Raw genomic sequence first — 71,519 nt, 5'->3', positions numbered from 1 at the left:
CGCGGAGGCGCCCGCCTTGCCGCGCCGCCGCGGGTCCTCCTCGTCGCCGGCGAAGCGCTCGAGCAGCAGCTGCAGGTAGAGCGGCAGGATGGCCACCAGGTCCACCAGGTTGAGGGCGCTGCGCGCGAAGCTGCGCAGGTCGGGCGTGGAGGCGAGGCGCAGCAGGAACTCGAGCGTGAAGAAGGCGATGCACAGCGCCTCCACGTGCTCCAGGGCCGCCCAGCGGCCGCCGCCGCCCTCGGCCCCACGCCGCCGCCGGGGGTGGTGCTGATGATGCATCTCCTCCACCGTGTTGAGCGCCAGCGCCACGATGGACACCAGCACGAAGAGGCTGGAGGCCACGCCGACGGCCTTGGCGGCGGCGGACTAGAAGGGCTTCTCCATGAGGTCCCACAGGCGCTGGCGCTGCGGCCCGCAGCAGCGCGCGTCGCGGAACAGCCGCGCGGCCTCCTCCGCCCGCGCCTGCGCCCGCAGCTCGCGCTGCACCTTCAGCTGCTCGCGCAGCTCGTCGCGCCGCTCCTCGAAGCAGATGCGGCAGCAGCGCGGCGTGTGCCGGAGCCGCACGCCCCAGTAGCCCAGCTCCTCCAGGAAGCCGCGCGGGCACAGCGCGTCGCACACCAGCAGCACGCCGCGCAGGTGGAAGGTGTACACGAGCTGGAAGACGGCCGGGTCGCGGTCGAAGAAGTGCTCGCCCGTGGCGGCCTCGTAGTCGTCGCACAGGCCCAGCTGGCGGCCGCGCGGGCCCGGGCAGGCGGCCAGGCGGCCCAGGCGCGTCTTGGGGTAGCAGGCCAGCTGCGCGCAGGCCAGGCGGTAGCTCTGGCCGCCCACGTTCACGTGCAGCAGTGTGCAGCCCTCGCTGCTGTCGCCGCCTTCTGGCTGGGCCGTGGTGGTGGTGGTGGTGGTGGCGGTGGCCTCCTCGGGCTGCTGGTCTTCCTCGGCCAGGTCGGCCAAGTGGGCCAGGTCCAGGTTGGCCAAGTGGGCCAGTTCGTCTCTCCACTGCTGCTCCTCCTCCTCTTCCTCCTCCTCCCCATCCTCGTCCTCCTCGATATAGTAGTTGTAGTTGCCCTCCGTCCACGTCGGGATGCTGGCCTGGGAGCCGGACCGGGCCGCCAGGGAGCAGACGCTGCCGCGGTGGTGTTGGCTGTTCCCTGCATCCGGAGCCTCGGTGCCCTCCGTGCTAGTCCAGGGCCTGTAGCTCCAGGAGCGCCTCCGCTCACTGTTTTTCAGCATGGCTGCAGGAAACAGGCCCCTTGGCTTTTCCTTCCTGTCTGTGGGAGGGTCCCCAGCGTGCTCACTGCAAACGAGGCGGATGGATGGTTTGTATGCCCTTGACACCTAGGAGCACAGACTAGGGTCCCAGATGCTGCCCTCAGGCTGCTGGGTCTGAACGCATATGCAGATGGCTGCTGCCAGCTCTAATCTTGCTGAGAAAGGAAGAAGCAAGTCTTAGAAGGGATTTAGATCCTCTTAGTCTGTTTCCTCCCCGTGTCCCTCCACTCCGTGATGCAGAGGGTGATTATGCCCTTAAGTCTGTAATCAGAAAGTGGCAGAGACTCTTGCTCATAAAAATGTGGGCCACCCATCAGGCCTTCCCTTAGGAAGTGCTGGGGGTGCCTATGCCGAGATGACATCCTCTGAGTGAGCTATAGAATGTAGCTCAGTTTCTGTTCTTTGTCTTTGTCTCTTTCTTACCCTCCCTCCTCTTAAAGGTAGAATCCCAGGACTGGTGGGTAGATGTTCTTGGGCCTTGCAGGCCTGCTGTATTAGGCCGTATGTGACAGGGGCCTACACTTCCTTCCAAGAAAAAAGTCTCCATCACTCTTCAAGACATCACTTTTTTTTTTTTTTAAAGTCTTTTTTCATATGTAAGGCACTGTGCTAGCTGTGGAAACACAATTGCAGCCCTCAAGTTTGAGAGACCCAATTTTATTTTTCAGCTTTTTTTTTTTAATCCAGAAATTTTATAAGCCATCTAAATCTGCAAACACAATAAAAAAAGTAAGTAAAAAGATCGGGGTGTCAAAGGAGAGCAAGGGATTTGCTCTGAGCAGGGAATTTGTTTGTAAATTCATTTTATTTTGGTTAGCTAATACATGCGGTACAAAAGGTACAAAGGTGCATTGTGGTAAAAAATGTATCTCAACACGGACTTACAGCTATCAAGTGGGTCTCTGAGGAGGCAACCACTGTGAGTGCTTTCTGGTTAGCCTTCAAGACATCTTCTGAACACACACAAGCAAAAACCTATCTCCATCTGTCATCTGAATAGCTCTCTATTGTGAACACAAATCACAGTGTGCAATACACTTTGCTCTTTCCAATTAACCACATGTCTTAGAGGTGTTTTATGTCTGAACATAAATATCTGCCTCATTTTGAAAATATCTACTTGGTAGTCTGGTAGGGATAGACATTCTACCTTTGCTCTCGTAAACAACAGCTCAATGAATAACCTTACACATACATTGCTTCATACATATTAAGATATATGAAGGATAAATTGTTGGAGGTGGAATTACTAAAAACCTCACAGGTGTAATATTGACTGGTAATGCCAAGTTTCCATCATAAAAGTTTACCAATTTACAACTCACCATCAATATCTGAGAGTGTATTATTGCATTTCATGAGCCTCTCCTATTTCATGGGTGAAAAATGTGTGGGCTTATTTTATGTTTCTCTTATGAATGCATTTGAACATCTTTTCATGTGATTAAAAGTTGTATTTTTCTATTTCCCATTGAGTTGTTGGTATTTTCTTATTGATTTGTCAGAGAGCTTCATATATCATGAAAACAGACCTTTTGCCTGTGATAGGAACTACAAATATATTTCTTTCTGAGTTTATTTTATGAGTTCTGGGTGTATGTCAGGCTAGAAGTGTTTTCACATCTCTAATTCTTTAAAACATTTCTTCTTATGGTTTCATTTTTCACAGTTAAGGATTTGATCCATCAGGAATTAATTTTGATGTAAAGAGTGAAATAGAGACCCAACTTTATTTTTCAGCTTTTTTTTTTTTTTTTAATCCAGAGGGCTCAACATATTAATTGAATAACCTATTTTCCTCTTGCTGGTTTGTAGTGCTATCTTTACCATGTAGTTCAGCTGTAACTATTCTTCAAAGGTGTCGGGGCAGGTGACAGTTACCACAGGGTCTGTACCTGCTAGTATAACATTTGCTGATGCTGTTGAGCTTCCAATAGGGCTCAGACCTACAGGCTTCAAATAAAGCCTCTCACCAGGACTGGCCTTCCAGTTCCTCAGTGTATTTCCCGTGTTCTCCTGAGGGCATACAATATGGATGTTTCTCTAGCCACACACTTAACAGTTTTTCCAGTTTCATCTCCTCTTTACATTATGCCAACTGCTGTCACAGATGTTTTCATATGTTACCTAAATTCACTATTTCCTTCAGAATCAATTATCCTGTATAAGAAAGAGATAATATGCTAATTAGATTGAACAGCAGAATGACTATCCAGATGACCTTCTGGACGAACCCGGGCTGTGAGGGCCGAGCCCCTTACACAAATTTCATGCTTTGGGCCTCTAGTACTGTTATAAAGAGGAAAGGATCATTATTTTCATATTTTTAATGTTCTCTCTTTCCATTGCCATCATACAATACTTTGTACCTAAACTTTCAACACACTGTGCCTTGTGCACTTGAAAACAAACCATGGAGTGAGTGATGTTTGTCGAGCATCTCAAAGCCACGCTCCAGCTCCAGGACTGTGCTGCTGAGTGGGGAATATTGCTTTGATGAGCACACCGAGGAGACTCTCACAGCCCCAGGCGTCTGTTGGTGTGGACTTGCTGCTTAGGTTTTGCTCTGGTGTGTCTGTACGTAAGTGCAGTGGTAGGTGAGTGTCCATATGTGGAAGCACTTTGTGACAAAGAACTGCCCGGCCATGGACGGGTTTGTGCAAACAGCGGTGAGCACCTCCTCTCTGAGGGCCGGTGAGACTCCATGGGGCTGTTCTAGAGGGGAACCTTCATGGGTAGGAAGATGGGCTGGATGACCTATAAGCCCTTTCTGGCTTGAAATCACCAAGTTTCTAAATTTTTGCTTACTGTCCTATTTGTCTTGAATTCTCTTAAGTCCTTGTTCTTGAAAGTCAGCTGAGACAGCATCTTTCTCTCTCAGTGATCCTTCTCTGACATCTTTCTTTCCCCAAGATGGGGAAGCTGCCCTTTCCCAGTTTCTCCTTGAAAAACACATACTACTAACTTAATACAAGTCCCTTATTTTAACAGAGTGATGTAAAATGTTTTTCATTATAATAGTTATATAAGTACATTACAGGAACATTTTAAATATAACAGAATGCTGATGATTGATATAATGATGATAGCAGCCTGCCCACATACTGTACTATGATAATGCTTACAGCAGCCTGTCATGCAGGTGCTATAATTATTTGTATTTCACAGAGGAGGGATTGAGACCCAAAAGTTAAGTGACTTGCCCAAGGTTACACAGAAAGTAACTGAAGGAACTGGCTTTTGCTCCAGACTAACCATCGTGCTATAAACAGCATGTACATAAAACCCACCTCTAATCCAATCTCACCACCCAAAGACAATCCTATTTGTATTTGAACCTGCCTCCTTCCATTTAATCACACACACACACACACACACACACACACACTTAACATGCTTGTGGTTATGTAGGATATGAGACTATGTATCTTGCCTTTCTCATTTAACATTTTAATATAAGCATTTTAATATTTAAAAAAAACACTTTGCAAACATTACATTAAATGGATACAAATTATTATATATTGTGGATGTACCATCAGTAACTTTATCAAGTCTCTTTTATTGAAATAGTTTGTAATATTTCACTATTATAAGTAATGATGTAGTGAAAACCTTCTGTTATTTTGTATTCTGGGTTATTCCTTGAGATAGTTTTGCCAGACTTTTAAGGCCATTCTCATTTGATGCTCATCCTTCCCATGAACTGGCTGTTCATGCTATTTAGGATACTTTCTCCATGCACCCTGTCTCCTCTTCCTCTGGCTAACTCCTCCTCATCACGCAATAGACGGAGGGCCTCCTCCATCCTCTCCCCTAGGATAGCCTTCCCTGAGCACCCCAGGCTGACCTCCGCTCCCCTCACAAGTGCTTCTGTAACACCTCCACGTTGCCCCTCACAGCACTTCACACCACGTGACTATGTGAACAAGACGTGACTGTGTGAACAAGACGTGACTGTGTAAGTTTCAGAAGGGCTGGACAGTGTCTGCTTTGTTCAGCGTTTCCCCCATGGATCTAGTCCAGTGCCTGGCATATAGCAGGCTCTCAAAAACATATTAGCCGAGAGAGACATTAAAATATTTCATGCATATTGCCAACTCGCTTTCCTATTTGCCTCCATTTACACTTTTACCAATGCAAATATGGGAGTGCCTCTTTCACAGTAGCTTAGCTAGAATATCATTACTGTTATTGTTACTTGCTAATCGGTAGGTGAAATGGCATTACATTTTTTGTTTTAACCAACTTGGTATTATGTATTTGTATGCTCCCCGCTGGCCTCCAAAGTCTTCCAGAGCAAAGGCAATTCTGTCTCTGTGACCCCAGCACCCAGGAGAGTGTCAGTATGTAGCCGACTATACATACACATGTTGAAAGGATACAGGCTCTCTCTGTATCAGTTCTTACCCTGCATTAAATCTGTAATTATCTCAACAGGAAATGTTAACCAACACTTGTGGCTCTGTGCTGGCATTACCTTCACCCTCACTTGAAAGGGAGTGGAAACGAGTGGGCTGTGAGGAGCAGTGGCTGGGCTTCCCACCTGCTTTCCCTGGGGACAGAGATTGATGGGCAGCAGGTACAACAGAGAGGACATGGAGATTCCACCAGTCTTTATTTTCATAGTTACTTGACCACTTTTCATTTCTGTGTTCTCGTCTGTAAAACGGGTCGTGGAGGACTGCCTGTGTAATAAAAAGGCCGCCAGTGACTGGCCTGCCCATGCCCAAACCCTGGCATATAGCACTCATCAAAGGTGGTCATCCGCCCCTCATCCAGCTGCCTCCTGCCCAGTCCTGATTGATTACCTATAATCCACAAATATCCTTACTTTTAGCGCCTGTAACTTTGCTCTGCACAGAAATAACGGTCACTTTCGCAGTCTGCTGTCAAAATTAATTCCTTTTTGCTAAGACAGTGCTAATAGAACTTTCTGTGTTGATAGAAATATTCTTAGGCATTAGAACATGACTAGTGCCTCTGACGAACAGAATCATTTTACATTTTATTTAACTGACGGATATTTACATTCAGTCACATGTGGCTACCATGTTGGGCAGGGCAGTGTAAAGACAGCACCTGTGTCTGGATGAGGCTCAGGTAAGCAGGCAGTGCCACAGGAGCCATGAAATTGCAGACATTAACCCTGCGGCCATTGGAGTTGCCAGCCTAACTGGCCGACCACTTTTAAGACTAAAGGGAATGAGACAGAAGAAATCGATCTTAATAGGACAATGAAGGAGGCAGCAGGATGGGATTGAGACGTGTGAGCAGGTGGGCTTCGGCTGGGGGCATTTCAGAACTGGTTCATGTTCAGAATGGCTTGGGAAGAGAATAGTAATAAAAGGGAGAAGCGAAGGCAAATGGTAGAAAGAGCAAGTTTGCTGAATATAAACACTGTTGTAAATTTACCAAGACCTTATCCTGAAAAGGCAGAGAGAGAGGGGAGGGGGGTGTTAGCATTTACTTGGGAAACTTGCTTACATTCTTATAGGCCTTTGATGTCCTGGTCAATAAAGAACTAAGACTATAACCAAAGCCAAAACAAAGAAATTACAAAAAAAAAAAAAAAAAAAAATTGGCAATCTCTCCAGCTTCCAATAAAGGAATAATGTTTTGTTTTGTTTAAGTCTTTGCTAAGCCTGGTGGTCCCCTCCCCCACCCCCACAGTAATTGAATTATTTAGGTATTCATTCACCTGCTTCTCTTTAGATTTGCCTGTCCCGTCAGAGGTGAAATGTGCGGTGAATGGGAGCAGAGATGGATTGCGGTGTCTTAGTCAGTTGAAATTCTGGCCAGCCTAATTGAAGTTGTCTCTGAGTTTGGAAGAAGCAAAAGAGTGATGGGGAGAAAGAAACAAGAAATATGTTACTAAATCATCTTTTTATTGATGTCTTGTAACCAGACAAATCTGGAAAGTGTACCCTCTTTCCTGAAGCACATCTGTCCTCTCTCATCCCCTCTTTAAAGATGAAGACCCTGCGCCTCAGCAATGCAGGTTTCTTGCCTGATGTGGCTCCTCGGGCAGCTGGCAGGGCTGGACCCAGAACCCGAGGCCCTCCAGCAGCCGCTCCGGGCACCGTCCTCTCCCCGTGCTGCATAGGCATCCGTACTGCTCTGTGCCTTACTGAGAAAACCGTCACCTTTTGGTCTTCATTTATTGTTTCTCCTGAACATACAGATAGACTTGCCACGGGGTTCTTTCTGTTCTTTTGGCCCCAGAGGACACGACAGATCTTGACACCTGTTATGGCATTCTGGAAGAGGACGCAATCCAGTTTGATAACAAGTACTATAAATATATGCATAACGCACGGTGCTACGCTAAGGCTGGGGCAAACCCGTGGTTGTCTGGTTTCACTGCTCACTTTAGAGAGAAGGGAACTGAGGTGCCAGATAAATCAGGCCACTTGCCCAGTGTCCCATGGGCAGGGGAGTTAATACACACCTGACTCTAGCCCTGTTCTAACACCAGTCTAAGGCCCTTCCCCCCTACTCTGACATGGTTTCAGCATCACTGCATATCGGTTTCACATTGAGGTGTGTCCCTGTGGAGCAGTGAGTTGTCCATCTGGAAGGAGTGTTTTGGGTAATTTAAATATCCGATCCTGGCATTCAATGAAGAACTGGGCTCAGTTGTCCAAACCAATGGTCTTCGGTGATCTAACTCCACGGAAAATCTCACGGTCCTCTGTGTGAGAGCGAGCAGGCGCTCACAGCGGTATCTCACAGACCTGCCAAAGCCCATCTGCTCTCTGCTGCCCAGACCAGAACATTGCTTCATTTCCCTGGTGGAATTGACTCGGCTGATCTTTAAAAGCTTAACCTCATACAATTTGAGGCAACGTTGTCCTCACTTCCTTTGGTTTTCCAGTGTTCTCTCTCGTCTCAGTCTCTCTGTGTCTGTTTCTGTTTCCTGCACTCTGAGCAAAGAGACTCTCTGACCAGGTCTCCAGAAGAGCAGACATGAGGCCACTGAGCACTGCATTTGGCACAGAGAGAACACACTTGCAGGAAATGCTTGCACCCACAAGTTCTTTTTTCCTTCATCTCAAAATTTGCATTCCAGAACTCTACCGTGAGAGGGAAATATGCCAGAGAGAATGGAACATCTGCTCCGACATTGGTATTACTGAGATGTCTGGGGCTCCCTGGAGTAGGGATGATGGGAGCCAGATGATGCTCCTGAGGAGATTTGCCGATTTAAAAAGTGACATCTGTGAAAACCTAGTAAGAATATAAGGAATGTGCTTGAACAGATGGTATGAGAAGAATATTGGAACAAAACCATCTTTTCCCCCTGAAAAATCTTTAAGGATTAATAATTGTGGCACAGGGAAGGGATTCCAAGTGATTTAGAATGACTTGATTATATTATTCAAATTGCCTATGTAGTTTTGCTCCAAAGACTATATTTTTTTTGTATAGGTCAATAGTTATCAGTCATGGTAAAATAATCTAGTATAGGTGAATACTTTCTGTGAAGCTTTCTAAAACATCTTAGTTCTTCATTGCAAAGTTTACTCATAAAATCACTGAACCACACCAGCTGGGCAGCAGTTGACTTTTTTACATTATTCTTAGAGTTAGCTACTTTGTTAAGTTCACTTGTTAATGTAATAATAATAAATTTTCTGTAGATTCTATTGAGTTTTGTGTAAATAATCAGCAAAATACACTCAATGACAGATTTTTTTCTTTCCATCCTTACATATTTTTCTTCTCTTAATAGATGGCTTGGTCTTCAGTATGATATTGATGAGAAACAATAATAGTGGATATTCTCATCCTGTTCCTGATTTTAAGGGGATTTTTGGATATTTTTCCACTTAGGAATGTTGTTGCTTCCTAAGTTTCTAGTTTATATCCTTATTGGGGTAAGGCTGCTTACCTCTGCTTGCTTCCCTCAATACACAATGCATACATCCATACACATCTGTGCTGGTAGATCTGTAGTTTGGAATTGCAGGGGATTGATGAATTAGAAGAAACAAACATTCCAAGTGCTATTGGATGTTACCAAGCCACCCTCCCCCAAAATTGCATCAAACATAAAACCCCACAATAGTATATGTAAATGTATACTTTTCCATATCTCACCTAACCCTTTTGATCCTCAATGCATCACCATTTCCTTAATAATAAAGATCAGTCATATAGCCGTTACTGTGTCCCAGGCGCTGTTCAAACACTTCATTTATATTAGCTCATTTCATCCTCACAACCACCCTTTGAGGTAGGTGTCATTGTTTCCCCCAGTTTACAGGTGAAAAACTATGGCCCAGGGAGATTAAATAACTTCTGTAAGGTTACCCACTGTAAGTGATATAGCAGGGTTTTAACACAAGCTGTCTGGCTCCCACGGTCATGCTCTTAAACCTTATGCTGAATGGCTCTTTAATGCTAACAGCTAATGAGTGCCACATGGCAGGAGCTGTTGCAACTTGAGAGTCACAATCACCTGTAAGGTTAAGTATTCTCATCACCCCCAGTACTTCGCATAGTGTAGCTCATTATACATTTTTGTTCCTGAGTGAAAGCACTGGTTTGATGGTGTCTTGGTGCGGTGGTTGATCTTCCTATGCCTTTTGATTTCTCTAGGAGTGGTGCCTACAGGCAATCAGCATTTGCCCTGGGACGGTGGCTAGATTGAGACACACTCATGACTCAAGAAAAGGCGTGTGGTTGTAGTTTGAATTTAGTAAGGAGAGGATTCACATCCATTCTGAACAAGAGGCTGTCTGAAAGAGCAAAGACTCGGGAAAGAGAAAGGCTTGGATAAATATTCCCTTCCATTTACTAGCTAGGGTTTCTTCAAATCTCCGAGTCTTAGATTTTTTCCATATGTAAAATGAGGACACTAATAGTAACTTTGTGGTATTGTGAGAATTAAGTAAAATGGCATGTGTAATGGGTCTGGCCAAGTGCAGAAATGCATGATACCTTATTGGGTGACAGGTATAATTCAAAATACATTACATATGTAGTAACTTAAATTCTCAACCAACTCTATAAGTTATGTGTGATTGTTATTATCCCATTTTAGTGGACAGAGAACCTGAGGCACAGTGGAGTTGAGAAACTTGCCCTTGTTCACACAGCTCGTAAGTAACAGAGCTGGGATTCAAACTCAGGCTCTGAAGCCAGTCTTAATCACATGTTCTTCATCTGTGATAGTTCAGAAGACAAATTCCTAACAAATGTCTTACTGAGAGAAGACCATGCATAAAATTCAGATTAGGTTTATGTGTGGCAGTCCATTTCTAATGTTTTCTTTTGATGTCTTCCTTCTATATCTAATAGTGTGTATTTAAGTTAATTTGAATCTTTACCATTGTGGTTTTTTTATTTTTATTTTTATTTATTTGTTTATTTATTTATTTATTTTCATAAAAGATCATCCATCCATCTATCCATCCACAATTTCAGTTATTTCTTCAACAGTATTTGTTAGGCCTTTTAAAGGCAGGACAAAGGCATGAGAAGACTTGAAATCAAAAGACCTGGCTCCAAATGGTGGTTTTCCATCACCTCGCTGGGTGACCTTGGGTCAGTCACTGAACACTCTGATCCTCAGCCTCTTTAGATTAAACAGAAGAAATAATGCCAAAGTCTCTGTGGTGCTCTGATGATTAGATTAGATCCGTAATGAGAGAGAAAGTGATTTGCAAACTGTAAATGCTATGCAAATGTTATCTGAGGAGAACTATTCTGCAAAGAGGAGCCAGCCAGAAGCCTGTGCTTCGTTAAGCACAAGCCCCGCTTTGGGAATAAGAAGTGAATTCACTGTCCTTTTATTGCTGATGTCAGCCAGGGTTTGAGCTTCAGTTGTGGCACGTGAACAAAGGGAGAAGCTTTGAGGGAAGCTGGCATGGGGATCCCACTTCTCTTCTGCAAGTGTCTCCGTGGGAATGGGTCAGATTTGTCTGTCAGCAGAGTGTTGCCTCCTTTGTGGCCCAGAATACAAATTGAAATATCAGGCTATAAAATTATTAGCATTTTCTTACCCAGAAAAGACGTTAAAAACAAACAAGTGGCTCAAGGACGTGGCGTGATAGAAGAGGTGAATTGTACCAGGCAGCTCTGCTGGCATGCTGGGGCTGGGGAAGAGCCTGCCTTCAGACCTCCCAGAAGCATTTCAAAGGCAAAGATCTCCAAATTCAATCATGAGGACTTCTTTTCTTCCAGGAAATTGTCTTGTGTGCCAAGGTCTTTTAAATTAGCAGCTTGTTGGAGAGACTGGCCACCCTAGAATCCACTAATGATAAGTAAGTGGAAGTTGAATCCATACCAATTCCTATTCCCCCTCTGCAGGGATCCTTATTCTTCAGATTCGACACCAAACCTGAGAAGCTGCATTTTTAAGAGCTCCCAGGAAGATGCTAATTCACAGCTGGATGTGGGAACCAGGGCTTGAGAAGGATGAATGAGGATGAATGAGGCCTGTAGGGTTGCATATGGGACTGGTGAGTTTGGGGAACTGAGCTGGTTTTTGGAATGTCTCTGTACTAGGTTCTCTTCACCCCCATTATTCATTATCTCCCCCTCCCCTTTTTTTTTCATGAAAACTTGTTTTCGGTATATATTTCTGGACAATTGAGCATGCCAGTTTTGAATCACTTTAATTGCTGCTTTCCTAGTCAACCATTTCCTCAGAATATAGGGGAATGATTTTAGGAGGGTATTTGCATTATCCTTTCAACTCATGTCCTCTAGCCAGTTAAGTGATTGATGTTGGATAACACTGTTTCCCTGATAGACTCTCAATGCTCAGCTCTCTCCTCCTCCCCTCCCCTTTATGTTATGAATGCAACTACTGCTGGGTCAGGGTGTGCCCTGGGTGGGGAGTCCCGCCCAGGTCCAAGTCAGAAAGATTAAAAAAAAAAGTTTTTCCTATTCCTTGGAGACAGTTGTTGATGAAGGTTTGGAAGTCACTGCATTTTCTAAGGAGCTGATGAGAGACAGGGGCACACAGGCACAGCTGTGACATAGGGATGCAAATAGGTTCGTTGGCCGTGTGCTGTGTGGTTGTCTCTGTACTTTTATCTTCACAAATGACTTTGTGATCCATCAAACCTGTCCATTTGAATTCTGGGTTCCAGCACTATGTGACAGGTTGCTTAACTTCTCTGTCTTTTGCTTCCTCATCTGAGAAAAGGACTTAACAATGCCCAAATTACACCTTTGGTTTGAAGCTAAGATAAGACCTGCAAGTGTCTGTTATATAATAAAAGTTAGTTTTTGCTCCATCTAGAGCCTGCTTCTGCCTTCTCCATTTGTACTGGAACCATCTATTTTTTTTATTTTTTATTTTTTTTTGAGAGAGAGAGAGAGAGAGAGAGAGAGAGAGAGAGAGAGAGAGAGACAGACATTGATTTGTTGTTACACTCATTTTCACATTCACTCATTGATTCTTATATGTGCCCTGACTGGGGATCAAACCCACAACCCTGACATAATGGGATGTTGCTCTAACCAACTGAACCACCCTCCAGGGCCAAGATGAGTCAGTCTTGATAGGGAAGTTTATTAAGCAGAGCCGATGTGTCCCTTTGTGTGGAAGGTGCTGGGATACACATCTGGGCATAGGACCTCATAGAGTGCCATGTGGTAACACAGGAAGTAGCAGCGTGGTGAATTGCAGAAGGCAACAAAGCAGGCTGTTGAAATCTGGTTGTGGAAGGGGCTGTGAACCAGGAGGGTGTTTGGGTACTACCCCTCCCCACTCTTCCGCCCCAGGATAAACTGCATACCACTGCATACCAGTCAGGGGTGAGAGGGTCTCTAGTTGGTAATATGATAGCTATCATCCTGGGTAAGTTCCCACTTGCAATGTGAGACTCCAGAAGGCAAGGTCCCTTGGTTAATATATTTCGAGTCACAGACCAGTCCTTCCTATTTTATGCCTGTCTTTGAAGATACAACAAAGGACTAACATTTTGCAGTAGGGAGGATAACAATCTGAAGAAGGGCTGAGAATCACTGGGCTCCAGATTAGACTTTCTTGCTTTGGAAGAGAATCATCCGGATAAGAACAGGTGCTTGACCAAGAAGGAGCACGGGACTGAGAGTTTTGTGCTGAATTTAGACTCTGGCTCAGTGCTTCTTGAAAAGATTAAAACTTCAGCAAAGAAGGCTGAGGTCTCAGACTCTTCAAAAACACTTTTCAACTTCTTTTCTCATCTTTCCCCCCCAATGCCCCTGGGAAGTAGGTGTTTAAAATCCCCAGTTGATTGTGGAGAATGGAAGGCACAAAAGACAGGACCTTTTGCTACAGAACGCAGGCCCCAGCTTTCCCGCCAAGCTATGAAATGGGTCTGTAAAGAATGAAGGTGAGGTTTGATAGCATTTGATAGCCTTTATGATGGCATAAAGGCCAGGGGATGCAGGAATACTGAAATCCTACTCTCCTGATAAGGTAGATGCATTGACATTGCAATGAAGAGCAATGATAAAGAGAAGAAAAATGTCATTTTATTTATTTATTGTTGCTTGGGGTTTTCCTCCAAATACCCAGACTAGGAATTTGGTAAGCTGGTTGGAGCCTGGGTCCTGGGCATAAAGCCTGAGAGACCACTTTCTTCCCTTTTTGAGCGAATCTAAATCTTATGGATCATATTACACTCGTTCATAGGAAGTGAGGGGAGAGATAGAGACAGAGATGAGAGAGAGAGAGAGAGAGAGAGAGAGAGAGAGAGAGAGAGAGAGAGAGAGAGAGAGAGACTACACGCATTGGCATGGAGGACTGAATCGTGTTGGCCCAGAAAACATAGTATTGCAGAGGGACTGCCATTCTCAAGATCACACTTTTCCTGGATGCTAGTGATGAATTTATTGAGGGCATAAGTCATCATTGCAAGAACTGCCAGTCTCATGTCTCTCTTCTTTATAAAATAATGAAGGTTCCTTCCTAAGGCTTCTTTAAAGGTTAGGCCTGATCTTTCTAAAGGTCAACCTATTATTACTTCTGATACTTGGGTGGAAGAGAGGTGCGAATGAGGCAGAGATCTGGCCAGAGGTTCCCCACAGTGAAATGGGTTCTGGTCCTTCAGCATGCTATAGACAAAAGAGAGAGATACACACTCAGAACTTGGCCTTTGTATATACTCACTAGCAAATATAGCCCAACTAGAGACCTGGTGCATGAAATTCGTGTATGCACAGGGTCCCTAGGCCTGACCGACAATCAGGATTGATCAGAGCCTTCTGGCTGCCAGCCTGGGCCTTCCTTCTAGCTGCTGGCCACCGGCCAGGGTCTCCCTTCCCTGGCTCCTGGCTGCCAGCCGGGGTCTTCTTTCATTCTGCACCGCCCCTCTGGTGGTCAGTGCATGTCATACCGAGTAATCGGTCTCCCGGTCGAACTCCTGTGGGGACAATTTGCATATTAGACATATATATATATGTATATATTCTGGAATCAGTCTAACTCAAAGCAACTTTTTCTTGTTTGGGAGAAATTGGGGGCAGGGGAGTAAGAGAAGAGAAGATAGAGAGCCTTGGAACCAAACTCTTATAAAGTTTCACTAGGTGCTGGAACATGAAGTGAAAGGTAGGGTAGAACAGGTAATGATAAAGCGGGGATGAGACCTAGATTTGGAGTCCTATTAGATCATGTTACTGTAGGTCAGTGCTACTTAGTGTTATGGCCCATGGAGATGCCAGTTCTTTGACCCTATCCCAGACTCCTAAATCAGAATCCCATGGATATGGGCAAGGAATCTGTGTTTCAATACTTTCCAGGTGACTTATGTCAGCTAAAGTATAAGAACCATTGGCACGGAAAAGGAACCGAAGGGTTTCCGGGCGGGATGGGCATGGTTGGTTTTGGGGGTGGTGACAAAGCCTGTATTCCCTTCATATAATGACTTCCACCCCCTCAGCTCACCATCAGGGATGGGTTCTTTACAGCTATGCTTTGGTTACTACCTGATACGATGTGTCTGACTATAACTGATTAGGCCACGCAAAGACTATGGAGACAAGCTGAGCCAATCCAATGATCTTGCCCACTTTCCCTGATTTGTAGGAAGTCCAGACTATCTCTTTCTTTTAGTTCTGCCACCTCCTTTCCTTTAGCTATCCAGACATTTCTAGATGCTTACAGTGCCCAAAGGGGCAATTTTCATGTTCTTCTCTTAAAGCATTGGGAATAGCTGCTCTCCCCCTTGTCAGACATGCTCCCCCTCATCTGTGGCCAGTCTTATCCTCAGGGATGTGGCTGGGTGGGATCCCTGGTGTGGGTGCCCTGCCCATGCATACGGGCCCTTCACTGTGTGAGAGACTGTGATCTGTGCCACTCTCATCCAAGAGGCCACTTCCTTCCCAGGGCTGACCTGGGCCATCACTGTTTCAGCCCTAAGGGTTTCCCAGCAGCCTCCAGAGGGCCTAGCTCAGATCAGGAGTTCAAGGCTTGGAATCACATTTCCTTATCATCTCTGCTTTCCCTCACCCCAGTGCTAGAAGTTATTTCCTTTCCTTCTCCCCAAATGTTGCCCATTGAACCTCACGGAACAGGAGGCAGTTCTTGAAGGAGAAAAAAACAAAACAAAAACACTCAGATTATATGCATTACATACACCCCTGCTTGAAGCGTAAGCCTGATTGAGTGAGTGTCTGTTCCTGGAGACAATAGAACCTTCTCCAGGACAATTAGGTTTGCCCGTGGGAAATCACTGCTGCAGTGTAGGTACCCGGCTAGAGGGCATAGACCTGATGAGCAATAATTTTCCCGTCCAGGTGGGAGAGGAGCATGGCCTGAGCTAGAGCAGTGCCAGCAGAGAGGGAGATAGGTGACTAGACTGGTAACACATGCAGATGTTAAGATCAGCAGAACATGGGAGAGGGAGAGTGGGCTCCAGGATCCCACTAGGTTCCTGCCTTGAGTGTCTCTGAGTGAATGATGCAGCCTTTCTCGAGGGCAGCAACCACAGGACTATGGACACTGTGGCCATCAAATGGTCATGGACAGAGGTCAATGGTAACATCAGGGTGCGACTAAAGTAGTTTCACTTGCCTCAGAACCAACAGAGAATATTTTCTTTATTATTATTACTATTACCCTAGGTTTTCTATGCACCTCATTGTCTCTGTACTCATGTCTCGTCCCTCAATGGGCTTCTCATTTTCCTTGCTCCTCTGACTGACCTACCCTGTACTTCTCTCTCTCTCCTTTGCTCTATTATTTCCCTTTCTTTTTCCCATTCGACCTGGTCCTCTTCACTTAGCCTATAAATATGAAATGAAAGTACTGTACTCTTCTAGGAGTTATATATTTGTGGCATGAATCTTATGCTCCATGTTCTGAATTTAAAAACAGTGTCATTTAAATTACCTAATTACAGCGTTCATTCCTATATAGACTCCATGCAACCTTAAAAATGAAAGGTGGATCCAATTAATGCTTATTTTCATTTTTCAGGTTCCCCAGCTGGGGATTAAGTAATATGTGCCCTGTGAATCTGCTTCTTGTACCTATTACTGCCATTTCCTTCATTACAGATGGGCCCCCAAACACCCATTTCCCATTGGCTCCAGTTGTTCAAGATAGTAAAACTGCACATTAAAAAAGTCAGCTTTTAAAAAATAGCCTAGATCTGGAAGGAAATCAAGTGAACCACTGAGTTGCCTCATCAACAACAAATATTCTTTATATCCCTCCTGATTGCGAGGCCCTGATACATAGGTCAAGAACTGTCACAGGACAGCGGCATCCTTTTATTGTTGCCTTGTGATTTATATCTTCAGTCCAATTCAGCTGTACAAACACTCATTAGACACTTACTAGGTGTTAGAAATTTGCAGAGTGCGTCCACTTTTAAGCAGTGGATAGCCTTCCCATTTAGCCCACACATTCCCCCGCTTCCAAGTTGTGCCCAAGGAGTAAACAAACAGGAAAGGGGATAGTGGTGCTGGGCATGCACAGGGATGAACACAGGCTGAGTATCACATCACCACAAGCGGGGTTGGGTGCATTCCAGCATCACAGCTTAATCATCAGGAATATCCTAAGGTAGCCATAGGTGTTGTTATTCCCACTTCACTGATGGGGAAACTGAGGCTTGGAAAAGTTTAATGAATTGCAACACAAGTAGTAATCACTTTTTTAGGCGCTCTCTCTTTTAAAAAATCCTCACCCAAGGATATTTTTTGCAATAATATTTATTTATTTTAAAATTTTTAAAAATATTTTTTATTGATTTCACAGGGGAAAGGAGAGGGAGAGAGATAGAAACATCAATGATGACAGAGAATCACTGATCAGCTGCCTCCTTCACACCCCACACTGGGGTTCCAGCCCAAAACTTGGGCATGTGCCCTGACCAGGAATGGAACCACGACCTCCTGGTTCGATTCCATGACCTTTTAGGTCGATCATTGAGCCACACCAGCTGGGCTCCATTGGTTTTTAGAGAGTGAAAAGAGAAGGAGAGGGAGGGAGGGAGGGAAGAAGAGGGAGAGAGAGACAGAGAGAGAGAGAGAGAGAGAAAGAGGGAAATATTGATGTGAAAGAAACACATTGATTGGTTGCCTCCTGCCCATACTCTGACCAAGGCCTTAGCCAGGGAGGAGTCTGCAACCAATGTACGGGCCCTTGACAGGAATCGAACCCAGGACCATTCTGGCTGTATGCTGACACTCTATTCACTGAACCAAATTGGCTAGGGCTCTTTTCAATGATGGAAAAATATGTACAGCATGAAATTGACTGAAGCTCCATACCCATTAAACAATAACTCCCCATTTCCCCACCCCCAGCCCTGATGACCTCTAGTCTACTTTCTCATAACTGTTGTTTCAAGTGATACTTAGCTGGCATCAGAGGAAGGGGGCAGAATGCAGTGGTTATGAACCTTAGGTTCAAAGCTTGTCTTCTTTGGGCTTATTAATTAATTATTTTTGTAATTTTTGTACCCTCATTGCAAAAATAATATTTTTTCTTTTCAAGTAAAAGAGACAAGATTTCAGCTGGATTTTTGAGGAATAGGAAAACTAGGTGACTGAATACATTGCAGACCAGTAGTTTTATTGCTAGCTTTACCCAGTGGCTTGATAAGTTTCTATTGATTGAGTACAAAAAAAACATTTTACATAAATGCTCATTGCATTTTGAAGTTATTTATTACATGTTCTTACAAACTTTCAAGCTATCTTTTTAAAAATATGATACTTTGTAAAACACTGTGTAATATGAAGTGATAATTCTCATGGTCCATCCGCAATGTGTTAATATGTAGAAAATGAATAATTGTCTGAAAAATATGAAAGAATATAGGACCATTCTGATGGAAATTACAAGAACATGCATTGAAATAAGAATATTTTCACCTTAGGAAAGGATCCCAAAGTGTAGGTCATGGGTCTGGTTGCTGAAAAGGGGAAGTTCTGCGATGCCTTACTTTCACAGAACTCTACAGATTACAGATACCTTCTCAATGAAAGGCACTAAAGTGGCATGTTAGCAAAATATATGAACATCTTCCTCTGATAAGTCACTAGAGAAGACAGAATTTACTGACCTTCTCAGCCAGACAGTATGGTGTCTATGGAAGAGAGTGTAGGTAGGACCGGAAATGGTTAGTCTAAGTCACACTAGTTGTTCTACCAGTGCTTAGTGACGAGACTCACCATCACCATCCTGAGTCACTGTATGTCCTTTATCCCTCGTTGTGTTTAGGAACAAATCATACATTGTCCACAGTTTTCACCACAGTCATTGTCAGCCAAACTCTTTGATATCAGTGGTTAGCGGCATCTGGAAAAGGTGGACCCTGCTTGGTTTTCAGAGGGCCAGCGTGGGTGTGCAGCAGCTGATCAGCATGGCAACTTGTCACAGCTTCCTTTCATCAGGGACAAGTAGCCCGTTTACTTGTAAACGAGACAATTTGCATTTTGCATGTTGACCCTCGTTTTTTAGCTGCCATATGCTTTGAGATAAGATATTTCAAAAGCTACTCTAGGTACCTGTTACGGACTGAATTGTGCCTCTTCCTCCAATTCATATGTCATAACCCTCAGCACCTCAGAATGTGACTATATTTGGAGATAGGGTCTTTTTCTTTTTCTTTTAATTCTCATTTGAGTGCGGTGGCCAGAATGATTGTATTTGTTAGGGTCCCACGAAGGAAGGACAGATGTAGCCTACATGGAGCCTAAACACCTGCTCCCATATTCCAACTCTACAATCTTCCCCACCTGTTCTGCATCCCAAGGCTTACCTTCCAGCGTGAACTTGACAAGACAGTTGGACCTGTCTGCTTACTGCCTCATTCGCCCCACCTCCCACACATGCTCTGCGGGGTTTAGCTTTCAGAAATACATCCTTCACATCCAGCTTGGAATGTGCCCAGGACCTCCCCTATCCAGCCTTCAAGGCCCAATTGCTGACTGTCCCTCCGAGGGCTCATCTTCAAATGCCTACCCTGCTTTGTCATTTGGGCCATACTGTTCAGGCTTGATTCTTCTTCCTCTGTTCTTTTTCTTTCTTTCTTTTTTTTTTTTTTTTTACAGCCTATCCTATTTTTTAATAAAAGTATTCAGGGAGCCGACACACGTACATAAAACTCAGCAAGATACCAACCCCCCCCCCCCAAAAAAAAAACAAACCCACAAACAAACAAACAAACAAAAACAAAAAAAAAAACACACACACATGCATTTGGCAGGGAGCAAAAGGAAAACAGCGGCAGAGTTATAAAAGGGAGCCCAGGAATGAGACAAACACCAGAAAGCAGACTAGTCTTGCTCCAGATTTGGCTCACTTTTCAAGAAACCCACTTGAAAAATGGAAACTTAACAGTTACACAGTTCTCACTGTATGTCACATGGAAACAAATCAGTTGCTCAGAAGTACAACTGTTCCTGGTGTTATCAAAAGAAAGCCATTTCTCCTGAGAGTTGTTAAACTGCTCTATGCGATGAAAGGCATCTTTGATGTCTTGTCAGTGGCCAAGTGATGAGGTTTCAGAAAAGCCCTCACACCTTGGCACCCAAGTTGAATTCATTAACAGTAGTTCTACGGATGTTGAACAGTGGGATTCAGGTAGAGTTCCTGACTGGTCTCCCTGAGTTTAGGGATCGGTTCCAGAGGTCTTAGAGAAGGAGAGGGAATCCATGTGCTTCTGGAGGTCCCTCATGCTGTTTCTCTCAACTGAGCCTTGAGGCATGCTGGCCAGCAGGGAGTGGTTCATTCCTGTTTTTGTACAATGGCAAGAACCGATTCTGGGTTGTTTGCCCTAGGACTGACCAAAACCAGAAAGAAAGATGCTATTTCATTTGTCTGTGTTTGAAAGCTAAGGTTCACCAGGAACACACCTGTAGGCGAACTGAGGTGGGTTTCCTGGCTGTTGAGGGAGACCATATACCAATGAGAAGGCATTGTGGGGAGTCTCGGTGAAAAGATACCAGGAGGTTTGTATTATAGGATTTGAGTTCATGTTGGGTGATTTTGGGGGAGCAGTCAAGGAACAGGAGTTTGCTCTTGATTGGGTGCTCTCAGGAATTTGGGGGCAATTCTTTGGGTTTCTAAATTTTTATCTAGAATATGGGGGACTGAAGCATAGCTAACCCTGTGATTGTTAAGAAGTGGCAACCTTGCTTATAAGCTGAGAGAGAAGGATATTTGGTTATGTTGGTGGTATGCACACCTTGTTCTTGTCAGATATGGTTATGGAGTGGGTTTATTTTTATCTCACTTTATCACAGTAATCGAGTGACCTTGTCTGACATTGCCTCCTAGCAACATCAAGACCAATTTGCTAATGCCCGGCCAGCTCCCTGTTGTCAGGGCCACTTTGTCTTTTGCACAGTGTAGAGCCTGAGGACCGTCAGGATGGGGCCCCACTAAATTGAGGGGTGAGGGAGAGAATGCCTTCAAGAAGGGATAAGATTTTTCCTTAAAACTTTGGTTTGAATCTGCTCAAATTTGCAGAAAAACGAGGGAATTGGGGCCTCCTTTATTCCATATAACAAAAAATTAATTTAACACCCCCCCAAAAAAAAGTTTTAGGGAAAGCCCTGCCCTAGGCAGTATCAATCTTAAAAATTAATATTGGCATATTGATGCTGCAGCCCTGAATCATCTGCTCTGGCTGCAAGATTATAATCATGATTTTTTGTTACTTATTAAAACTATAACTCCTTTATAAAAATTGAACATTACATTAACCATAACTCAGAAATGGTCAATATACTATTATTATGCAAAGTTTATAAAATAAAGAGGAAAAAGTGTCATAGTCCTTATTAGTCTAACTCAACTATTGTCCTCTTTTGTTTCCCCCCCCATCTTTTTGTGTACATTTAAAAGCATATTTAATCACACTGCACAGAGTTTCATAAGCTGTTTCACTTTATAATGTACAGTCTCACCTTACATCTGTGCTTTTCCAGTAACCGCTGAATCATTTTAATGATGGTTTTTAATGGCTACATAACATTTCACGTAAACTTATTTTCTTAGTTACACTTTTATTGTGGAAATGTGTTATTTTTTTATTTTTCTGTTTTAAATAACACTAGAATAAAGATTTTTACCCAAGCTATAGGCTTTCTTCTCTTTTAAAATAATTGTTCTTTCTAGTTAGAAACTTTAAAGATTTTTTCTTTACCTTTGTCTGGAGCTTGGGAATTTTGCCAAAATATGGGTAAAAGCTCTTCTTTTTTTCAATAATTTTGCCTGAAATCCATTAGGCTCTTTTGAGCTAAAACTCAAAAAAAAAAAAAATTTAGGAAAGTTTTAAAAATTTTGTTTCTTCTCTACCTCTTCCCTTATTTCTTCTTTTCTTCTATGGCTTCTGTTATCCGCATTAGTTTCCTGGGTTTCTGGTCCCGACCTCTTTTCTTTTCCCCCAATGACCTTTGGTTTTACTTATTTCTCCCTTTTGATTTTTCCCAGGCCACTGAATTTGAGTATCAGTGCCTTCTTATGGGTTTTGTATTAAGTGAAAAGACAATTTAAAAAAAAATACATTTTTATTGATTTTAGAGAGAGGAAGGAAGAGGGAGAGAGATAGAAACATTAATGATGAGAGAGAATCATTGATCGGCTACCTCTTGCAAACCTCACACTGGGGATCAAGCCTGCAAACTGGGCATGTGCCCTGAACAGGAATCTAACCATGACCTGGTTCATAGGTCTATGCTCAACCACTGAACCACACTGGCCAGGCATGAAAGGATACTTTCTTTTTAATGATTTAGACTGTCAAGATTTTTATTGCTTATAGTCAAAATCATCCTAATATATCACTTTTATAATTATTATGCAGATGACTTTGCTGAACATTAGAGTCTTTATTGCTATAACTTAGAGCTTAATGGGTAGAAAATAATGATGAATTTTTCTTGTTCCTTCTCATGCTATGGAAAATCATAAGCAAAATTAAAATAGGGAAGAGTCTAGTATTAATTTTTAAAAAGGCATATTCATTGCAATTTCATAAATCATGTAGAGATATTACAGATCTGTACATTTAAAAATGATTTGTGGGAATAGATGTAGCAGAATATTTCTACTTTAAAATGGGATAACATTTGTAATTGGTTACATAGATTTATTTGGCTTTGATTTTTTAAGGTTTTAGGCAAAAGCTATTTGTTCCACATTTTATGTGAAAGGCATGGCAAGAACAAGAAGCTGCCATTAATAACTGAATCAATAAAATACAGGCAAAGCAGACAGAGCTGTGTCAGCATCTTTAAAAGAGAGACATGTCAATTCAGTATCTCAGTATCCCACTCAGAGTAGGAAGCTGGATGCTGAGGCAAGTTTGCTGGAAGTCCAGGCCTTTACATGATTAGCTATAGTATTATAGGACCAAATTATAGGATTAGCTGAGGATAAACTATTATTAGACCTGTCAATATTTGTTAACTCCTGGGTAATACATACATCTAATGTTTATGCCTCAGCACAGAATCTCCCTCCCTCTCTCCTCTCTCTCTCTGTCTCCCTTTCTTTCTCATACACTATTACCATCTTGGTTTGGATCTGGAAATACTCAAGTTCACGGAATTCTAGCTGGTGCTCTGAGAAGATCAAGGAACCCTTGCCATGTGTTGCCCACAGACCAGCAAGGGCTACACTCACCCAAGACTTGCATTTGGGTGATGCCAGTTACTCAACCCTAAACCCATACCTTTCAGGGAAACCTAATGCTCTAGTTTTCATCAGCGCTGATATTCCACGTTACTTCTGAGCCAAGAAAGACAGGGATCTTATAAATAGTTTGCACATACTTCATATAAGGATGCTAGAAACTTTTTAAATATATATAAAAAATAATGTCCGAGGCTATGCCTTTACATACAGCAAAGTTGCAAAAAGACATCTTTTCCTATTTATCAGAAAAGGAAAACTTCCCTAAGTGGACTTTGAGTCCAGCAGAAAGTATTGCCTGCCATGTGCTAAGTGATCCAATAAAACCACTTAGGGGATCTAAACTTTCAAAGGTTGTGATGAAAGGACCGGTATACTTTATAGCTTGCTCCTGGGAATGAGACTTATCAAAGGGGAAGGTGCCATTGCTAGAAGGAACTAGGACTCTAGCTTCATCCTCCTCTTTCTCTTCCTGCTTTTCTGCTCTCACCAATTCTTAGAATGGTGTGTGTGTGTGTGTGTGTGTGTGTGTGTGTGTGTGTGGTGTGTTATGTTATGTGTATGTGCAATAATCACTCTCCTTCTTCTGAAGGGGTCCAGATGTCTTCCATCAATTCCCTCATATTTAAGAATTGTATTCTTGTATGGTTAACATTTCACAAAATGCTTTTTGGACTTTTTTATTATAAGACTTGTTTTATATGATCAATTGATATGTCATATTCAATTACTTGATACTATATTATTCTAGCACTAGAGGCCCAGTGCACAAAATTTGTGCATAGGGGGGGTTCCCCTCAGTCCAGCCTGCACCCTCTCTAATCTAAGACCCCTCAGTGTTGTCTAATTGCCAGTTTAGGCCCAATCCTGGGAATTGGGCCTAAACCGGCAGTTGGACATTCCTCTCACAATTCAGGAATACTGGCTCCTAACTGCTCACCTGCCTGCCTCCCTGATCTCCCCTAAATGCCCCCCCCCCCCCCACCCCACTGTCCTGGTCATCCTCAACTGCCTCCTGCCAGCCTAGTTGCCCCTAACTGCCCCCCCAGGCTGGCCTGGTTGCCGCTTACTGCCCCCCCGCCCCCTGCAGGCCTGGTCACCCCATGCAGCCTGCTGTTCAGTTGTTTGGTCGCCCCTCACTAACCCCTCTGCCAGCCTAGTAGCCCCATGTGGCCTGTTTGGTCTTCTGTTCAGTTGTGATGGTCGCTTAGGCACATATATATATATATATATATCTTGAAAATTATAACTTGATCATGGTTGGTTATGCCCTTTATGATATTGAATTTGAGTTTGGAATTTTTTTGGGGGGGGGGATTTTTTTTTTTTAATTGCACTTTTAAGTGATGATGGTCTACAGAAGTAAATTTGATTGTATATTTATGGGCATACATACAAATCATCATTGTCCAGTGTGAAACAGGATTATTCTAACTAAAATCAGAGCATCAAATACACAGATAGAAACAGTTATTAACTGCAAGAAGCAATAGACTAATTCACCTTTATTTTTTTATAATTTGTGACATCATGTGGAACCACTCTGCCAACCAAAAAGCTTAGTAACTCAAACTGCTATAGCTTTCAATACTTCTCTTTCAATCATTGATTTTCAAAAGTAAACAGCAAATCTGCATGGATATAGAAAATCTGAACAATACTTTCAACCGGTTTGACCTACTGGCATCATGGAACACTCCACCTCACAGCAGCAGAACACCTTGTTTGAGCTATCTAGGTCTTCCTATCTTTTATCAGATTTGCCCCCAAGTATTTCATATTTTTATGGTGTTAAAAAATATTTTTGTTTTAAATTTCAATTTCCATTGTTGCTAGTGACTAGAACGACAGTTAATATTTGTGTATGGCATCAGTATCCTGCAACCAGTTAGATACACATTAATTTTAGTAGTTTTTTTTTTTTTGGATTGATTTACTAGAATTTTTGACACAAATGAACATAAAAGTTTACTTCTTTCCAATATTGATGTATTCTTTTTTTTTTTTTTTATTGCCTTCTTGCTCTGGTTAAAATCTACAATACGATGTTGAATAGAATTGGTGGGAGAAAACTTCCTGTCTTGTACCTGATTTAGGGAAAGCATTCAGTCTTTCATTATTAAGTGTGATGCTGACTATTAGCATTTCAAAATGCTCTTTGTGAGGTCTAGGAAGCTCTCGTCTATTTTTAGTTTGCTGAGAGTTTTTCTTTTTATATCAGAAGTAGATGCTGTAATTTGTCAAGTGCTATTTCTGCATCTATTGAGATGATCATATGTTTAAATAATCTATTATAGACGATGTTGATTCATTTTCAAATGTTAAATCAATCCTGCATCTTTAAAATAAACCCAAGATAGTCATGATGCATTATTATTCTTATATATTGTTGGGTTTGATTTACTAATATTTTGTTAAGAACTCTTGCATCAGTGTTCATGAGGCAGAGTATTGACTTATTTCTTTTCTTGTGATGTTTTTGTCTGGTGTTGGTAGCAGAGTTTCTTGAAATGAATTGGAAAAGATTTCATTCTTTTCAATTTTCTTGAAGACATTAGGTAGAAGCGGTATTATTATTATTATTATTTTTCTTAAAAGTTTTCTAGAATTCACTAGAAAATTCATCTGGAGGGCCCAGAATGCCAGGCTCAAGAGCTTGGTCTTTGCTCTGAAACCCTCCTTGGTTCCCACGGTAAAAGATGTCTGCAAAGGGTGCTCTGGGAAGATGAAACTAGCAGCTGTAAGGAGGATATGGACTGACCGTGGGGGCCTGGAGGGAAGCACCAGGAAAAACATTTTATTCTAATTCCCAAACTCCCTACAGATAAAACCTTGTTCGATCTTTCACAGGCTTGAAGGAATTCCCAGCACAGAAGGAAAAGTGACCCCACTTAACGAAAACCACTTGTCGGCTGGAAGACGCTTTTTCTTGATCGAGAGGCTAAGGGGGGCAGCCACTGTGGGCACTGAAGAACTACCCTTGGTGCCCAGGGCTTCGAGTTCAGCTGAACAGATGCAGCCTGGTTTGACACTTGCTTTATGGCGTGCCAACACCAGTGTTAGATTGCAGAATTTTTTTTAAAAACAGAAGTTATCATCTGAGGTTTTCTTTTCTGTACCGGTTAAAGGGTCATAAAGAGACACAAATCTTTAGGACTTACTTCTTTTTTTTTTTTTTACACTTTTATTTTTTATATATCTTATTGATTTTTTTTGCCCCCCTCCCTCCCTCCCACACATCCCCTCCCTCCCCAGAGTTTTGTGTTCTTTAGGACTTACTTCTAACACAACTTTGTCAAGTTCCTGCCTCCTCACAACGGAAGATCTATCTTTTTTAGTAAGCGTGCTTTCCTATCCTGGGCATAGAATTCTTCATAATCCCTTCTACGTTGTTTCTTATTTTTTTAAGAACAATATTGCAACTTGATCATCTGATTGCAGCTGCCACTTTGAGTGATTTTCGCTTTATTTCATCAGCTCTCTGGAAGGAGAGGCCCATGCCAACCAAAAAGCTTAGTAGCTCAAACTGCACAGATAACACGGTGGGTTTGTTTTCAAACTGAAACCACCGTGCAGTACAGTCCTTCTCAGCTCATGAGTGAAAATACTTCCCAAACTGTGAGTTTTATAGAGACCATCTTTCCACATTTCCTTCTGCACTGCAGCTCCATGCCTGTGTATCGGGAAAGCCAGCACACCTTTCTCACATAATCAAGTGCTGTTGGGAGGGTGGCCCAGGCGACATCAATGGAAAATTCAACAGATTCGGGAACGACTGACTTGTCCTTGCCCACATGGGCGGTGCTGCTGTCACACAACACCGTGCACAGGGATCTTCATTGTTCGCCAAACGTCTGTGATGTTGAGTGATCAGGCGATGGTGGACTGGAGCCTGAGCCTATGGGCCCGAGCTTTCATTCTGTGAGCAGCAAGAGGTCATCTAATGTGGGGGCAGTGACGCAGCTGCATTTGCACTTTGAAAACATGATTCTGTCAGAGGTTCCGAAATAGCCAACGTAAAGCCGATGACTCACTGGAGTAGTGATTGAAAAAAAAACTTATTGTGCGTACACGGAACACACTGTTTGCGAACTGGGAGTGCTCAAACCAAGTCACGGAGTGAGGTTCAGGGCTGTGCTGTATTTATACAGTGAGAAAGCAGCCTTCAGTGGCTGGTAATTCAGCTAAGTTAATGACGAAACTGGAAATGTCAAGGCTGATCTCTGTTTGCCTTTGATTTTTAACGATACCACAGTTTGAAATACTCCCAGCTGCTAGAGTCTATCGCGATGAAAAATTGTATGTACTGAATAACCAGCAAAATGCTGGGTTCCTACCATCGAAAAGCCACCTGATTCTACCTAATAAATGGAATGATTTGTGACATCTTGTGGAGTCACTCTGCCCCTCAAGCTCCGGATGATATGGGCTTGGATTTCCAATTCTACAATCTGTAGAAAGTCTGCCCACTGAGCTAAAGGGCTCTGAGTCCCTGGGGTGCTTATGCTCTCTGGGTCTAAGCTCTTGCAGCTACTGAGTTAGTTCAGATCAGTTAATGGATTACTCTTAAGTAAGGCCCTGTTCTGCTGCCATGTGAACCCATATGTAGGACTGGGCTTTTCCTCCTCCTCCTTTTCTTCTTTTTACAATATATTTTCATTGATTCTAGAGAGGAAGGGAGTGGGAGAAAGATATAGAAGCATCATTGATGAGAGAGAATCATTGATTGGCTATTGAGCCTGCAACCTGGGCATGTGCCCTTGACCAGAATTGAAACCGGGACCCTTCAATCCACAGGCTGACGCTCTATCTACTGAGCCATACCTACTAGGCCTGGGCTTCTTTCTATGATTTTTCATCTAAAGCTACTCGCTCATGGTGTATTGCGTGCCATACATTGTATGGAAGGACTGGATGGATGAAAGGGTTTGCAGTGAAGAGAATGGAAACAGTCCAAAATTACATATTGGATACCTCTGTTGTTGTCAGCCTCAAGCTCCACGCACAGCCCAAAAAGTCCCTGCACATCACGTTGCTCCACCTTCTTCTCCCCTCTGCTGCCTCACATCCACTCCTCACCCCACCGCCCCCAGCCCGAGCCCTCTCCTCGCAGAATGGGGAGGATTCACCAATCTACAGCCAACTCCCCAAAGCCAGCCTTGGACCTCCTCTGGCAAATCCATAGATTTTCCTCCTCTGGTGGCAGGATAGAAATTTCATTCTCTGGACGTTCCCAGCCCTCCTGCCAACAGCTAGTTTTGTTCTTAAATCATCTTTTTCCCAACCCAAATTTATGGATCAGTACGGACTGATGTGCCACTTTCAGAGAACTGGCCCCGTTGGAATCTTCTCTGTCTCACATTGGCCGGGCTCCCAGAGTGCAGGGAGCACAGTGCCTGCTGCAGGGGAGGGAGCAGCCAGGGACGGCAGCACATACCTCCTGTCTATTCTCAGCCTTGTCCTCTCTGGGGGTTACAAGATCCTGAGACAGAGGAGGAGGAGGTTGCTTTTTTTTCCTGAATGGAAGCAGGTACTGGGCGGACATCTGGGAAGAGGCTGTTTCCTGTTTCAAAGCTGTTTGTCAATATTTGGCTTCTCTTCAATGACCTCATGGATGCCCTTCAGAGACTTACCTCATTCTTAATGCGGTAAAAATAATAAGAGAAACCCTTCCCTGAAGTTGTGGGTCCTAGGAGGCTCTTGTTTTTCAAAACAGTGTCATTTCTATTTGTTTGGTTTTTTATTTATTTTATTATTGTTTATTTTATTTTTGCACAAAGCTGTTGTTGAAATTCTGGGCTTTTTCTGAGAGTAATTGCTAGTTTGTGGGTAACTCAAGCCATCGTCTGATGAATGGGGTGTGCTTGCTGAGTAACTTTAGGCAGACATTCTTTGCTTCCTCCACTGGGGCCTGTGATCAACCCTATCAGACAAGTACTCAGTGACCTTGGGGTTTGTTTTAGCTCAGAAATACCAGGATCCTAAAATGTCCTGAGTAAAGTAGTTCTGATGATGCTCCAAAGCCATTAGAGGACCACGCAGGTAACAGGGGAAGTATACAGAGGGTGGAGAGATGGAAAATGCCGACTTCTGTCTAAAGCCATTACGTTAAAAAGAATTGTGCCACCCAGAGGAAGCATGTTTTCAGAGGCCACTACTCAAGAGCTAGCGCAGAATCTGCCAAAACGACGCTGCCGGGAGGTGTGCCTGGAAGGGCTCTGCCGTGAAGGCGGCAAGGACTCCCTTTGAGTGGGTGAAACACGTCATGTCTGTGGACCGGGTTTGTGTTCCATGCTCTTCTTTTCTTCTGGCTTCAGACTCCCTTTGTTAGGGAGGAGGAATCTGGCTCTCCTTCCTGTTTCCATGTAGCCTTGTTGAGTCTTCCCACCAATGCTGGGCTGGTGCCTGTCATCCCTGCCCAGCCAGGACACAGCCCAATAGATATCCCACAGGCAAGGAGCACAGCCGAGAGAGGAACCAGCTAGATTTCCCCAGATGTGGGGAAAAGTGTATGTCATGACACTTTCTCCACTTCAGGGAGCCAGCCTGTGCACACAGCCCCTTCACAGGACAGGCTGGAGAAAGAGCAGAGTTTTCTCCCGTCCTCACCAGCCCAGCCCGAGCCATGGCCACCTACCTGCCCTGCTTCCGCAGTCTCCCAATGGAGCTCCCTGTGTTCGCCTTTGCCTCCCTGCAATCTGTTCTCCACAGATCAGCCGGAGCGATCCTTTCAAAATGAGATGTCACCCTGCTGTCCCCAAACCCTCTCAAGCTGTTCCACTACTTTAAAAAGGGTGGGTGGGGAGAGATCAACCAAAGAACTTGTCTGCATATATGCATAACACATGGACACAGACAACAGGGTGGTGAAGGCCTGGGTCTTCTTTTAAATCTTTTTTTTTTTTTTTTAAGTAAACATTAAAAGAAAGAAGAAAGAAGGAAGGAAGAAAGAAAAGGAGGAAGGAAAGGAGGGAGAGAGGGAAGGAGGGAAGGAATGAAAGAAGGAAGGAAAGGAGGGAGGGAGGGAGGGAGGGAGGAAAGAAGAAAGGAAGGAAGGAAAGAAAGAAGGAAGGGAGGGAGGGAGGGAGGGATGGAGGGAGGACTAAAATCTAACCATAGCCCTTGAAGTCTATATTGCTTGGTCTTTGCTGTTCCCTTCACTTTTCTCTCTTTGCCATGACTACCTTGCTTTGTTGTTGCTGAATCAAGCTGCTCCTGCCTTAGGATTCTGCCTTTGCTGTGTCCTCAGTGGGCTCATTCCCACATTTTCTCCGGTTCTTTGCTCAGGCCACCTCCTTGGAGGACTATCTAGACTACTGCCTAAAGTAAAACATTCCTTCATTCTTTTTTGCCTGATTTGTTTTTCTCTGGAGCTCTTATCACTGCCTGACCTGTTGAATGTTTGTGTTGTGCCTGACTTGCAGCTAGAATGAGTCCTTAAAGGATGGAGCTTTGGCCTCCACTGGTTTCCTAGAATTCAGAATCCAGAACCAAGCTTGGCACGTAGGAGCTGTTGAACAAATGAATGAAATAAGGACAAAGCGTGTATGTTTGTGTGTGTGTGTGTGTGTGTGTGTGTGTGTGTGTGTGTAGGGGAGGTTCCTTTGAAGGGGCTGATCCATATACATCCTTCCTCAATGTTGTTAAAAGCTCAAGAACTTTTTGCATTTTCCCCAACTGATGTTCACACTAGGATCTGCCAATTATAAAGCTGTCCTAGAACCTTCTAGAAACTGCCACTTTAAGTTCCCTGAGGCCTGAGAAGCAATGCCAGCTGTTACCTAAAATCATCCTCCAGCACTTCTAGGCCCTTCTCAGGAAATCACGCTATTTGTTGGGGTCAGATGAAAAACTAAAATTTGTTTTTAGTTGTAAAGAACTAGTCCTTGGTAAATTTCACATGTAAGCAGGAAAATTTAAGGAAAGATAAATGACTATGGGTTTAAAACATGTCCTTCACGAACTAATAATAAAAAATGCCTCTGAACTAGAGGCTCCAGGATTCATGAAATGTTCAGAACAGAAATTGAGCATTTTTCAAATTTCCTAAATTCTGGCCCATCACATTTGCTGAGCCCAATACATTCAAAGAGAGTGTTAACCTTACCCGCTGGAGTGCTACCAAGATTAAGGGCTTCTCCCCACTAGTTAAACAGACCTCTATGTAATTGGGGAACTTAAACCAGACACTTGTGCTCTTTAATCAGCAGAGGATCTCTCTCTCTCTCTCTCTCTCTCTCTCTCTCTCTCTCTCTCTCTCTCTCTCTCTCTCTCTCTCTCTCTCTCTCTCTCTCTCTGTCTCTCTCTCTCTCTCTCTTTCACACACACACACACACACACGAGGCTTTTTGCAAAGCCTAAAGATGCAGAATAATTACTCTTGATTTCCTGGAGTAAAATAAATAAATCACCAAGTGCCAGCATGATAAGGGAGACCCAAGAAGGAGCACTCACAAATGGGATTTAATGAGTGCAGACCCTAATCAGTTCTCCAAACGGGCAGAAGGAAAGAATTTCTTTTAAATCCTCACCTGAGGATGTATTTTATTGATTTTAAAGAGAGACGACAAGAGAGGGAAACATTGATTGATTACCTCCCATATGCTCCCTTCTGGGATCGAACCCACAACCTAGGTATGTGCCCTGACCTGGAATTGAGCTGCAGTCTTTTGGTGTATGGGATGATGCTCCTGAGCCACCCAGCCAGGGCACACATAAAGAACTTGAACTACCTTTTTTGGTAATGAATCATGATTTTTTTTCTTTTTTGGCACTAGAAAGAAAAATAGCAGCCATCCTTTGTGACAGAACACTTTATGTGTGTTGCCTTTCTCTCTTATGAGATTCCTATTTAGTTAGGTGTCATAATTTTCAGAGGCGGTCAGAAATTTGGATGGTAAGCAACTTACCGTGGCCACAGTTAGTTAAGTAAGAGAGGAAACATCCAAAGTTATATCCAACTCACTGCAAAGTTGGTATTCACTGAATTCATTAAGGACTAGCTATTGAGATTTTAAAGTTGTTTTTTTTTTGTGGCAGTTTCTCTTGTCCTCAATTTACTTAATTTTCTTTCACTACATTTTTGGGTTCCCTGAGCCAATTTGAAGGTTTAGCACCTGATATAATTCAAATAATTGGGGGCCATTGACTGGGAAAAGTTTAACATGGAATATACTAAGGGTCTCAAACTTTAGCCTTGTTGTAAATAAATTTCAACACAGACTGTGTCAGAGCTGATGAGAAGATGGAAATGATTGTACTTGCTTCTCACGGCCTGTCTTGTCCTGCCGCCCTGAGGTGTCCTCCCTTTTCCCAGGTGCCACTTGCTCTCAATTCAAGGGACGGAGCTCTGGGCTCATGGCTCTTGGTCATAGCAGCTTTGGTTTTCGTTTCTTTCATGGCAGGAGTGGACAGGGAGGGTTTGAGAGGGGAGCACAGTGGCTGCCTATGGTAAAGCACTAATTGTACTGCTAAGCATAACAAGGGGACATCTCTCATTCTTTCAATTGGGTGGTTTTAATACTTTCTCAGAAAGGGATGACGGAGCCATTTGCAGTGATTCAGCTAAGAAAAGGAGAAAGATCTGAGCGAAAGATTTTAGAAAAAAGCTTGCCATAAGCATATCAAAAATAAACTTTTATTTCAGATAAATGTACAGTTCATAAATGAAAGAAGAACATTTATCCACAGGTCACCAGGCCTGGGTGCGTTCCGACAGGTACCTCTGGAGTTCTGAAGCTCCTGAGAAGGACCATTGGGTTGCACGTATGGCACATTTTGGTATCAAGTGCAATTTTTAAAGGGGCACGATAGTTTCCCCAAAGCCAGTCATTACTGATAGGTTCAAAGAATCCTTTTCTCCCTAGGTAAATGGAGAAATACTGAGGTCTCTGGGGGTGGATTCCATAATATCTAAAATCAAGCCCTGGAGTTACAGCACCATCACTCACTGACACAAGCAACCGTTCTTCCTGTCTTCTTGGGCACGTCTCTCTTTATGACAGTCCTAACACTTAAGGTTTGCTCTCTCACAGCTTGTTTCCCCCAATATTTTATACGCAGGAATGATGTCACATGCCTACAAACTCCTTTAGGGACTCTTTCTTTTCTATTTGGTTAATCCTCGCCTGAGGATATTTTTTTTTTTTCCCCATTGATTTTTTTTTTTTAGGGAGAGTGGAGGAGGGAGGGAAAGGCAGAGAGAAACATCGATGTGAGAGAAAAAAACCTGGGACCCTTTGGTCCATAGGCTGATGCTCTATCCACTGAGCCAAACTGGCCAGGGCTTTCTTTTCTCCTTTGCAATCTAGTATTCTACTTCTGCTTCACATAGATGGCAAAGGAAAAGAATTTTGGAACTTGTGGTCTCTTACAGGCATGACAGGTAACCAGCCTGATGAAGAATGCTAACCTCCTATGCTTGTACACGGCCGCAGTGGAAGCCAGCCGTAAGGGCCCAGAGACACCCGAGGACGTGCTGCAGCATCCCAAGGTCAGTAGCCACGGGGACTCAGCAAACAATGTGACACCCAACTTCCCCTTCACACAGCACTGCCCCTTTTCCTGAGAGGAGGCGGCGATAAGCACATAAGGTATGAAAATCACATGTTATTTATAGCCTCAGCTTTCACATTGGAATAATACTTACCTACTCAGGGTGCTGTGAAGTTCAAATAAAACACACAAGAGCATGTATGTAGCCTGTTATGAAGCACATGGCAAAACGTGGAGGGAGACTGCGACTATTGGCTTCCGTGCCTCGGGCTGTAAAGTCAAAAGGCTGAGGCAAAACCAGCCCAACTGTTTCTGGGGCTTCAACCACGCAGTCCTTTAAGCCTTCTAACTACACAAAAGCGATATCACCCTTCCATTTCAGACTTCAGTCTCGTCCGACAGGCGTAGTGGGAAAACACCTGGGAAAATGTGTAATGCGGGTTACCCTCCATATTGATTCATTACCTGTATCTCTCACTGGCAAAGGTGCTTCTCGGTTTCTGGACGATGTCACAGTACACGCAGAGAGAGGCATATCGTTGAAAGTGATTTTTTAGCAGTGATATTTGCTCTGCACCTGCTAAATGCCAGAGGCTGTCATGAGCGCTTCCTGTGCGTTCTCACTTAATCCTGACCATGTGCAGAAGGTAGTCCCATCATCTCTATTTAGAGAGAATATCAGTAACTTACCCAAGGTACAACCTGTCAGTGCTGCCCATCTCCTCACTTTCCCCTTGAGCACAGTGAAGAAGAAAACAGTGTATGATGTGCCACACAGTCACCTGCAGAGCTGGCGCCCTCCCCTCAGCCTCAGTGAGCATAGATGGAAAGAGATTTATGGGGGGCTGTCAGCCAGTGGAGCCCATTTGTTCCTGTTTCTCTGATGAGCCAGCCTCAAAAACATGAAACAGATTCAGGAGATGATAGAGAGATGGACCAGAACTTAACCTGTTTCTCAGTAGCTTATCTCTGAACCCCCACATTTCAGACAGGCCCTCACTGCCAACTCACATTCAACTTTTCTTGTGTGAAGGCACATGGGCATGAGGAATGTGCAAAGAAGGACGATGACCCTTTACATGAAGCTGAAAAGCTTCTGTGCTTGATTTGAGAGAAATGAGTCCAAAAAAATGAACCATTGTTTAATCTTATTATACATTCCCCCTGTATTTGGAAACAAGACCCATTTGAAGACTTACTACTCTTATGTATTCCTAAACTACAGTGAGATCCATGATATGCCTAAAACGGGGACATGCCATTCTCAGTTTTCCCAAAGAGTAAGGCTGAATACTTGATTATGTAACTGAAGGGCTCAAATTCAGTGTATATTATTTTTGTTTGTTCTGTGAGTTTCCCCCCACCATTAAAAGCAAGACAAGGATCCTAGTTCCCTTGGATACAAAAGAATAAGCTGCTTTCCTAGGTAAGAATTCTAGGAAACCACTCCATTTAGACTACCTGATATAGGAATACATCCCATCAGAATTTTTTGGTTGGGGGTGAAGATAGTTAAAACATTATACTTTAAAGTCTCCCATTTCCAAGTGTGAATGGAAGTTAGTCCTTGAAATGTCCTATAGTTTTTCTATTTAAAGCCTGCTTCTTCTCCTCCTCCTCCTCCTCCTTCTCCTTCTCTTTCTCCTTCTCCTTCGAGGACTATCTGACTTGGATAAAAGGAACAGAAAAGAGAGCCAAAGTGAGGGCCTACTTCCACTCCTCCTCTTCTTTTCTTGTGTTTCTATCAAGAATAGAACACAAAGGCTTGAAAGTCATACCAAAGCTTTAAAATTGCTATAAGAATATTTTCCAGGAGCTGGTTGAATAGCTGGGATTATTTCTCTCTAAATAGCTTGCAAAGGCCACTTAAAATTTTTCCCAGGGCTTCAAGCCTTATATATTCCTCTACTTGTTGGTATTTAGAGAAAGGAAGTCTTGGCCAATCGGATAGAAAACTTAACTAATTCCCTGTGCTGCTGCTTCTTCTACCTAAAATCTGCTTTTCGTACTAAATGTTTTAAAAATTGTCCCTAGAAGGAATCCATTCTATGCCAGCTGGACTGAGAAATTAGAAGATATTATAGATTCTTCATGGAACAACATTGGAACAGTGATTTTCAAACATTAGTTTACAACATCACCTGAAGGGCTTGTGGAAACACATATTCCTGGACCCCACCTCCAGAGCTTCTGACCTAGCATTTTTAACAAGTTCCCAGGTAATACAGATGCTAACCTTAAACTCTCTGAGAGCCACTACTTTAGATTGTTCAAGAATGGTACTACTTGTTCTTCTTCTTAGCTCTCTTCATGGTGGACTGGCTAGACTCATAAGGAAGAAAGTCCTTTCCCATACCTTAAAAGGCACTAGTCCTTGATATATATATGTAATTATAGAAGATGGAAAGTGAATTTAATATGAAGAAGCTGAATTGATAGAAATCTTAGCATATGTTTCTAGATCAGGAAACAAATTAATGAGAAAAGAAAGTTCCCTCTAAGCAAGAGGAATTCCAGGTACATAGTACCCTAGTTTTTGTTGTTGTTGTTGTTGTTTGGTTTTTTGTTTGTTTGTTTTTACAAAATAAATTGTTGCAGAGGAAATATTTAGTAGTACCTTGTCCTTTTCATGATGGTTATTTAAAAAATTAGCAATATTATAGACTTAATTATGTAACATCGTGTATTTAGTTAGAACATTTGATACTATTTAGACTGTTTATAGTTTCTCCTAGAGTAGGGGTGTCAAACTCAATCAGAGAAGGGGCCAAAATCTAAAATCCAGCCTAAATTGCGGGCCGAATGGTTTACTGAACAGTCATAAACTGTCATTGTGATGGAAACGCAGTGGAGTGCAGTGATGACAGCGCGGTGCGGGCCACATTGCAAGGCCTGGCGGGACGAATTTGGCCCGCGGGCCTTGTGTTTGACACATGTGTCCTAGAGGAATAGGCATCAACCATGGTTAAGCTGCTTAGTTTAATTTTTTTAGCACTTGGAAAAAAAATGTACAGTAGTTTGAACACTCAGTCTTTGCAAACCTCCATTGAGGTCAAAGATTTCATTCATAGGTACAAAATTAGTTTACAAATTTTTTGGCAATTTCATCTTAGTAACCCGTTTTATCCTATTGCCATTGTCCCAACCATTGAAAAAAGTGTACAATAATTTACATAGAAATATTTTCAAAGTGCTTAAGAATAGTGATTGTTCTCTGGGATATTTACAGGTGGCCTATACAATGTATGTACAGGTGGTATACACTATAGCACAAGTTTCTTTGCTGGAATATGGCTTTCTAAGGAAAGTGCATATTTGGCCAGAGGTGGCAATACTGTCTAGAAATTCAAGGGTTATAGGGAACCACATCCAAAGCTGAAGCAGAGTGTGGACAGGAATATTTATGAAAGTCATATAAAAATGGTCAAGTACACAAGCTTGATCCACGTAGATATCTTGATGTTCTTCCAGGCTGGAGGAAGAAAGATGTTCTTCCAGGCTGCTGACTCGGTTACCATTCCAAATTGGAGAGTTATTGGTTTAGATCTCAAAGGTTGAGACTTGTCTCCAAAATCAAGCTAGATCATCATCTGTGCTTACAATTGATATCTGTGGAAAAGAAAAAAATATGGAGTGAGCTTGATCACTCATTGGTAGCCCTTCTAATCGCTAAAACGGACTTTGCTTTTGAGTTGGCCATTGAGAAATCAAAAGTGCACAGAAGGGAAGTCAGACTCAAAATAGTATTGAGTTGTGTCACTAATGCTGTTTAACTTGAATTTAGCTGTGAATGCTTGGTAGAGAGAGAGGAAACAGTGTGACTAATTCTGCATCTTCTACTTAATGATCTTAAGTCCTGGAGAAAAATATGAAAAGACACACATGTGCCATGAATTGGCTACCATTCTTTGTTTTACCAGAATGTTGGAGAGGGAGTGCTCAGCACTTGTTTTGTTCAGGCTGGTCCCTAAATGAAGGCCAAATACTCCATTTGGGTTTCAACTAAAGAACAAGTGACTGAGTGAAAAATTAGCTACCTCTTCTAGGTGGGATAGGACACTTCCAAGCATTTGGTAATTTGGTAAAAAAAAAAAAGAATCTTCAACACATTGACTTTAAGCTAACTCTCCTATATATGATATGCTAATTTACTTATTTAACAGTTCAAAAAGGAGTTACTTAGTTCATGTAAATGTTTACATGTAGTTTCTATAACCAAAAATACTTCCAATAGTATAGTGATGACCTGAAGTTGTCATCCTGTATGGGGCAGGTGCTTATCAACTGTCTGAATTATGTTCTAACAGGCTAGACTGTCTAATCTTTGGTAGAAGAAGTATTTGGTGGTTCCATAATCCTACTGGCTCTTCCTAGCCCAGACAGTCATAGCTTGAGTTTGAAGTTTCCTTACCAAAAAGTCTTACTGCAAGCCATGGCATAAAAGGACACAAAGCTGACTTACTGCTGGGTACGTGTGTCCAACTGAAGCACTGTGTCTACCGATGTCTATAGACAGGTCCTCTTCAGTGGTCTTCAAGTACACAGGATTGTCAAAGTTCATGCTTTTCATGTTCTTGTGTTGCCAGTTCCGCCACATCAAGTAGCCACCTACGGCTGCCATTGCTAAGAGCACTGAAAAAAGTTAGAAGGCAACTAAGCAAGGTCTAGTCTCCAAACACAGAAAAAAAGATCATGTTCATGAGTCCATAAGCAATATTCCTAAAAGTTTCATGTTCTATGAAGCTGAGATAACTGGAAGTTAGAGTCTAAATGAGCAGGAGCTTAAAACAAGTTCAGACCAATGGTTAAGTTTTATTCCATAGTCTGGTAGACTGGGGAAACCAAGTATCCAAGGTCCCTTCCCAGGCAGAATGAATTAAAATTGCAGAAGTGCCAAAACCGGTTTGGCTCAGTGGATAGAGCGACGGCCCGCAGACTGAAAGGTCCTGGGTTCGATTCTGGTCAAGGGCATGTACCTTGGTTGCGGGCTCATTCCCAGTGTGGTGTGTGCAGGAGGCAGTTGATCGATGTTTCTCTCCCATCGATGTTTCTAACTCTCTATCCCTCTCTCTTTCTCTCTGTAAAAAAAAATCAATAAAATAGAATAATAATAATAAAAAAATCTGCTGAAGTTTCTGGAGAACTCTTCAAAGGGGCCTCCTAGTGTGTTAGCTAAGCTTGCAACCTATTAATTTAGGATAAAGAGGCCATTATAGCATAGTGCCTTAGCATTCACATACTCAATAGTAGCTTTAGAGATTCATCTCCCTGGTTTTGAAATTCTTCACTATTTTTAATTTATACCCTGTAAGTCTTATAATTCTTCAAGAAAGCATTTAAGCATTGTATCTCCTCTGTATGAAATACTATATATATATATATATATATATATATATATATATATATGTATTTCAAAGAGAATTAGAACAGTTTTCTTTACTTAAAGGGACTTATTGTGAAAGGGGGTAAGCCATACTAACCATTCTAAAGTAGAAAGCTATAAGCACCCTTCATGTAATAGCTGAACATTTATCACTGCCACTCACTGTAGGAAGGATACCACTGAAGAGAAAGGCATGGACTCTCAACTCAGTGTGCCATGTTGGGGAGAGAGTAAAATGTAATTCAGTATCATGAGAGCTATGAAAATACAAGGGGCCATGGGAACTATGTCTCTAGATGAGCTGTAAATGCCCATCTGGTATCTAAGAAGTTCACGGGCTCCACATATATAAAGAATTGACTTACAGAGGGGAAGGATGGCCCAAGCAGCAGAAGTCCCTTTTGGGGGAACACTGACCTCCGATACTGCTGTGGTCATGTTGATCCCTATAGGGGGATGAAAAGAATCAGTTTAGAAGAATCTGAACTCAGACTTGGAAATGCACCCATCTAGTGGAGAGCCTCATACCCTTGCATCCATCAGGGATGCTCAGTATCTACTGATTGTATTACCAGCAAAAACTGATCCAGAAGTATTTGAGAGTCACATGCTGTTATACCATTTCATTAACATTTCTCTAACACAAACCTTAATAAGTCAGGTCAGGCTAAGACTTAAAGCTCCTTAGTCTTTGAAGTTTAAAAGCAGGTTACCAATCGGGGCAGAGCTAGTAGTTAAAGGCTGTATTAATCATTTAAGTAATAGATACAAAGTGTGGCTATTAGTTGAGATTAACAGTTGGCAATACTGAACCCAATACCTCCAGGAACTAGTCCACTAGTTGGTGACATTTCTGTTGTGTTGGTATCTTTTGTCTCACTGTAAGTCATAGTAGTTGCAGTACCTGAATTACAAAAACCAAGAACCTGGTTAATGCCAAGGTTCCAGAGTGGCTAGTTGTTTAGTCCAGATGAGCCCTGCCTAGGCTATTTTAATACCACGGGAAACAGACACATCACTGCTGAACTAAGTTGCATGGTGGATGCATAAAAACTGGGAGAAAGAGCAGTCTTCAGACAAAACAAGACACATGAGACTTTAGGCAGAAGAGCAAGCATTTGAAATTTGACAATTAGAAAAGACACACAGCCACACTTCATGACCCCTCTAAGCAATGTCCAGGCTCCTGAAAATTACAAAAAAATGCCCGTGAGCCTGGCAGCGGGGGCTCTGTGGTTGAACCAGGAGATCATTGTTCGATTCCCAGTCAGGACACATGCCTGGGTTGTGGGTTTGATACCCTAGTCGGGGGCATGCAGGAAGCAGCCAATCCATGATTCTCTTCCATCATTAATATTTCTCTCTCTATCTCCCTCTGTCTTCCTCTCTGATAGCAATAAAAATATATTTTTAAAAAAAGAAAAAAAAAAAAAAGAAATGCTCTTGAAAATAGATGACCAGGCATACTAGTCTTACCCCAGATTGTCTGTCTTGCAACTACTTTCTCAGGAAACGGAGCTAGTCCCTGCGGGGACTCGGGATTAAGCTAATAAAAACCTCACAACACGAGCTCCTTGCTCACAACATGTGTGAGCTGAATTTGCCACTCAACCAAAAGCTAAGAACAGAAGACTAAAAATGTAAGTTTGAGTGTGAGTTTAAGATAGTGTCCTACACTGGGGCTAGGAGGTTTCCTGTAACCATAACCTTCTTTGTGCATAATTTCTGGCCTCCCTCTTCAGAAGAAACGCGAAGGCTTTGTTCTGTTATCTGCACGCTGCCAAGCTCAGTCTCGTCATGGGACTAATCAACAAGAGGCCTGTGAATACTTGGACGGAAATGTCACTTATGTAGACTCATCTGATGTTGAAAGCAGTTAAAAGTCAGCTCTGAAGTAATGCCGTGAATACCTGGTAGGCAACAGTACCAGGCAGGTTCTCAAAGCCATTCCTAGAGTTAGTTAAAACGGAATTCTTCAAACCCAGGCTAGTTTTCATAGCTAGTGTCTTATTCTATGGCCTGCGGTATGTCTGGCTAGTGGATGAAAAGTAAAAAAGTCTTACTTTGGCACTCCCGGCCATTTGCCCGTAGGTTGTACCCGTTGGGACAGGAACATGTGTATTTTGGGGAGTGGTCATTAATCTGTGGTGCTGGCAGACATAGGTATTCACATCCTCCATTCTCCATGTCTTCTTCACACCAATTTTTACCTGTTCAGACACAGAAATCCTTTAAAAGAAGTACGCCAGGGCCTGTTATACACACACAGTCCTGTTCTAAGTGCCAAAGACATGAATCCTTGGCCCCAAGGAGTTTAAACTTGTCTACTCTGTCTAACCTTCAAGTTAAACCAATATCAATGAAGACTACATATGAGTACAGACAAAACAGCACACCCTAAGGACACCAGAGATCCAAAGAAACTTATTGGAAAGCAGAACAAGAGTTACGCCTTGAACAGATGGATGGTGAGGGAGTAGGTGGAGAATGGAGGTGAGTGTCCAGGAGTGGCACTAATTACCGGTCCAAAGCTCATAGTGAAGGCTCAGAGGAAGAAGATAAACATGTTCTGCTGGCTTTATCATGCCTTGTTCCCACAAAGTGGAAGGCACTCAACTATATGGAAGTTTTAAGAGTTTCATTCATTCATTTTTTTGCATTATAACATCCCTCCCCACATAAATACACAACATACACACATAGTTCACCTAATCAGCCTTCCTCTCTTAAGCTCCTGGTAACCACTAATCTGTTTATTATCTGTACTAGAGACCCAGTGCATGAAATTAGTGCACGCAGGGGGGCGAGGGGGGGGGAGGTGGGGTCCCTCAGCCTGGCTTATGCCCTCTCACAGTCCGGAAGCCCTTGAGGGATGTCCACCCCAGGCGGGAGCATGGCTTCTGGCTGAGTAGTGCTCCCCCTGTGGGAGTGCACTGACCACCAGGGGGCAGCTCCTGCATTGAGCATCTTCCCCCTGGTGGTCAGTGTGCATCATAGCGACTGGTCATTCGTTCTGCTATTCAGTCAGTTTGCATATTAGCCTTTTATTATATTATATAGGATAGTGTCATATAAATGTAGTTAACAAAGTATCTATTCTTTTCAAACTCTCTTCTTTCATTTAGCAATATTAAGAGTTATGAAGTGTACCTCATTATAGCTTAGTCATTGTATTTCCCTAATGACTAAAGGTTTTTGAACATCTTTTCATGTACTTACTGGACATGTAAAGCTTCTTTGGAGAAACGTCTATCCAAATAATTTATCCATTTTTAATTTTTATATTATTCCCTCCCCTCCACATTTACCACTTCTCTGCACTACTGTCTATACATGGATTATGTATATACGCAAGTAAGTTTTTTGATTAATCTCCACCTCCCCCCCCCCCCCCCCTTGCCTGTCAGCCTCCCCTTTCCCTCTGAGATTTGTCAGTCTGTTCCATGCTTCCATGTCTCTGGGTCTATTTTATTCATCATTTTATTTTGTTCATTAGATTCCATATTTAAGAGAGATCATGTGATACTTGTCTTTTTCTGACTGGCTTATTTTGCCTAGCAAAATACTCTCCAAGTCTCTCCATGCTACTTTGGATATTTGCTTTTTTATTTTTGAGTTGTAAGAGTCCTTTATGTTTTATAGGTAATAGATTTTTTTAAAATATATTTTATTGATTTTTTTACAGAGAGGAAGAGAGAGGGATAGAGAGTTAGAAACTTCAATGAGAGAGAGACATCGATCAGCTGCCTCTTGCACATCTCCTATTGGGGATGTGCCCGCAACCAAGGTACATGCCCTTGACCTGAATCGAACCTGGGACCTTTCAGTCCACAGGCTGACACACTATCCACTGAGACAAACTGGTTTCGGCTGGGTAATAGATTCTTATTGGCTTTATGATTTGCAAATATTTTCTCCCATTCTTGGGTTGCCTTTTCACTTTTTTTTTTTTGATAGTATACTTGGAATCACAAAATTTTTAAAAATTCTGATGAAGTTCTCTTTATTTCTTCTGTCATTTGTGCTTTTGGTATCATATATTAGAAACGATTAACTCAAGGACGTGAAGATTTACTCCTGTGTTCTCTCTCTTTTTTTAAATGAATGTGCATTAGTGCCACTTGAGAAACTGGGAGCATTTTATTCTATGGATTCTAAAGCTCAGTCTTTTTCAACCTATATCTCCAGGGCCTAGAACTCTACCTGTTACATAATAGATTTTTAAAAAATTATTCTCACTTCATAGCCCCTTCCCTTTGGCAACTAAGCTTGTTCTCTTCTGCATCTATGGGTCTGTTTCTATTTATTCATTTATTTTGTTTTTTAGATTCCACATATGTATAAGTGAAATAATACGATATTTGGCTTTCTCTGTCTGACTTACTTCTTTTAACATAATATCCGCTAGGTCCATCCACATTGCTGCAAACAGCAAAATTTCATTCTTATTTATTGCTCAATAATATTCCACTGATGTTCATTCATTGATGGACATCTAGGTTGCTTCCATATTTTGGCTATTACTAGTAATGCTGCAATGAACATAGGGGTGCATATCTTTTTGAATTAGAATTTTTGTTTTCTTCAGGTAAATACTCAAAAGTGGAATTCTGGATCATATGAAAGTTCTATTTTTAATGTGTTTGAGGAATCTCCATATTGGTTTCCATATGGCTGTACTAATTTACAACCCCACCAACAGTGCATGAGGGTTCCCTTTAGAGCAAATCGTCACCAACACTTGTTATTTGTTGATTTATTGATGATAGCCATCTGACAGGTGTGAGGTGATAACTCATTGTGATTTTTATTTGCATTTCTCTGATGATTAGTGACATTGAGCATCTTTTCATATGTCTGTTTGCCATTTGTGTGTTATCTTGGGAGAAATATCAATTCAGGTCCTCTACCCATTTTGTTGTTATGGTGGTGGGTTTTTTGTTTTTTTTAATCTTCACCCAAGGATATTTTCCCATTGATTTTTTAGGGAGAATAGAAGAGAGAGGGAAAGACACAGAGAAACATCCATGTGAGAGAAACACATTGATTGGTTGCCTCCTGCATGTGCCTCAGCCAGGGCCTGAGTTGGGGAAGAGCCTGAACCAAGGCACATGCCCTTGACTGGAATTGAACCAAGGACCCTTTGGTCTGCAGGCCCACACTCTCTCCACTGAGCCACTCTATCCTCTGCCCATTTTTCAATTGGGTCGTTGTGTGTTTTTTGGTGTTACATTGTATGAGTTCTTTATATATTTTGGATATTAACCCCTTCTTAGATGTAACATTTGCAAATATTTTCTCCTATTCAGTAGGTTGTCTTTTCGTTTTGTTGGTAGTTTCCTTTGCTGCACAAAAACTCTTTAGCTTGATATTAAAAGTCTCATTTAGCTAGAACCAAGCAAGTCTTTGGAGATGACAATATGACCAGATGTGTCTGAGCATCTACACAATCCTATACAAGATGCCTCGTGGGGGGTGGAGGAAGGGAAAGTTTGTGGCTACTTTGGAGGCTAGTGCCATAGTCTTAGCAAGAGGAGATGCAGGCCAAGGGGATGTGAAAAAAGTAGAAATAAGAGACTGAACATGGAAGGTTGGGAGGGAATAGGAGAGCTCAAGTCCTGAAGCTCATTTACTAGAAAGTCAGAAATAAAATATCCCAAACTCCAGGTTTGACATGTTTGGTATAGAAGGGAAAAGATTCATTTTAGAGCAAGTTGAATTGCTAACAAGCTACTGAATACCCCACAGGTACTGTGTCATGCTCCTGCCCTTAAAGAGGCCACGAAGGCTCCTGCTTCCCCCGTTACCTGATGGCTGGACGAGCTCATGATAGACAATGATGTCTTGGGCATCATTGAGGTTGTTTACTAGCGTGGCCAGCTCCGACCCAGTGAATTTATTGGCACCATAGACGGCTTCATTTTCCCCGTCTATCCAGTAGACACGATCCTAAAACAGAACCCCCAAATTAGCACGTATGTGTAGGATTAACACAAATCACTGTCTAAGTTCATTATTATTTATTGGCAAATTAATGGACCAAGTTATTTAAGGCTGGTTTGGGATACTGGAAGTAAAACTAAGAGAGCAAGTTCAGGTTTCTTAAAAGTGCTATAAAAATCAATATCTAACTTGCCCCAGGTTTTAAGTGACAGCAGATTTCCAAGTCATGTCTTCTGCTCTCCCCTCCCACGCCCCCCTCACCTATGCCTGCTCTTGCTCCCAAAGGTGCTATGGTAACTCAAAGGCATGCACTTGGACGTGAGGCAGGCATCTTACCTCAAATATCGTTAGTGCGAGAGGATGGGCCAGGAACTCCAGAGACTTGAGCACTATCCTCCGATCTTGGCCGTTCAAGTCCACACTGGATAACATGTGCAACTTGGAATCCAGCCAATAGAGACGGCTCTTTATGAGGTCTAGGCAGGAAAATAATTTCGTTGCATGGTAAGTCAGTATTGCTCTGGCTTTCATTTAAAATCTCTGAGGAATCCAATATTCAACTTTTATGATTCCTGCTCCAGTAGGGATTCTTAATGGGGTCCCACAAATCTTGTGAAATGGCATGCCATTTCAGGAAACTCAAGGGGTACCTAAGGTTCTCAAAGTAACTGGCTTAAGAAATGTTACATGATAGAAGTTTTAAAAGAGGCTGGCATTTTGTTGTTCTCTCCTTATGAGCCAGAAAAAACAACAACAAACAAACTGTTAAAGCTGGCAATTCAGGAAATGCTAAGGGATCTGGGCCAGGAGTATTTAGGGTGAGAGTTCCCAAGACTCACGATTCACAGAATTTGTGTCAGAGATTAGGCCCCAATGGACAGAAAAGCTAGTAATTAAAGCAGGTAATTTAAATTCCCCATGCCATTGGCATTGCTCAGTTATTTCCATCTAAAGTCACTGCTCTAGCACTGTCTGCTGTAGTCCAGAATTAACGGAGATCAGTTAAAGCCGGGTGAAGGCTGTTGAATTGGTCAATGTAGGAAGGACATACGTACCAAGTGTAATTCCGTTAGGCCACTGGATATCCACTGCCACCAGCGGCCGTCTATCAAATCCATTCATTCCTGCTTTTTCTATTTTAGCCGGCTCACCCCAGTCTGACCAATACACAAATCTGGGAAGAATTAAATCAGAATTAAGCCTCAGTGGTTTTAGAACGAATAAAGTTGTAGCTTGGGACAAACGTTCAAAGAGTGAACAGAAAATTCTAGGGATTGATTATGACAAATAGTAACATTTCAGGCTATAAATCATGTTCTGCGTAAACAAAATTAACACTAAGAACCTACAAGTTCATTCACTATATTAATGCATTTAAGTCAGCCAAAAGTCACAGATTATGCATTGTTTTTATTTCAATTTTTTATTTTTTTTGTTAATCCTCACCTGAGGAGGATATTTTTTTCCATTGATTTTCAGAGAGATTGGAAAGGAGGGGGAGAGAAGAGAAAACCATCGTTGTGAGAGAGACGCATAAATTGGAATCGAACCTGGGACTCTACAGTCCGCAGGCCAATGCCCTCACCACTGAGCCAAACCGGAAGAACTATGTTCCATCTTTAAAAGGCTTATTCTTTCTGAGGAGTGAAGAAGAGTATCTGTTAAGTTTGATAGCAGGGGTAGCTGATCATGTGCTGGTGAGGTTACACCGGGCCCATTTCTGATTACTGTTGGCCAGTGGTCGGCAAACTCATTAGTCAACAGAGTCAAATACTAACAGTACAACAACTGAAATTTCTTTTGAGAGCCAAATTTTTTAAACTTAAACTGCTTCTGACACCACTTCTTCAAAATAGACTTGCCCAGGCCATGGTATTTTGTGGAAGAGCCACACTCAAGGGGCCAAAGAGCTGCATGTGGCTCGCGAGCCTGCCAACCACTGCGGTAGGCTTAGCTTCCTTAGCTGTTTTGTTTGTTATTTAGTGGCAATTTAGGAAACCTCTCTCTGAAATGTTTCTAGCGAGGTCTGTCAATTTCAACTGGATTTTCGGACAAGCCTTGAGGTAATGTTACCAAAATCCTCACAACTCATGCTAAGACTTAGGTTTGATCATCCAGAGCTAACCTGACAGAGCATTCCGACAACAATAACAAGTCCCTTGTGTAGAAGGTGGGTGGGTATAAGGGTTCAAATCCACCCTCTGTTGCTCATCAAGTCAGAAATGCTGTTTCCCTAACTTCAACCAGCAGTCGGACTGCCCTGGGAGGGAGGGCCTGCCATGACATGTTGAGCCAGACAATTCCTGCTCGAGGGCAGCTGATAGGTCTTGATATTTTAGTTCTACTTTAGGCACGAGGAGGGCTCCTGGCCTGTGCAGACAGCACCCAAGAGGCTACAGGATGCAAAACACAGAATACCAACCCAGACAGGGGGTCCACGGCTATGGAGGCAGGCTCTCGCAAGTCTGAGTTAAACAGGAGCTTCCTCTTGGTTCCGTCCAGGGTAGCTACTGAAATAGTCTTAGAAGCCGCGTCAGTCCAGTAGAGGGTCTTGTACACCCAATCAACAGCAATGGCTGCAGGATTATAGACATTGTCGATCATTTTAACATGTCTACCAACCTTGTCATCAAGGGAGGCACTGAAACAGAGTAGGTCACAAGAAATTTCAGAGGTTTGACGCCATCAGAGCCTGGAGAACAGATTTTCTGCTTACAAAAGGGTCCACAGCCTTGTTCAGAGAGAATCTAGTAACACCGCTCACCGCTCCAATGATTGAGCCGGGCTGTTCACTGATACTGCGTTAACAGTAGGCTATCTAGATGCTGGATGTGTTCTATATGCCAGACCCACATGCTTCTAAGTGGAGCTATTTGTTTCAGTAGCCACCATCTGAGTTTCTCTAGTTCCCCCTTAAGGAAAAGATGCACTACCATTTCTATCTGTAGCAACCATAAACGGTTCTCAATTAACTATAACGGGGAGAAAATAGGAGAAATTAAGATGTCAGCTGTGATAATCTTTTAGCTGTAGACACTTTTTATCTCATAGGTGACTGTTCATTTGTAACGAGGAACTGATAGTGATGGAAAAGTTAAAGATTGGGTGTTTAGATTTACTGTTTCCAGCTAATTAAATGCCAGTTTGAGACAAGAGAAATTCTTTCAAATCCTCCCAAAAGGCCAAGCAATTTAGACCAAATAAGACACCAAGAATGGAACTGAAAGTTACCTGAAGATGGCCTTTTGGCTCAGATCAGCCCAGAATAGTTTCTGGGCAGCAATGTCAGCATCGAGAGCCACAGTGTTCCTTAGCTGCTCCACTAGTTGGATATATTCTTTCCTCTCTAAGCCAATCTTCCTGATGTCTCTGCGGTTAGTGAAGATCAGACTTGGCTCTTTCCCTGCAAGACACAACGAGTCCAGTGTATTTAGTATTGCTGCAAGAAGGTAGGGTCCTTCTAAGCTACCTCCTCCCAACAGAGCAGCACTTAAAAAGCGAAGCCACCGCCCCAGCCAGTGTGTTCAGTGGTGAGGACATCAGCCCATGCCCCAAAGGGTCTCAGGTTTGATTCCTGGTCAAGGACATGTACCTGGGTTACAGGTTCCATCCCCACCCCCCGGAGGAGGCAACCAATTGATGTGTCTCTCACACTGATGTTTCTCTCACCCTCTCTCCCTCTTTCCTCCTCCTTCTCTCCCTTCTACTCTCTCTAAGAAATCAATGGAAAAAATATCCTTGGGCAAGGATGGAAAAAAAAAAAAAAAAAAAGTGAAGCCATTGCTGAACACCTCAGGAGTACTTGTGCCAGAGGCCACGCCTCAGAGACCTGCAAGTGCTTCCCACTACTTAAGGCAGTTCTGAGGTCTCAGCATTCAACAATAGGGCTGCTGGTGAATAAGTTATTCATTTGAATTGCACTCAAGTATTGGAAGCAGAAAGTAAGCAAAGCTGGCAGGTATTCGTGGTGTCATGTGCATAGACCAACGCAGGAATCTGGGGAAATGGTCTGTTTTTAACCTACGATAGAAAATGTGCTGTGATTTTATAGTAGCATTGCTCTCAAGTACTATTTTAATTCCATCTTCAATTTGGCGATTGTCATCATAAGCTGTACCTTTCCTAAAAGATACCCTTACTCTTAAAGATGCCAGAGCAACACCAGTCCCAGTCCATTTACCTACAGCCTTGCACACGCCAGTGGCAAGATCCATCTGATAGCCACGACTACATTCACACTTGTAACCGCCTTTTAAGTTGATACAAATTTGACTGCAGATTCCTGGATTTTGGCATTCGTCAATATCTAGGAGGGAAATTAGAATGAGTCTTTCTGTTCCTAGATAACCTACAGAGATACCCTGTCCTTTTCCACCACCCCCAGGGCTTAGGCTCTCTTCTCTGACTCACCTCCACAGGTTTTCCTGTCTATCAGCTCAAACCCAGCTGCACAGTCACATTCGTAGCCTATAACCAAGTCTCTGCAGATATGGGAGCATCCGCCATTGTTAACCAAGCATTCATTTACATCTGAAATAAAAACATTGTCGAATTACTTGACAACTTATTCCAAATTGACATTTGTCCTATTAACATTAAGAATCCAGGCTATCTGCAATAACTTATCTACTTAATCTGTCCAAACCTATGATTTTTCAGCCCGTCACCTTGGTTAGTTGGTTAAGCAGGATTTGATCAAGTTGCTTTCTGGTCAGTTATCTTTAAGGAGGTAAATTATGAACTAGCTTGTCACTGGATGGGCTCTTGAGTCATAAAATTCACTCTTAAGTCCAACAATTGAACTTAATTCATTAAAAGTAGTTTAGCCAGACATTATGCATTAGCCGTGCTAGATTGAATGAGCCATCCCAGCTCTGTCCCCAAGCAAAGGCTTCACTTACGGCATTCTTTCAAGGGCTCGTCACTCCAGTCCCTGCAGTCTTGTTCCTGGTTACATACTTTAATGATGTCTATGCATTCCCCGCTTCTGCACTTGAACTTTCCGGGGCCCAAGCACTGATTGACTACAAAGAGAAACACAGAAGAGAGACTCCATGGGTGGATCCGATCAGGGTAGTCCCTTGACAAACCCACACGAAGAAGCCCTTACCATTTTTGCAGTTGACTTCGTCAGAACCGTCGACACAGTCTCGGATGCCATTACACTGCCTGCTGCCATGGATGCAGCTCCCATCCTCACATTCGAACTGGTCTGGCCGGCAGGTTCGAGAAGCTACAAAGGGAGGAAACACCATGGGATGAAGCCAGCCAAGTTGTCCCCAGTAGATCCGTGGGAGGGAACCGAACATGCCACACGGATGAGAACGCTACGTACGACAGTTGACCTCATCGCTGCCATCCCTGCAGTCTGAGTCTCCGTCACACCGCCACTTCTTGTGGATGCACTCGCCAGAGCCACACTGGATCTCGCTGGCTGGGCATCTGGTGTGGATCACGGGCTGGCGGCCACACTGCTCCAGGGACTCATCAGACTGGTCCGAGCAGTCGGCATCGTCATCACACACCCAGCTGAGGGGGATGCAGGAGGAGGCGCTGCACTGGAACTCGTGGGCACCGCAGGAAGGCGGGGCACAGTTGAGCTCGTCACTGCCATCGTTACAGTCATCCTGGCCATTGCACACAAAGTTCCTGGAGATGCAGCGGCCGCTGGAGCAAGTGAACTCATCAGCGCTGCACGTTACGTTGCCTGTTGAAAGAGAGGAGGCCCCACTGAAAGTGTATCGGACTGGACCTTTCAGGACTTTTGTCCGGAAATCTAACCTGCAGACCTTTGATCATGAATCCTAGCTTAACTTAAAAAGCTAAAGTGCAATTACATCAATATCCGAGTTCCTGGAATACCAGGAACAGTCTCACCACATAAAAGATGCAGGGACACTTGAATAAGAACTGAAATAAAGGACCAAGAAAAGAGTTGAAGACCAGAAATTAATTTGAGATGAGAGCCACAGTGGACTCTTACTGGAAGTGATCAATAACTTAAACAAGGAATTCCTTTCTGGAAGGCAGAGACTGAGTTATCTTTAAATGGACATAGTGCTTATTAGGCCAGACCACATCATAGCTGAGACGATCATGCATCAGGTATTCAGACAAATGTACACTCATAATAAGCATTATCACACAATCACCCGAAAGGAGCCATTATGTTATCCCACCATGCATGGCTCCTCTTTACATCCTTCAAATGAGGATCAGGACTAACAGGTCTTAAATACTTAAGAGTTTTAGAAAGTCAGTTCAAGGGCTAGCATGACAGTCTAGCAGCCAGGTATGCTAATAATAATAAGCTAATCAGAGTCAAAGATAAGCCAGTTTGTACTTTGATTCAAATTCGGGCCAAATGGATTCAGTCACAATTTGGTGGTAATAACGGTAGAGACCGCGGCTCTCTTGGGAAGCAAAGTCTAGATTTAAGAGGGAAACACTTGGCAGCTCCAGGGCTTACCAACACATAAAGCTCAATTCCAGGGTTAAACACCAAAACTCATTGGACTAGGTGCAGTGGTATTGACCTCCAAAGGTAATTTCTACACAGAGGACGTGTTTCGGCTGCAAGCGTCCTCAGCTCACCGGCACACTACTGCATCAGGAGGCCTGTGCTCCTGGGCAGCTGTGGTGATAGAGGCCTTATAAAAAGGGCGGTAACTTGAAAGTGTGTTCAAAACAATGTTTGTTCAACCTTGAGATTTTCCCAGGGCCTCACCTTTAAGGTGTAGCATTTATTACACACTTTCCAAGAACAGAAGCATGAAAGGGAAGGAAACAGAGTTGGCTTTTACAGGTAGAAACTGACAGAAGACAAAACTACCACTAGTTGGGTAATTTTTCTTCGGGTATCTGCTAATAACATGATGTTCACGAACACGGCTATGCCAGTTTAACTTCTGGAAATGTCAACATAGAATCTGATTTTGGAGCTAAGAAATGCTGGTATGATACCCAAGTAATTTATTTCAATATGGAGATCCAAGTTAGACCTAGGAATGAGTTTGCTGGCCCTATTCCCCTTCTGGGATGGCGCCAACGTAAGGAAGGCCCATGCATTACTGTCCTCACAGAGACAAAAGCCCACACGCTTGGTGCACGACTGAGCTACTTCTACATGTAAGTGCCTTGAATGACTTACCTTTGTATTTCTATTTGTCTAGAAGAAACACCAAAGCAAGCCATGGCCATGACCATGTGAACTTCTTTCAGACTTTTTGGGGTGGTTAGGAAGGACAAGTAGCTGAGCAGATAGTAAAGTCACTGAAAAGCGAGTCAACGTAACTGCATCTTCATGCTTAAGTTAGCTTCCCCTGCCCACCCTTCTTTGAGCAAAAGGGTCTTTGGGACAAGCCACTCAACACTGATCTTCTTACCACAGTTTTCTTCATCTTCTCCACTGTCACAATCATTCTCACCATCGCATCGCCAGGACTCTGGGATACACTGAGTAGAGTGGGCGCCACAGCTGATTTCATTTGTGCGGCACGTTCTCATATCTGTTGATGATATACAGTCTCAAAAGAGCCTCCAGACTCATCAGGGCAAAGTCGCTGCTCCTGCGCTGCGTGGAAGTGGTACACCTATATGACTCAGTGGCCTGGCATGCTGGTGAAATTCGACTTACTGGTTGCAGCCTGGGTAGATCCTTTGCCAGCGCCATTGCTTAGAAGCCATGCCAACCTATGCTACCTGGCAGTACACCTGAGAGCCTTGACCGTGTAACTCCTTCAAGGTTCCGTGGAGTGCCCAGTTCTGGGCTTTTGTTTTACTTGGCCTAGTTAGGTGTATTGGCTGGCCTGCTCCTTGACCATTGTTTATCTGTTGGCTATCAGGTGGTACACCCACATATCTAGTCCCAATTTTTTTTTAATGGCCAGATGGTCTAAGACTCATGAAGCTTTCCTTCTAGGTTCCTTTACAGGCCTCCTTCACAACCTCCTTTAGATTTACATTTTGCAAAGTAGTGACATCCCATATGTTTTGACTTGACTGGGTCATCCTCTATGAAAACATGGGGCTGAATCTTTATGGAACCCGTCTTTATATGTAATAGCTTACATGCCTTAACCAAGATTCTTATTATTCCCCTTGCTTCCTGCCTAGAAAATTGATATCACACACTTATTTTCCTTTCTGCTTGATTTTCTTTGGTAACCATTTTCCCAACTGAAACTTTGTTCACTGGTCCTCCACATGTGGTGCTCCAATAGGTCTCTATTGCCTAAAAATGAACTCCTAGACTTTCTTTATCTTGACATTCAAATAATTGCAAATCCTCCTCCTCTATCACCTCATAGGCTTTTCCCTGAATATCAGCCTAAGAACTCAGATATACATTTGCTTAACTATGAAATTTATCTTATTTAAGAACAAGCTATGTTTCCTACTTTAATAGTTTTAGATTTCATGTTTGTTCAAAATAACGATATCACCCTACTTCTAGTCACTCTACCTCTTCAGTAACAGATTCTCCCCACTTCGCCTCCCCCCCATAAAATGAGAAGTTGTGTATCTAAAAGCTTATATTTGGCCTACAGGGGATCCTTACATCTTGACTTAGCTTCCAGGACCAGAGTACCATCTGCTCATATTCATCATTGTCAAACATTTGAAAACTGTGCACCTAGTCAAGGAGTTCTTAATGAAGTCTGCTGGCTTCAGTCTTAAATGTTCAATAGTGAAGCTACCCAAGAGAACGTCAGTCTTGTTAGACTAGGGAGAACATTCTTTAGAGGATACCGATCAACTGTTCATGACTTGACTGAGTTTGGAGTCAATTGGCCTACACTTCAAGGAAGTCAAAGGAAATTAACACGAAGTATTGCATTAAGCAATATGTAGAGATATGAGACACAGACGGCTTAGAAAAGTTCAAGTCTAAAGCAAGGCACACTCACGGCATTGTTCTGGGCTGTCATCAGAGCCATCTTCACAGTCGGGATCCCCATCGCACTGCCATCGGCTGGGGACACACTGGCCATTGTTGCATACAAAGTCAGACTCAGCACATGTCTTCTTCTCTACAAAAGTTCATTTTCAGGGTTAAAGTTGAAGTCCCTTACCCAAGAGCCCTATAATCCCATGGGGGTAAAACTGCATTTTGGTGTATTTTACTTGTAAAATAAAGCTGATTCAATTAGCACCCAACTGCCAATATCCAGGAGAACTATAGAAAAACCCTCTCCCTTCCTAGAGGACAAAGGTGCCTACTTAAGAAACTTGGAGGATACTAAAGTCAAGATAAGACAAAGGTTTCCAACTATCTTATAATCCAGGGATTCCTTACAGCTCTTGTCTATTTTATAATGTTGAGATTAAGTAATAGTTTCATTCTCTTCATGCTTTTCTTCCAACTCTTTCAAGTCCTTTATAAACTGAATAGCCAAACAGTCCATCCTATGACTGGATCATAGTATAATTGCTCTAGGGGCATACCTTGACAACACATGGTGTAGAGATAGATGAAGCTCCAGTACTGAATGTTGTCACCCCTACAGGTCTACTGGGGAGAGGAACCCACCCAGTAAGAAATAAACAGAGCTGGAATCCAAGTTCAGGAGAGGTGTTCAGAATCCAGCTTGAAGTGATTGAAGTTGCCAATACCCATAACTGATGGCCAGGGTTAAAATAACCTGCAAGGTATCCATTTTGCTATTAATTCTTACTAGGGTGGGCCTTTTCTCCTGTAATTAGGGTGACCATGCAATTTATTGTCCAAACTGGAACAATCTCAGTAGAAAGGGGACACTGTTCATTGCACCAAGAAGATAAGCACAAACCAAGACTATCCTAAGTAAACCAAGCAGCTTGGTCACCCGACCCACAAGGAAGTCAAAGGTTAGGAAGAGTCTTAAAAAGTAGCCACATAGGATATTCTCTAGGCTCATCCTTCTCAGACTATGTTCTTCCTTACCCAGGTGTCTATACCTTCTATCGGAATTTCTAGTTTAAAACATTCTTCTCTAACAAATATTTTGTAATAGTAAGTCAACTAAAAGCTGACAATTTGCTGAAAATTGGAAAGGGACCACTTCAAGACAGGGGTTTAAACTAGGTACAACATTTAGAGTATCCTAAATGAGAGGGCCATTCTGGTTTAGCTTCTGATATTATAAAGTGGGGAGACAGTGATTAGAGTCAATTTCTAGAACTCAAGATGAGGAATTATGATGATTCAAAAAGGGTTATTCATCCCCTTGAATTATGTAGCCAAGGAAACAAGAAAGGCCTCATTAGCTCTTAGATTCACATCTATTTCTAAAATCACTGAACATACCAAAACCCCAGTGTTAATGTTACTTTCATAACTGGGAGGCGGAAACAAATTCTGGTGAAGAAATATTTAATTTTTTTCCATCTAATGTGATCTTGATACACATCCTTCTCTTTACCTCTTCCAAACCCTCCTGCCATATGACTGGACGTTATTTATGCAAAGACTGTTTTAGGAAAAGCCAGCGATGACCCTAAGGTGACCCAGGTTCGTTCCTACTAGGAAATGACTCTAATCATTGCTTCCCCCTATACAACATCAGAGGCTGAACCAGAGTGGCCCTCTCCTTAGGACACTCGAAACTCTGAGAGTGGGACCAAGTTTAACCCCTCACTTGAAGCAATCCCTTTCAAATCTTCAGCAAATTGTCAGCTTTTAGTTGACTTCCCCTTACAGAATTAGTCAGATGGTAAAAGAAGACTTCTCACCCATGAAGAGAATAATTATTTTCCAAGAAAAAACAGTGGGTTTTGCCAAATATCTAAGTTTAGACTAGAAGAAGAATTACTACTTTACACCAAGAGAACAGCTGACCAGAGTGAGTTCCTATGAGGGGGATAGTTACAGAAGGAATTATAGTACCTAAGTAAACCTAAAAATAGCATGGGACTGAGTGTCTTATAAAGTAGATGAAAATCTTGGTGCTAGAATGCAAATGATGGAGAAGTGTTGCACAGTACTAATTTTCGTGTTGGAGAGAAGTTTCTTCCCTGAGACTATAGAATGGATTCCTGTGCTTCCACATAAACTACTAATCCATAGATTGGCATGAAAACACCCATGGTATTGCTGAGAGCTCAAGCACAGGAAAACCAGCTATAGTGTTTACACTATAACATGTTAGTAATGATGCATGAAGAAACTGGTAATGGTATAACAAGATAGCAGTTGATGGAATTTACATCAAGCTAGTTTTCTTCTGTATTTCTAGTTTGTATAGTAAAGATCTCTATATAACATCTTTTAAAAGGCAGATGATGATGCCATCACTGGCATTCACACACTATGTTATTTCAGGATTTTTACAGCCTAGAACAAAGAGGTCAGGTACCTACATGAGAACATGTAGTTCTCAGCTGTTCTGGCTTGACATGAGGTTATACAGATTGCACCAACAAGCATTCCTCACAATGATCTTTTCATAGATGCTGATCAAAGGGCACAATGGTATAACCCCATTGTCTTGGGAGAGATGTCTTCCACCCTGTCTCATGCTTTAGAATTAGCATCTATTGTAGACAGAAAATGAAAGAATAATTCTTATCTAATCTTCGATCTGAGCTGGCTTGTAGTTTCTGTGCCAGGAGTTAATTGACCCCATGAAACTTTACGGGATCTTTTTACTATCTGTGACTTCCTTTTTTAGGTGTGTGTGTGTGTGTGTGTGTGTGTGCGCGTATGTGTGTGGAGGAAATCAAAGCTATTTGAAAACTGAACAAAGAAAGTCTGTTCTAAAGAGTCTTCTGTCTATCTTCACTTCTGGCCCTCCCCTCCCTTCTCCTAGCTTCCTACACCAAATGTTTGCCTGGTCTCAGATAAACCAGGTCCTGTCGTTTGAAAGGGACTCCAGTTTATCTTCAACATTCTGTACCTAGGTTGATAACCTCATGTCAAACATTCAATTATGTTCCTCTAGACCAGGGAGGACAGAATCTTTGGACTCTGGTTCAAAGGAAGTCTTAGGAGTGGGTTCTATTTTCAGAATCTCGATACATTCATAGAAACTAAGATAACATCACCACTTTTCAATTAAATGCACAACTCCCAGTGAGGTGGCAAGTGAGACTGTCAAACTCTTGACTCACCACAGTTCTTTTCATCACTGCCATCAGCACAGTCTTCGTCCCCATCACATTTCCACAACAGTGTGATGCAGCGGCCATTTGTGCACTGGAATTGGTTAGTTTCACATTTGGCTTTTCTTCCTAAAATCAGAAGGGAACACTTAGCTAAGCCTGAGACATCGGGGTTATAAGATAGAGATTCCAGTTACTCAAAACCAATGGACAGGGGTCCTCTGAGAAGGACAGCTGCACATTTGGCAGGCTAACACATTCTAAGAGGAAGACTTGGATGGGTCTTGGGCAGTGACAGATAGTAACTGAGTTCTTAGCTGGGCACACACCTTTTAGATGAGATTAGATTTCCCAGCCTCCCTCTCAATGAGGAATCACCATGAGAATCAATTCTGGTTAATGCACTGTAAGCAGGATGGGCATATACAACTTCTAGGAAATATCCTCTATTTTCCTTCCCTTCATTCCTTTCTGGTTCCTGAAATTTGGGCCTGGTGGCTGGAATAGTGGTCTTGGGCCAATGCAGCCAGATCAAGATAGAAGGGATCTAGATTGCCCAGAGAACATGGGGCATTTCCACGTGCTCAGGACTCACTCCTCTCATATGTTTAAAAGCCACTTGTGTGGCTATAACCACACAGCCAAATCCTAATCCTTCAATGGCATTTCTGGTCCACGTCATATTGTTTTTCATGAACGATGCTCCTGTTACAAGCAAAGTGAAGGAGATTTAGAAGGAGCAGCAAGGAAAGGGGAGACATAGAGGTTTAATACTATGATTCCTCATCTTAGACCTTAAGATCTGATTGCAAAAAACACATGTTTACACACTAACTCCAAGATAAGATACAAAGCATCACGAAGGTATAGTTAAGAGACAAATGAAAATCTTTTTTTTTTTTTTTTTTTTTAATTTAGGGATAGGAGAAAAGCAAGTAAGGTAAGGTAGAGCCACAGACTTGGGTTCCATTTCTCCAAACCTCAGTTTTCTTATGTTCAATGTGTAAACATTTAACTCACACAATGATATGAACTAATTCTTGTAAATAAGTAGGGCACTTAGGTGTTGTTTTTTCGCCTAGCACAGACAGCTAACATGCAGATGTTTCCCATCATTAGCAGGTCTGTCCTTCTGGAGGATATGATGTCTTTGAGATAACAGGCAAAGATCCGGTTGCTTAATGCAAATATCCTGCAAATATTCGAGAAACCCAGTAGAGCCATGTATAGTTCATGCAGGTTACTTAGGGAGGGCTTCCGATTTCCTGCCATCTTTCAGCATCTGCAGCTGTGACATGCTGGCGTCAGAACAGATGCCGCAGTGACAAGCACAGCCTGGAACTCTTGTGTTATGCACACAATACACTAGTTAGCCTCCCTACTGTCAGCTACTCCCCACTGTCTGGGAGGATTCTGTGCTTTGCAGCAAATTCCCAGGGAGATTAAAATTTGGTCCAAATCAAGTTCACCATACAGGCGTGGTTATTTTCTTAGGTACTAAACGTATTTGTTTAAAACCTGCTCCCAAGAGTCTAGTTAAGCTAAGACCCAGGTAAAAAGCAGTGTGATTCTATTGCATTTCCTACATACATTTCAGACTGTTCATTCGCCCCACAATATGTTGTTGAGTATAAGATACCAGGGATTTAGAAGGGAAAACAGGGGAGAGTAGAGGTTGCTGTCAGGAGGCGTCGCCTGCTAGTTTGTATATAATAGAAATAGCTGTCTGCCTCCCAGCTCTCCCCCATCATCAGTCTAGTCTCAGTGTATTCTCAATATGCTCAGGGCGGGGGTACCTGCTCCAGGGGCCACTGGCTATAGTTCTATATCCCTACCATGTTTGAGGGCTGTGGGAGGAATAAGAATCTACGTTAAATATTGCTTTTAAAAAGTAGGGGGGGAAAACAATTGATAGAGTACATAGATATAAATGTACTTGGAAAGAACAGCTGGTTTATAGTGAGGATACTGTGTAGACTGAAAGGCTCTGAACTTTTTAAAGGTTTTAGTCACCCAAGGTCAAAATGAGACAAAAACACTGACATTGATATCTACACTGTCAAAAAGGTAATCCTATGGTCAGACTTAGATATGGACTTAAAAGTAGGTGTCACATGATGTCAGGGTGAGGTACCTGGAAATCTCCTTACAAATGAGGCACCTGGAAGCTACATATGTTATAGACACTCAAGCTGTCTTCGGATTAAATACAGACACAGAACACCCTAAGCCTGACGTTTAGTCCAATGTTCCTTTCCAGAGGGTCTCTGAAGGTAGCTGTTAACATACAAACTGTCCACACTAACAGGAGACATAAACCATTCCAGCCAGGCTGCTTCCCGCGTTGATACTGAGCAGGCTCAGGGCAGACACGAGCATTTTCTTAGTGTTTAGTCTAGGGGTGTCGAACTCAATCAGAGAAGGGGCCAAAATCTAAAATCCAGCCTAAATCGCGGGCCGAATGGTTTACTGAACAGTCATAAACTGTCATTGTGATGGAAACGCAGCGGAGTGCAGTGATGACAGCGTGGTGCAGGCCACATTGCAAGGCCTGGCGGGACGGATTTGGCCCACGGGCCTTGTGTTTGACACATGTGGTTTAGTCCAACAGCCCAAGATGAAAAGGAGTGTAGTTTCTACCTTTGCTTATCTGAGCTGTTTCCACTTCCCCCGAGGCTTCTGCCTGGCTGCCATAAAGCTGTTTTCCCAGGACACACACACACGGCCCTCCATTAAGAAGCTCCTAACACACGGGGTTAGGAGCACAGCCTGCTCCTAAATGTCCCCGCTTGTTTACAGAAGGAGTGAGATGGGCTGGGCGAGGCTGTCAGGCTTTGTAAAGGACCCTTTAGAGAGCGAGGCAGATAAAGGCCTTCAGCTTCATGGCCATGTCTCTCCGTTTCCCGAGTGCTTTGTTTCCGGAGATGGTTCTTGGGCAGAAGGTGCTCGCCGGTTCTGTTCACTCCCTGCCTCGTGCTGGGCGGCAGAGCTCAGACACGAACTCCAGTGCTAAGGCCACGGCCACCTGCCTGCAACACCAGCTTTCTGTCTGAGCGTCAGAAGGATTCTGCCTTCTGCCTCCGGGTTCCCCTGGGGATGCTGCTGCCCACAGTAGAGCCGAAAGCACCGGGCGAGTTAAGACGCTTTTGGTTTGCGAAGCTTTGGGGATGACAGGCTTGTGGACCTTAGCCTGTTTCCATCCAGGACAGTCAAGTCTCAAGTTCAGCATTAGACTCTCATAAAGGGAACAGGATGAACTTGAAATCACGCACACCCGAGGTTCTTTTAATTCGTAGGCTCAGCTAGAGCCAACGATGCCTGAAGAAAACACCTGTGAAGCAGAGGAGCTAGGCGTGCTACAGGGCGGGACAGAAGTAGGTTTGAAGCAGGGTGGTTTTCTCTTGTCTTGGAGTTACATGGAAGAATGTGAAAAGGGCTCTGTGGCTTTAAGAATTCCAACTCTTGGGCTGACACTTTGAATATCCCTATCCCTTTGGATCAGGGGGTGGCACATCACAGGCACCCAGTCACACACACGGCTATTTAAACTTGTACTGAATGAAGTGTCGAAGGATTACTCACTCACGCTGTCACTTACACAGATGGAGTCAGACCATGCAAACTTACTCCATGTCCCAGGAGCCTTGCATATCTAAACAGTGAACTACCCAGACATGTTGGCAGCTCATTGGCCCCAAGAAACTCAGGGTTTTAATGCAAACAGAAGCCTGCCTGCCATTGTCTAATTGTCCCTGCATGGGTTACATGGAAGAGCAATATGTAAGCTTCAGTAAAAAACGGCAGAGACCTTATAATAAACACCAAGCCCCAGTGGCTCCAAATGTGTCTGGAGGATGGTAGTGACACCTTGGCAGGAGTGTCCACAGCAATGCCTGGAACATGGAGATGTTTCTGGGAATCAGGCCCAGGCTGAACTTCAACTACTCAGAAGAGCTCACCTGGCCACACTGCTGGGTCTAGCAGGGCCAAGTATTCAAACTGCTCACACCCCCTCCTCTCAGCTTGAGCATGCGGGTGTTATCATCAACTGGAATTTCTTCAGTCCATTTGTTTTGGCACTTCTGAGGCTGCCAAGGGCATTTATTTTTAGTAGGACTCGCTTCTGCTTGGCACTTGAATGCCAATCTTTCTATTCATAGGCGAAAGCTTGTTTTCAGACAAGCAGATATCCTAGTCAGCAAGGCTTCCCACAGGGGAGGTTAGTAAGAGGAACTCAACGAAAGGCCCCTGAGATATCAAGCACCAAGTTCACGTTCTGGCCTTCCAGACAGCCTTTGAAACACAGGTGGGGGCCAACTAAAACCTGTTAACTACTGAGGTTAATCCTTCTGATTCACTGCAAAGAGTGAATCTTACAATTCAATTGTCAAACAGTTTTTCCCATTTACATCAGATTGAAACGATCTTAAGAATCATGGACAAATAACTCATTTATTTCTCAATGCTACATGGTTAGAGCTACTGTTATATATCAGGAAACCTGTTCACTCTGGGAAGAACTAGAATTTGAACCTGGGCATTCTGGCTCCAAGTACTTGTTATTGAGCATGTATGCAACCAAGAGCACCCCACTCAGGACTGTTTCTTTCTAGAGTGTCCTGCTGATTTATAAGTTGGCCAGTCCAGTCAAGTTAATCCAGAATTCGGTAGTTTTTTATTTGTCATAAATGACACTATCCCACATAGCTTTATTGTGGAGATAGAGCCCTATCTCCTGTTCCCATTTTAACTTTTAAAAAATGCTGCTAGAGTATCCTCAGTGGGTCCTTTCCTAGGAGAACGACAGTGCTTGAGGACATATTGAGGACATATTGGTCAAGTAGTACAAAGACCCTCTGATACTCTTTGGAAGTGACTGGTTTTTGGAGGGTGGTTCTCAGGCTCTCTTTGCATCAGAATCCCCTGGAGGGCTTATAAGACACAATGCTGAGCCCCACCCCCTAGGAATTCTAATCCAGTGGGACAGAGTGGGGCCCACATTTACATTTGTAATGTGTTCCCAGATGTTGCTGACACTGCTGGTCCCTGGCCACACATTGAAATCACTGCAGGAAATTAGAAGGTTCAGGTTCTACCTACCATGGAAGTGACTGTTTCATTTCAGGGTTGGGTTATATAGTGCTCATCCCCTAAGCCCTCCTGCCCATCACAGGATGGATGTTGGTGAGAAATGCCAGTCTTACAACACATTGGGTGACAGCCTGACATAAAGCCTTTGTGCCCATTAGGTAGGGAAAATTTATCCAGATGCCTTAGTCAGCATGAACGGTAAAATCTGGGTCTAAAATCTGCCTTCCCCTCTCCTGTGCCCCATCTTTGATCGGCCCCATCACTTCCTCTAAATCAGTAGTCCAAAAACGGAGCCAGATTCTTCTCCCCTGACATTTTGGCATCAAGTCCTGGCCTGTCTAAGCCCTCATCTCTCGCTTGATCTAAATTTGTCTCCTGTCCGTCTGCCTCTAGGCTGCCACATTCTGTATCCAAATCGAGATGGTGATTCAAACAACCTAGTGCCAAAGATGGTATCACTTCCAGGTTTCCCACTGACTCTGGAATTGAGTCTAGTTTATGATCTATTCCTCCCAACTCTGTCCTATTAATTACCACCTGCCATCTGCTCTGGCTACACCAAGTCGCCCCGCTCACTTCCCCAGGCCCACACCCTCACTGCTGCTTTGTCTTCATTTGCTCATGTTACCCTTGTCCGTCTATCTACCAAAAGTGGGCCCAGGTGTCAACTCTTGAATGAGGCCCTCAGTTCCTGTCTTGACCAATTAGGTATGGTTTGGCTGTGTTCCCATGATCTCCTGTGCCCAGCATACAGTTGTCATGGTCTAAGATGCTCTTACCCACCGGTTTGCATCTCTCCAAATGGACATCCTCTAATATGGGGCTTAGAATTTATCTTTGTAATCTGGGCCCTGATGTCTATAGCTAATGACTCTTTCAGCACTCGTGAGTATTCATGGAGGCACTAGTTCCTTGGTTGGCAAACCGTGGCTAGCGAGCCACATATGGCTCTTTGGCCCCTTGAGTGTGGCTCTTCCACAAAATACCACAGCCTGGGCGAGCCTATTTTGAAGAAGTGGCATTAGAAGAAGTTTAAGTTCTAAAAATTTGACTCTCAAAAGAAATTTCAATCATTGTACTGTTGGTATTTGGCTCTGTTGACTAATGAGTTTGCCGACCACTGCACTAGTTGATTTGTTAGTTCATTAATAAAGCTGGTTTGAACTATAGACTTTCCTCAAGCATTCTTCCCAACTTTTGTGAACTCGAAACCAAGTGTGACCGGCTGTTTTCACTAGCTCGAGTATTTTGAGAGAATCTAGGTTATAAAGGCCACTGTTCCCTGTGCCTTTGAGGTTCCCCTCATCTGTGTGACACTTTCTCATTTAAAAGTAGACTTCTTTCAAACTTGTCTGTGTGGGTACGTAGGCCTCATTTCCCTGTGAGGAGGAAGGTTTGACACACAGGGAAAGTGAGCAGTGGCTGACTGACAAAGTTAGAAATCAGATACGTGGGGCCCAGATTTTACTTCTGACATGTTTGAGAGCTCTTTGGTAATGTCGGCAGCAATCTGTTGGGCTTGAATTGCATCACCTCTGTGAGATCATCTGCAGAGGGGGAAGAGCTTCTGGCTTTGTCACATTGGAGCCTACGTTCTTGGTGATTTGGGGGAAACTTCATAAGATGTAACCCGGGTAGCATGTAGGAACTCCAGCAATTTTGAGGTGCTGGCAGCCTCTTTTAGGACTAAGACTTAAGCACATGGTCTGCTCACTTCTATCCAGTGCTTCTCTTCCGCACTGTGTTTGAATCATTGATTTCTTAGGTTACCTTCCCCACTAGATTAAACGCCAGAAAGGAAGGGACCAACCACCTGGTCACAGGGTCTCCATGCCTGGTGCCATATGATAGGTGCTCAGTATTTTAGAGGTAAAGTGGGCTCAAACGATACAAAGAAGGTCAGCACCAGCCCACCGCCTACTTAGTAAATCTGTAGATCAGTCAATAACTCAGATCTTGGGAAGGCTTCTTAGGAAAATTAAAGATTAGAGGCAGCTTGCAAAAGTTGTCTTTTGCCAAGGTTTTATCACGCCCTTTGCTTGGCAGCCTGCAAGACTCACTCCATCCCTCATATCACATCTGGGTACACAAAAGCTACTAGCCAGCAAGGCCAACATGGATGACCCAATTTGGTGGCAAGATGAACCATTCTAACCAGTGGTCCAATCTTTAGTGTCTTCCCCCAATGGTATCTCTTAAATATAAGGCCATGTGTAACCTCCCTGCCCTCTTCCCGCCCCTCCCACCATACCACTCCACTCACCCATGTAGCATCTCTGAAATACAGAGTGGGCAAAGGATTCTTAAGCAGACATGACACCATTTTTTAAAAGTAGAATCTGTACTTTGTCCCCCAGCACCTAGCAGGCATCCTCTTGCTTAATTTAGAGTCCAAAATAGCCACCAGGCCCAGGCTTTCCTAGGGAACTTCCATGAAGGGGAAAGTGTGCAAACTTTAAGGTTTCACCTGCCATTTCATTAGACCCTGCAGTGCACCTAGCAGACCTAACTAGGTGGCATTAACAATATCCAGATTTTTTATTGCAAACCCACAGGAGAGCTTAGCAAAGAGATGCTGAATCAAACTGAAAAATGTGCAGAGTGAAATGGAGACGATTTTTCACTTCCAAAGCCAGATTTTCCTAGAGCTAAGTCATACTCTGCCTTGAAGTTCTATGAAAAGATATCCTCAGGTTTCCTAGCTAAAAACTCTTTAGCTGGGCAAAGAAATTGCCTCTGGACCACTTACCTCTGCTCACCGGTACATCTAATCCATCCCCTCGGCAGAAGGGATTCTTGGACTTGTCGCCTTGAAAATAGTCACTGTGCTGTGGCCTAAGTACTCTTTTGAGATTAATTTGAAGTAGTAGAGACCATCTTAAGCAATTTTGAGGCTATCAACTAACCATCTGGAGAGCAGATGCATCAAGGTCCATTTATCACAAGCATCATCACAGACCTTTCCATAGTCCTCTGAGGTACTTAATTTCTTTTTAAAAATATATTTTTATTGATTTTAGGGAAGAGAAAGGGAGATGGGGAGAGATAGAAACATCATTGGGAGAGAAACTGCGATTGATTGCCTTCTAGACACATCCTACTGGGGTTCAAGCCCACAACCCAGACTTGTACCCTGATGGGGAATCGAACCAGCAACCTCTTAGTACAGCAGATGACACTCAGTTCACTGAGCTGAACCAACCGGGCACATTTAATTTATTACAAACTAGTATGTGAAGGCAGCTTTCCAAAGGAAAGTCAGCATCCAGAGTAAATTTAATGATGACTCAAAATCATATAGGTGACTGCTTAGCCTTGATCACTACTCCCTCTATTGAAAGGACAGTGTTATTCATATTCTGTGAGAAATAGAAAGTGGTCTAGAGAGTTAATGAGTGTGTGTATATATATATACACACACTGCTCTGAGTCTTCTGGTCCTTGGATCAAAACCCAAAGCCTTGTGGCTGGGAGCTATCTGTTCCCTTGATCTTATGGCCATGCTCTACATTTTATCAATTTGCTGCTCCTCCTAAAACAGAACTTTTCAAATGTTCCAGAATTATAAAAACTACTCAAGTGAAACTGAGTCTGTGGTCATAAAACTGTATAAAAGGCAGTCACACTTCTAACAGACCTTCACTTCCTTTGACCATGGAGGCTGCCATGACTAACATGTGCAGTTTTGTTGTCCCAAAGTCTTAACTTTTGGCAGCTCCACTGATCTTGGCTTTAGGTACCTTGTGACTCAGGCAATAAAACCAAAAAATCAAAATGACACAGAACAGGTGCTTGATTGAATGTCACAGTTTGGGGCGATTTGGGGAACAAAGCTGCTCAAGAAGCTGTCTCTACCAATATGGGCTTGCCTGACGACCCTCCTTTAAAGAGCCCTGCTCAGGTCCTCACGCTTTGGCCCAGATGAGAGTTCTGACCATTCCCACACCTTCCCTTGGTGCTACCAGATGAACCAGGTTCATTTCCCTCTTGCCCTCTAGTCTCCTATCCCTCCAGGTCCATGACTACTGCCATTTCACCAATCCGCCCCCCACAGTAAGAAAAGTGCTCTCTTGCTAGTTGCTAGCAATATCTGAATAGCTCTCACAGAACCTTTGTTCTTCTGGGCTTTGGTCTGAGCAAATGTATGGTACCCAGAGCCTAGTCTTAACTCCATAGGCTGCAGGAAAAGGTCCTAGAACTCCGGGGATTTTGCAGGCAGGTATACCACACCACTGGATTTTAACTCCTCTCATTAGCCTGCTTTAAGTCCCCTGCCAGGGTCTTAGTGCACACCTTCCCTACCCTAGAGTATTTTAGACCAGCAGCATGAGTGTGTGTGGTGTGTGGTGTGTGTGTGTGTGTGTGAGTGTGTGTGTGTGTGTGTGTGTGTGTGTGTGTGAGTGTGTGTGTGTGTGTGTGGTGTGTGTGGTGTGAGTGTGTCTGTGTGTGGTGTGTGTGTGTGTGTGTTGGGAAGTGGGTGCAGCAGGCAGGTAAGTGTAGGAGACCAGGGCCAGATGTCAATATGTCAGCCTACATGCCCTTGGACTTTGAACTTCAAACAGGACCAGTCTGGGTTGGCTTGGGGTCAGTACCTATATCAGCAGACTCCAAATTCCCAGGAGGTCAGAAGGATGTGTGTGCTTCCTTTCCTTTGAAGAATTTAAGTCTTGCAGGGGCTTCTCCACTGTTCATGGCATGTCACATGTTTCATATGTGACCTAAGGGAGCAAAGGGTCCTCACCTACCCAATACAGATGAACATATGGCTTCCAGTAACTGTTTTCAACAATGTAAGTGCATTCCTAGCATTTTATAGGATCAGGTTAACCCCCAATGTGTTAACTTAAGAGAAGTCCATGCAGCAAGGAGAACATGGGAGTAAAAATGAATACTTTCTCCTACCTTCCGGGACAGTTATCAGTAAGCTCTAGCACTTTTTTTTTAAGTCTTGGAAATGGTGTGAAAAGTATAATGCAAGTCATGGCACTCTTCTGAAAAATGGCTTAATAAGTTAGTGCAGCTCATCCATTAATGATTAATGTTGGGATCTGCAAACTTGTGAGCAGGGCTTTCCAGGCTCTCGGGTTTGACACACATCAGAGGCCACGCTCAGGACACTTTCCGAGGAGGCCAGGCAGGGACAGCATTTGCGAGAGCAGTGGGTCTCTACATTCTGTGGGGTTTCTACATTCCCTCAAAGAGAACACTGGTCAGGCTGCTCCAGGGCGAGTCTGCAGAGCCATGTGACCAGCCCAAACGTGACCCTGCGGCCAGCTAATCACAGCGCGCGCGGACAGGCCCATCCCAGCTCCACACAGGCTCCGGGACAAATGGAACCAAAGGGCAGGGGGCGTCCAGAGACTTTAAAACCACCCAGCGGTGCCCCAGAGAGGCTGTCTGACTGCACACTTGAAAGTTCGCTCTCACTTCAGGAGGCACGTGACTGCAGGCAGGCAGGTCTCCTAAGCCCCTGGGCAACCCGAGCTGGGGACTCTGAGATGGGTACTGAGGACCGGGCAGCTTTCTGTCCTAACACCCACCCCCCTCACCCCCAAGAGCTGGCGAGCAAGCCCCCTTGGGATCCCATCAAGATCATCACTGCAGGGCTCCGGTGGAGTCCCCTGAGGGGCTTCACGTCTCTTGCCTAGGAAAGTTGTGCGTCCCGGTGGGGTGGGGAGAGTGGCTGAGACCAGGCTCCCTGGCCCAGGGACCCCACAGCCGTCACCGCTGCCCTCCCAGCCACACGCCGGCTCTCCCGCGATCGCCTTTGATCCATTGTTTAAGACGAAGGCTCATTACAGCCCCTCGATTAGGACTCGGTCCCCCCCCCTCCCCCCAGGAAATCTCGCCGGGAACGAGGATCAGCAAACTAACCTGATTAAGTCTTTGTTCCCCTCCCCTCCCCCGTCCAGCTACACGGGGGACCCACGAGGTGCCCAAACGCCCACACGGGAGCAGGGTGGGCAGGGGAGAGGCGGGCAACACCTCGAGAGGAGTCCCATGGCAAGCCTCTAACCTGCACTCGGGAGAGACAGCCCGGCGGGCGCCGGGGAGGCAGCCCGGGCGCGCAGGTCTGCACATTGAGCAGGTCCGGGGCGACTCTGGGCTGCAGCCAGCCGACCGACCGAGCGCCCGCTCAGCGCCGCGGGGGAGGGATCGCAGCCCCGGCTGACCCCCCCCCCCCGCCCCCGGGCCCCTCTGCGGGGTGCCGGGTCCCCAGAGACGCCCCCGCCCCCCTGAAGTCCGAGGCACGCGCCGGGGGCCCTCTGCCTCCTCTCCCAACGCTCCGCCCGGCAGGCGAGGCAGAACCATTGTTCAGGGGCTCCGGAGCCCACGTTCCCCTCGCCCCCACTCTGAGCGGGGCTGGAAAAGGGGGCGAGGCCGCGGGAGGGAGTGTCAGGGACTGGGGACTAGTTCAGGCGAGGCTTTAGGACACCCCAAACCGCACACTCTCCCCCAAGCCCGGCTCTCCTCGGAGGCAGCGGCGGCGACGCTGACAGCTCAGAGGCGCCACCAGGGCGGGGAGGGGGGAAAGGCGAGGAGAGCCGAGAGGTGCCTCCTCGGAGGGGGAGGGGGAGTGGGCAGAAGGAGGAGACCCCGAGCCTTGGGGGAGCCCTGGGGGGTCCGGGGCGGCCCGAGGAGGAGGGGTGCATCCCCCACTTACCTGCTCCGGTGGCGTCGCTCTCCCCGGGCGCCCAGCACAGCGCGAGCAGCAGCAGCCCGAGCGCCCAGAGCGCGGACGTGCCCATGGTGCCCGCCCGGATGGTGCCGCCGCCGCCTGCTCCACACAACAAGTTACCAGCCTTTCGGAAAGGAGGAAGGAGTTGGGGGCAGGGAGAGAGGAGGGGAGAGGAGGAGGGGAAGGAGTTAGAAGGGGGTTGGGGGGGGGGAGCTGGCGAGCAGAGGACACCCCCTCTCCTACAACTTGCACAATTTCTCCCCACCTGCCAGCCCACCCAACCTCCCTCCCACCCACCCACCCACCTCCCAGGGCTGCAGCAGCAGCAGCGCCAGCCGAGCCCGTGGGCAGAAAATAATGCAGGCGCTGCAGGAGAGGGGAGGGCAGGGGAGGGGAGGGTGCAGGAGAGAAGGGGAGGGAGGGAGGGAGAGGGGGTGGGGAGTGGAGAACCGAGGAGAAGCCAGAAGAGAGAGAGAGGAGTCCTTGAGTCCGCGGCCAGCAGCCAGCCGAGCACCCGCTGCCGGAGCTAGGGGTGAGGAGCGAGGAGGGGTCCGGGGGGAGTGGTCAGCGGGGCGGCGGGGCGGGGGGGAGAGGCGCTCAGCCCTCCTTTCTCATGGATGCGCCGGTCTCCTAAGGGGTGTGAGTGTGTGTGTGTGAATGGGAGCATGCGGGCGGGCAGCATGCGCGGCCGTAGCCGTAGCCTTGACCGTGGCCGCCGCTGCCGCCGGGACTGCTCCCGGGGCCCGGCGCTCCGCACGTCCCTCAGAGCTCACGGGTGCCCGGAGCGGCTGCTGGTTGGCTCTCCGGCAGCCCGCGCGCCTCCAATCCTAGATGCCTGTCCTAATTTCCTGATCCAGGGAACCCGCCACCGCAGCCGCCGTGCGCTCCCTACAGTCCGTGCTGACTGTGCCCTCCCTGCAGCCGCGGGCAGGAATGCAGCAGCAGCTGGAGCCGCAGCAGCAGTTAATGCTGATGCAACTAGAGCTGCTATTGCCACTGCCTTTCCACTAACGCGGCTTGCAGCTTCCAGCGGGGGAGGGGGAGTAATCACCCCTCTGCCACCCTCTCCTGCGCCCCAGAGAGAGAGAGACTGGGAATGGGAGGCTGCCAGGTAGCATCTTCCTCCGGCCTCTGCTTCTTCCCACGTGAGTGAAAGTGGTGAAGAGAAAGGGGTCCAAACTTTTGGGCTGCCCTGATGTGGGGTTCGGGGTGTCTGTCTCAACTGCACGCGGAGATGCCATTTTTGCTTAAAAAAAAAATTTTTTTTTTAAATGTGTCTTGAAGTGTGTGGAGTGTGGGTGAGATCGTGCACCTTGTGGCTTAGAACCAGACCGAAAAACCCAGGGAAATTGTCACGGCGGCTCTGCATCCTCTCATCAACACTGGAGTTAATTGCTAATTGCACAAAAATAATCGTTGGAGGGCCTGTAATGAGAAGCTTAACTTTTTCTTATTTGGGAGAGGGGAGACACATACGTTTGCTCTTCTTGATGTAGTTTGTACTAATCAATGGCATGGCCCAAAGAAGGAAAGAAGGAGTAAAGACATGACTTCTGTAAAGAATTGATTCTTGTTTTGTGCCTGGCTAGTACTGAGCCCACCTAAGATGCCTTTCGGGCGCTTGAGTTTTCTTACACAGTTCCCCTGCTGTGATCTGTTAGACATAACAAGACACGGTGGGCACCCCGAGCTATTTTACCTTCTTAAATAAAGGGTTTATGCTTTTCAAAAAGTTGTTTTTATCAGGAATGCTGAAACCCTGCTGATTTCAATAGGATCGTGCTCTGGCTCTATTCTGTCACTGAGATGGGAAGTGGTGGGCACTACCTAGCTGCATTCTCCTTGTTCTGGTTCTCCCCGGCATTTGTCAAGGCTAGTTGTCAGGTGGGATGTTTATTAGCAACTTACTGTTGTCCAGGAGACAAAGAGGATAGGAAACTTCCAGAAGGATACACTTTGGTAGGATCAGAGGTTATCCAGATAGTAACTAATGCCCATGAAAAGGGCTTGAGTCGATGTATGTATTGGTGGAGTCTTGCACAGCAGCTCATTTTGAATGCTGTTTTGCCCACCCCACGTTTACATGTTTGAGACAGACGTACAGCAGCCACACACATGTTGCATGTGAAACTGACTTCAAACTAGTTTTATGCCATTTAGTAGTGAACACGCATGGAGGTGCTGTTCACTTACTAGGCATTACAGTGTGATGATAAAACTTTAGGTGCATAGCACCTTCAGTATTCTGGGGGTTCTGAAAGACCATCTTATAATGAACTGTGGCCTTACTACGAATAGACACAATGTTAATAAACAGTCATGTGTCTTGTTTCTAATATTTTACTCAGAGACAAATGTGCATGATGAGTAAAACATTGGTATGATATATTATAACAAGGCATCTTTGACAAACATATATTATGCTTTCTTTCTCTCCTAAGGGTATAAGTAAACTGTTGGAGAATTTAGCTGCTGCTCTA

The 71,519-nt window shown here is 44.1% G+C and overlaps 2 protein-coding genes across 5 annotated transcripts in view; both read right to left on the bottom strand.

Annotated features, from left to right (window-relative positions):
* Positions 1–1,376, bottom strand: part of KCNV2 (potassium voltage-gated channel modifier subfamily V member 2) — an 11,466-nt gene extending 10,090 nt beyond the window's left edge. The window contains 1 exon segment of the mRNA XM_036433922.1: positions 1–1,376. This exon segment is cut by the window's left edge and continues 273 nt beyond it. Coding sequence (XP_036289815.1) covers positions 1–1,230 — 1,230 coding nt within the window. The 5' untranslated portion in view covers positions 1,231–1,376.
* A 35,446-nt stretch (positions 1,377–36,822) lies between these two features.
* Positions 36,823–69,449, bottom strand: VLDLR (very low density lipoprotein receptor). 4 transcript variants are annotated; one of them, XM_036433920.2, is made up of 20 exons: positions 69,345–69,449; positions 69,025–69,163; positions 57,279–57,398; positions 54,098–54,220; positions 52,574–52,696; positions 50,524–50,895; positions 50,299–50,421; positions 50,090–50,212; positions 49,599–49,718; positions 49,369–49,494; positions 48,420–48,591; positions 47,611–47,829; positions 46,244–46,362; positions 45,525–45,664; positions 45,053–45,194; positions 41,309–41,455; positions 40,066–40,149; positions 39,611–39,691; positions 38,325–38,494; positions 36,823–37,471 (listed from the first exon to the last, which is right to left on the bottom strand). In XM_036433920.2, the coding sequence occupies exons 2-20, from the start codon at positions 69,107–69,109 to the stop codon at positions 37,436–37,438; spliced, it is 2,625 nt and encodes an 874-aa protein (XP_036289813.1). In that variant the 5' UTR covers positions 69,110–69,163; positions 69,345–69,449; the 3' UTR covers positions 36,823–37,435. The 4 variants fall into 4 exon arrangements, with proteins under 4 accessions (XP_036289813.1, XP_045436112.1, XP_036289814.1 ...); XM_045580156.1 differs by lacking the exons at positions 52,574–52,696; positions 69,345–69,449 and having other exon boundaries at positions 69,025–69,313; XM_036433921.2 differs by lacking the exons at positions 40,066–40,149; positions 69,345–69,449 and having other exon boundaries at positions 69,025–69,312.
* Between the last annotated feature and the right edge of the window lie 2,070 nt (positions 69,450–71,519).

The sequence above is a fragment of the Pipistrellus kuhlii genome, unplaced genomic scaffold (genome assembly GCF_014108245.1).
Source record: "Pipistrellus kuhlii isolate mPipKuh1 unplaced genomic scaffold, mPipKuh1.p scaffold_m20_p_12, whole genome shotgun sequence".
Classification (NCBI taxonomy): Eukaryota; Metazoa; Chordata; class Mammalia; order Chiroptera; family Vespertilionidae; genus Pipistrellus; species Pipistrellus kuhlii.
The sequence above is the reverse complement of the archived record's forward strand: the minus strand, read 5'-3'. Positions and strand labels throughout refer to the sequence as shown.

Bases quoted from the DNA above. Each gene is read 5' to 3' on its own strand.
- VLDLR (XM_036433920.2), bottom strand. From the start codon at position 69,109: ATGGGCACGTCCGCGCTCTGGGCGCTCGGGCTGCTGCTGCTCGCGCTG. The intron at 50,422-50,523 runs GTACGTAGCGTT...CTCCCTTTGTAG, and splicing joins CAGCGATGAGGTCAACTGTC to CTTCTCGAACCTGCCGGCCA. The intron at 49,495-49,598 runs GTGAGTCAGAGA...TTTCCCTCCTAG, and splicing joins AGACAGGAAAACCTGTGGAG to ATATTGACGAATGCCAAAAT.